This window comes from Arachis hypogaea, chromosome 9 (assembly GCF_003086295.3).
Source record: "Arachis hypogaea cultivar Tifrunner chromosome 9, arahy.Tifrunner.gnm2.J5K5, whole genome shotgun sequence".
Lineage (NCBI taxonomy): Eukaryota > Viridiplantae > Streptophyta > Magnoliopsida > Fabales > Fabaceae > Arachis > Arachis hypogaea.
In genome coordinates this window covers 21,362,470-21,434,558 of record NC_092044.1, presented here as the reverse complement: position 1 = coordinate 21,434,558, position 72,089 = coordinate 21,362,470, and the positions used below count along the sequence as shown (strand labels likewise).

At 33.5% G+C, this 72,089-nt stretch overlaps 3 protein-coding genes and 2 long non-coding RNA genes across 9 annotated transcripts; 4 read left to right on the top strand and 1 right to left on the bottom strand.

Moving 5' to 3' along the window:
* The first annotated feature begins 14,874 nt into the window (after positions 1-14,874).
* Positions 14,875-20,858, top strand: LOC112710676 (uncharacterized). Its single transcript, XM_025763024.3, has 9 exons — positions 14,875-15,225; positions 16,584-16,858; positions 16,973-17,061; positions 17,174-17,230; positions 18,547-18,609; positions 18,697-18,762; positions 19,481-19,567; positions 19,854-19,947; positions 20,046-20,858. The coding sequence occupies exons 2-9, from the start codon at positions 16,705-16,707 to the stop codon at positions 20,558-20,560; spliced, it is 1,125 nt and encodes a 374-aa protein (XP_025618809.1). The 5' UTR covers positions 14,875-15,225; positions 16,584-16,704; the 3' UTR covers positions 20,561-20,858.
* Positions 20,859-21,477: 619 nt separating this feature from the next.
* On the top strand, positions 21,478-27,778 carry LOC112710675 (uncharacterized). 5 transcript variants are annotated; one of them, XM_025763020.3, is made up of 10 exons: positions 21,478-22,100; positions 24,255-24,467; positions 24,747-24,932; positions 25,551-25,677; positions 25,835-25,921; positions 26,036-26,229; positions 26,557-26,652; positions 26,741-26,834; positions 27,028-27,147; positions 27,528-27,778. In XM_025763020.3, the coding sequence occupies exons 2-10, from the start codon at positions 24,279-24,281 to the stop codon at positions 27,629-27,631; spliced, it is 1,197 nt and encodes a 398-aa protein (XP_025618805.1). In that variant the 5' UTR covers positions 21,478-22,100; positions 24,255-24,278; the 3' UTR covers positions 27,632-27,778. The 5 variants fall into 5 exon arrangements, with proteins under 5 accessions (XP_025618805.1, XP_072058848.1, XP_025618808.1 ...); XM_072202747.1 differs by having other exon boundaries at positions 21,492-22,100; positions 24,271-24,467; XM_025763023.3 differs by having other exon boundaries at positions 21,518-22,100; positions 24,751-24,932.
* Positions 27,779-47,595: 19,817 nt separating this feature from the next.
* On the top strand, positions 47,596-50,697 carry LOC140175296 (uncharacterized). The gene is made up of 2 exons (XR_011865557.1): positions 47,596-47,742; positions 50,595-50,697. It is a non-coding gene; the product is annotated as an uncharacterized lncRNA (long non-coding RNA).
* Positions 50,698-51,634: 937 nt separating this feature from the next.
* On the top strand, positions 51,635-53,296 carry LOC112710673 (anaphase-promoting complex subunit 11). The gene is made up of 2 exons (XM_025763019.2): positions 51,635-51,753; positions 52,912-53,296. Exons 1-2 carry the CDS (start codon positions 51,696-51,698, stop codon positions 53,025-53,027), a joined length of 174 nt encoding a protein of 57 aa, XP_025618804.1. The 5' UTR covers positions 51,635-51,695; the 3' UTR covers positions 53,028-53,296.
* A 536-nt stretch (positions 53,297-53,832) lies between these two features.
* LOC112710674 (uncharacterized) lies at positions 53,833-55,483 on the bottom strand. The gene is made up of 3 exons (XR_003156948.3): positions 55,263-55,483; positions 55,050-55,157; positions 53,833-54,100 (listed from the first exon to the last, which is right to left on the bottom strand). It is a non-coding gene; the product is annotated as an uncharacterized lncRNA (long non-coding RNA).
* Positions 55,484-72,089: the final 16,606 nt, after the last annotated feature.

Sequence of the window (72,089 nt, the reverse complement as noted above, 5' to 3'; positions counted from 1 at the left end):
AAACACAAGGTAGTCCCCATTCAATTGAAGGACTAATTCACCTCTGTTGACATCTATCACAGCTCCTGCTGTGGCTAGGAAAGGTCTTCCAAGGATGATGCAATCATCCTCTTCCTTTCTAGTGTCTAAGATTATGAAATCAGCAGGGATGTAAAGGCCTTCAACCTTTACTAACACGTCCTCTACTATTCCATAAGCTTGTCTCAATGACTTGTCTGCCAATTGTAATGAGAACAAGGCAGGTTGTACCTCAATGATCCCCAGCTTCTCCATTACAGAGAGTGGCATAAGATTTATCCCTGACCCCAGATCACACAGAGCTTTTTCAAAGCTCATGGTGCCAATGGTACAAGGTATTAAGAACTTGCCAGGATCTTGTTTCTTTTGAGGTAGAGTTTTCTGAATCCAAGTATCTAGTTCACTAATGAGCAAGGGAGGTTCACTTTCCCAAGTCTCATTACCAAACAACTTGGCATTCAGCTTCATGATAGCTCCTAAGTATTGAGCAATTTGCTCTCCAATCACATCTTCATCCTCTTCAGAGGATGAATAGTCTTCAGAGCTCATGAATGGCAGAAGGAGATTTAATGGAATCTCTATGGTCTCTGTATGGGCCTCAGATTCCTTTGGATCCTAAATAGGAAACTCCTTCTTGCTTGAGGGACGTCCCAGGAGGTCTTCCTCACTAGGATTTTCGTCCTCCTCCTCCCTTGTGCATTCGGCCACATTGATCACATCAATGGCCTTGCACTCTCCTTTTGGATTTTCTTCTGTATTGCTTGGGAGAATACTGGGAGGAGTTTCAATGACTTTCTTACTCAGCTGGCCCACTTGTGCCTCCAAATTTCTGATGGAGGATCTTGTTTCATTCATGAAACTGAAAGTGGCCTTTGACAGATCAGAGACAATATTGGCTAAATTAGAAGTGTTTTGTTCAGAATTCTCTATCTGTTGCTGAGAAGATGATGGATATGGCTTGCTATTGCTTAGCCTATTGCGTCCACCATTGTTAAAGCCTTGTTCAGGCTTTTGTTGATCCTTCCAGGAGAAATTTGGATGATTTCTCCATGATGGGTTATAGGTGTTTCCATAAGGTTCACCCATGTAATTAACCTCTGCCATGGCAGGGTTCTCAAGATCATAAGCTTCTTCAGAAGCTGCCTCTCTAGTACTGTTGGATGCATGTTGCAGCCAATTCAGATTGTGAGAGATCATGTTGACCTGTTGAGTCAACACTTTGTTCTGAGCCAATATGGCATTCAGAGCATCAATTTCAAGAACTCCTTTCTTCTGAGGCATCCCATTATTCACGGAATTCCTCTCAGAGGTGTGCATGAACTGGTTGTTTGCAACCATGTCAATGAGTTCTTGAGCCTTTTCAGGCGTTTTCTTCAGGTGAATAGATCCACCTGCAGAATGGTCCAGTGACATTTTCGAAAATTCAGAGAGACCATAATAGAATATATCTAATATGGTCCATTCTGAAAACATGTCAGATGGACATCTTTTGGTCAGCTGCTTGTATCTTTCCCAAGCTTCATAGAGGGATTCACCATCTTTTTGTTTGAAGGTTTGAACATCCACTCTCAGCTTGCTCAGCTTTTGAGGAGGAAAGAATTTATCCAAGAAGGCAGTGACCAGCTTATCCCAGGAGTCCAGGCTATCCTTAGGTTGTGAATCCAACCATATTCTAGCTCTGTCTCTTACAGCAAAAGGGAAAAGCATGAGTCTGTAGACTTCAGGATCAACTCCATTCGTCTTTACAGTCTCACAGATCTGCAAGAACTCAGTTAAAAACTGATAAGGATCTTCAGATGAAAGTCCATAAAACTTGCAGTTTTGTTGCATTAATGCAACTAGCTGAGATTTCAGCTCAAAGTTATTGGCTCCAATGGCAGGAATGGAAATGCTTCTTCCATCAAACTTGGACGTTGGCTTTGTGAAGTCACCAAGCATTCTCCTTTATTATTATTATTTTCGGCTGCCATCTCCTTCTCTTGTTCGAAAATTTCTGAAAGGTTGTTTCTGGATTGTTGTAATTTAGCTTCTCTTAATTTTCTCTTCAGAGTCCTTTCAGGTTCTGGATCAATTTCAACAAGAGTGCCTTTTTCCCTGTTCCTGCTCATATGAAAGAGAAGAAAACAAGAAGAGAAAGAGGAATCCTCTATGTCACAGTATAGAGATTCCTTTATGTTAGTAGAAGAAGAAAGGAGTAGAAGAATCCAAGTACAAGGGATATAAGAAGTTCGGATTCTTAGATGAAGAGAGGTGAAGAGGAGTGTTAGTAATTAATTAATTAAATAGAATAAGAGAAGAGAAGAGAAATTTCGAAAATAATTTTTGAAAAAGAGGTTAGTAATTTTTGAAAATTAGAGATAAGATAAGATTAAAATTAAAATTTAAAATAATTAAAAAGAATTTTTGAAAAAGAGAGAAGTATTTTTGAAAATTAGAGATGGATAGGAAGTTAGTCGGTTTTGAAAAAGATAAGAAACAAACAAAAAGTTAGTTGGTTGATTGAAAAAGATTTTGAAATTAAAATTTAAAAAGATAAGAAGATAGGAGGTTAGATAAGATATTTTGAAATCAAATTTTGAAAAAGATAAAATAAGATAAGATTTTTAAGAAAAAGATATTTTGAAAAAGATTTAATTTTTAAAATTACTTAACTAACAAGAAACTACAAGATAAGATTCTAGAACTTAAAGATTGAACATTTCTTAACAAGAAAGTAACAAACTTCATATTTTTGAATCAATCACATTACTTGTTAGCTAATTTTCGAAAATTTGATATAAAGATAAGAAAAAGATTTTGAAAATATTTTGAAAAAGATTTTTGAAATTTTCAAAAATAGAAAAAAATGAAAAAGATATGATTTTTGAAAAAGATTTTGAAAAGATAAGATTTTTAAAATTTGAAATTTTGACTTGACTTGTAAGAAACAACTAATTTTGAAAATTTTTTTGACCAAGTCAACCCAAAGTTTCGAAAATTTGGAGGGAAATAAGGAAAAGATATATTTTTGATTTTTGAATTTTTTTTTAAAAGAAAAACACAAAAATGACCCAAAACATGAAAATTTTGGATCAAGACACAAGATGCATGCAAGAATGCTATGAATGTCAAGATGAACACCAAGAACACTTTGAAGATCATGATGAACATCAAGAACATAATTTTGAAAAATTTTTGATGCAAAGAAAACATGCAAGACACCAAACTTAGAAATTTTTTATGCTTGGAAAATATGAATGCAAAGATGCACATGAAAAACAACAACCAACACAAAACAAGAAAACATCAAGATCAAACAAGAGGACTTATCAAGAACAACTTGAAGATCATGAAGAACACTATGAATGCATGAGATTTTCGAAAAAATGCAAGAAAAATTTTAAAAGCATGCAATTGACACCAAACTTAAAAATTGACACAAGACTCAAACAAGAACACAAAATATTTTTGGTTTTTTATGATTTTATGAATTTTTTGTATTTTCTTTTATTTTTTTCGAAAATATTCTTTAGAAAAACGAAAATAAAGAAAAAAAAAATTTTTTGAAAACTTTTTGAAAAGAAAATTACCTAATCTGAGCAACAAGATGAACCGTCAGTTGTCCATACTCGAACAATCCCCGGCAACGGCGCCAAAAACTTGGTGGACGAAATTGTGATCACTATTCTTTAAGTTGTACTTTTATGGAATTTGAAATTGGCACGAGTGGACACAACTCCGTTCAACTAACCAGCAAGTGTACTGGGTCGTCCAAGTAATAAACCTTACGCGAGTAAGGGTCGATCCCACAGAGATTGTTGGTATGAAGCAAGCTATGGTCACCTTGTAAATCTCAGTTAGGCAGATAAAATTATGGAATTTAGAAAATCAAATAATAAAAGGAAATAATAAAAGGGATACTTATGCAGATTCATTGGTGGGAATTTCAGATAAGCATATGGAGATACTGTATGGCTCGCGGACGCCTACTTTCCTACTGCTTCAACTCAATCCTTCTTACTCCTTTCCATGGCAAGCTGTGTATAGGGGTTCACCATTCGACGATGGCTACTTTGAATCCTCTCGGGAAAATGGTCATCTGCGGCTGTCACTCGCATGGCTAATCGTCTGGAGGCATCACACTGGCCGAAGGCTACATCCCATCCTCGCAGTGAAAACTACGCTCACGCGCTCTGTCACAGCACGGCTAATCACTGGTTGGTTCCCGCTCCTACTGGAATAGAATCCCTTGATTCTTTTGCGTCTGTCACTAACGCCCAGCACTTGCGAGTCTGAAGCACGTCACAGTCATTCATTACCGGAATCCTACTCGGAATACCACAGACAAGGTTAGACTTTCCGGATTCCCAGGATCCTACTCGGAATACCACAGACAAGGTGAGACTTTCCGGATCCTCATAAATGCCGCCATCTATCTAGCTTATACCACGAAGATTCTGTTGGGGAATCTAAGAGATACACATTCAAGCTCTGTTGCATGTAGAACGGAAGTGGTTGTCAATCACGTGCGTTCATAAGTGAGAATGATAATGAGCGTCACATAATCATCACATTCATCATGTTCTTGGGTACGAATGAATATCTTGGAATAAGAATAAGAGAGATTTGAATAAAAGAAAATAGAATTGCATTAATACTTGAGGTACAGTAGAGCTCCACACCCTTAATCTATGGTGTGCAGAAACTCCACCGTTGAAAATACATAAGTAAAAGGTTCAGGCATGGCCGAATGGCCAGCCCCCCTGAATGTGATCAATAGTCTCCTAAGATGAAGAATAAAACAAAACTGAGACCAAAGATGTCTAATACAATAGTAACTTATCCTATTTATACTAGACTAGCTACTAGGGTTTACATGAGTAAGTATTTGATGCATAAATCCACTTCCGGGGCCCACTTGGTGTATATTTGGGCTGAGCTTGATCTATCCATGAGCTGAGGCTTTTCTTGGAGTTGAACTCCAAGTTATGACGTGTTTTGGGCGTTCAACTCCGGATCATGACGTTTTTCTGGCGTTTAACTCCAGACAGCAGCATGTACTTGGCGTTCAACGCCAAGTTACGTCGTCAATTTCCGAACAAAGTATGGACTATTATATATTGCTGGAAAGCTCTGGATGTCTACTTTCCAACGCCGTCGAGAGCGCGCCAATTGGAGTTCTGTAGCTCCAGAAAATCCATTTCGAGTGCAAGGAGGTCAGATTCCAACAGCATCAGCAGTCCTTTTGTCAGCCTTTTTTCAGAGTTTTGCTCAAGTCCCTCAATTTCAGCCAGAAATTACCTGAAATCACAGAAAAACACACAAACTCATAGTAATGTCCAGAAATGTGAATTTAACATAAAAACTAATGAAAACATCCCTAAAAGTAGCTTAAACTTACTAAAAACTACCTAAAAACAATGCCAAAAAGCGTATAAATTATCCGCTCATCAATTCCCACTAATACATCTTTAGCAACTCCAGCCACTGTAATAATACTTTTATCTGCTAACACAAAACGAGCTGCCAACCTTTTTAAGGGAGGGAGCCTCAAAATATCGTATATAGACAAAGGCATTATACTCACACATGCTCCTAAATCACACATGCAGTTAGAAAATATCACACCTCCAATGGTACAGTTAACCATGCATGGGCCTGGGTCACTACATTTTTCAGGTATATTTCCCATTAAAGCAGATATAGAACTACCTAAAGGAATAGTTTCTAATTCATTAATTTTGTCTTTATGTATGCATAAATCTTTTAGAAACTTTGCGTATTTAGGTACCTGTTGAATAACATCAAAAAGGGGAATAGTTACCTCAACCTTTTTGAATATTTCTACCATTTTGGGATCAGGTTCCAGCTGCTTCCTGGGCTTCCTTGCAAGTTGTGGAAATGGAATAGGAATGGCGTTTTGTACAGTGTCTGCGTCCTTTGGTGCTTCTTCCTGTGATCTAGCATTTTCGTCCTCAGCCATGTCCTGTATACTTGTTTCTTCCTCAACATCTTCTATTTCCACTACCTCTTCAGCTGAGGTGTGTTTTGGTGGGTTTGGCTCTTCCTGATTCCTCTCTTGCAATGTGGTTTCGGATCTTAGGGTGATGGCATTAATGCCACCTTTTGGATTGGGCAATGGTTGAGAGGGGAGTCCACCAGAGCTTGAGGACTGGTTGTTGGAGTTATTCAGTGATCTAATCTGTGAGACAAGGGCTTGCAAAGTAGAATTCAGACCATTCAGAGTAGAAGTGAGGTTATTTCCCATTGCATGTTGTCTCTGATCAATAGATTGTAGTAACTCATCGTTAGGAGTTGAAGAGGGATAAGTGATCTGAGAGGTCTACTGAGTTGCTTGAGGCTGTCTTAAATGAGGTGCTTTGTAGGCCTGATTTTGATTCTGCTGCCTGAAGTTGTTATTGTTATTCCACCTCTGATTTCCATTGTTATCTCTGTCTCCTCTGTTATGATTGTCCCTCCAACCTTGGTTAGAATTATCCTGCCATCCATGGTTATAGCTGCCACCTTGATTGTACCCTTGATTGGGGCGGTCATAGAAGTTATGAGTGGCTGCTACAGTGTGGTCTTCCGGTTGAAGTTGCGGACACTCATCAGTGTAATGACTGTAATCTGCACAGATTCCACATACTCTTTGTGGAACCAACTGCTGGCTGTGCTGTGGTAGAGAAGGCTAAACTTGCTGAGGCTGTTGTTGACTTAGTTGCATCTGCTTCAGCAAATTAGTCATTTCACATAAGCTCCGAGCTATAGCAGCAGTCTCTTTGCTAGTGGATACCTCTGCAATAGCTCTTGACTGACCTTGTTTCTGCCTGTGATTCCTGGTAGATTCAGCTAAGTCGCTGATCAATTGCCATGCTTCTTCTGTAGTATTGTACTTTTTCATAGACCCATTGCTAGCACCTTCCAATGTGGTCCTATCTTGAGATTTCATGCCCTGTGTAAAGTAGTCGAGCAACACTATCTTGTCAATCATGTGGTGGGGACATGCTTCTAGAAGATTATTAAAGCGTTCCAAGTATTCATAGAGAGTTTCAGATTCATCCTGAATGATCATGGACATGTCTTTCCTCAGTTTATCGATAACCTCAGCTGGGAAGAATTTTTCCAAAAATTCTCTTCTAAGCGCATCCCAGTTGGAAACAGTTGTTCCGGGTTGAGTGTAGTACCACTCTCTTGCCTTTCCCTCAAGAGAGAATGGGAAGGCTTTTAACAAAATGGAGGTTTCATCAGTGCCATCACGCTTAACAGTAGAACAAGCAGTCTGAAAATCCCTAAGGTGCTTGATAGGCTCTTGAGCAGGTAAGCCATGAAACTTGGACATCAAGTTGAGTAGCGAAGACTTTATTTCGAAATCCACAGCCACTGCTGGGTGGTGTACTTGGAATGGTTGTAGTGTAAAATTAGGGGCTCCTTCCTCCTGGATAGTGACTCTCCTGGTGCTGCCATGTCACCTGCACGTAAATCAACTGGATCAGTAGAGAGGGAGCTTGCTTCTTCCTTAAATGACGTTTCAGGTTCGTCCTCAGAGAGGACTCGCTGACGCCGAGCTTGCCTTATACATGAAAGAGTTCTTTCAATCTCAGGGTCAAATACTGGCAAGCTTGGATAAGGAAGTGAACACGTCATTTAACGAAAGAAACTTACAGCTCATAGTGACAAAATAAAAAGAAAAATTGCAATTAAATAAATGCCAATCAATAAATTAGCACACTGTTGCAACTCCCCGGCAACGGCGCCAAAAATTGACGTGGCGAAAATTGGCGAATTAAGAATTGTTATAAGATATGCGTTGCAAGTATAGTTCTTAACCAACCAGAAATCCGCTTATCAATTTAAAAGGGTTGTCACAAAGATTAAAATTAAAATACTGGGAGTATGAATCCCAGGTCGTCTCCCAATGAGTTGCAGAAAGGTGTGCTATTTTATTAATCAGATATTTTCAAAAGAGTTGAGTTGAACAAACAGGAAATTAAATTGGAGAAATTAAGTAATTTAAATAAAAGCCTTGACTGGGAGTAGATTAGTTGGAAGCCCTATTCTTGTTGAAGTACTCTCAAGATTAATTGTTAATTGAAGGTTGTTCTATTTAGTTATCCCTTACTAGGTAAGGGAGAGTCAAACAAGTTGGAATGCGGTTTCTATTCACAAGTTCCAATCCACTCATTTGAAAAGGATTAGTGTCAGTGATTAGAGGGCTTTCCAAGAATGAACCCAATTACAATTTTTTCCTTTAAGCATCCCAACTCAAGGGTTCCTTTCAATCAACTCCCCATCAAGTTAGGGAACTACTCGCTCATTGTGAATGTAGAACTCATAACATAGGAAAAGGAATTAAAGAAAGACATGGTAAATAAAACTCAAAGTAATCAATTAAAAATAAAGGTAATTCTTGTATTAATAAATTCTAAAATAATCCAATAATAAAATTACTTAAATTAAAGGACATGGAAGAGTAAAGCCAAGTAAAGAAAACGAACTAGAATGACGAAGTCTTGATGAGGTAATAACTCTTCTCAATATCCCAATGCAAAAAAGCAATAGAAATAAAATCCTAAGAACTATGAATGTGTAGAGAAAAAACCTAGAGGAGGAGTAAAAACTAGATCTAAAAAACAAAAAAACTGTATAGAATGAATGTTCTCTGTTTCTGCATGTTTCCTGGCTTTAATCTGTGTTTCTGGGTCGAAAACTGGGTTGAAATCCGGCCCAGAAACTCTGCCAGTGACTTCTGAAATTCTGCAGATCGCGCACGTCACGCGATCGCGTCATTCATGCGGACGCGTCATTCCGGGTTTTGCTTTTCCATGCGGGCACGTCGTCCATGCCTCCGCGTCACTTATGCTTTTCCAATCCGCGCGGTTGCGTAAGCCATGCGGCCGCGTCACTGCGATTTCCTCTCTTTCGCGCGATCGCGTGAGCCATGCGGCCGCGCCACTTCTCGCTGGTCATCTCCTCAATTTCTTGTGTTCCTTCTATTTTTGCAAGCTTCCTTTCCAATCTCCAACTCATTCATGCCCTATAAAGCCTGAAACACTTAACACACAAATCATGGCATCGAATGGAATAAAGGAGAATTAAAATATCTAATTAAAAGTCTCTAGGAAGTAAGTTTTCAATCATGTAATAATTTTAGGAAGGAAATATAAATGCATGCTAATTATATGAATAAGTGGGTAAAGATCATGATAAAACCACACAATTAAACACATTGTAAACCATAAAATAGTGGTTTATCAAGCAACTAGCTTTTACAGCTATTTAGAGGCTTCGAACAAGCAAAACACATGAAAACTTCTAAACACTTTTGGAGCGGTTAGACAACCGCCACTATCTCCCAGAACTTGTGTAGTGCGAAACTTGCTACAAGAAATGGTATTTGGTTGTTGGGTATGAAATCGGTAAACATGCATAAGATTATGAGATGGAGGTATTGAATCATTTTTTTTAAATTTTCTTGAATCTTAAATAAAAGCTTAAAAAATTTTCAAGGCTTAAATATGTAGCGAAATATGTCAAAGAAAGTTCGGAATTTTTTTATTAGTTTTTTTAAAACATATTATGACATACATAAATATTAAAACATACTTTCTGAGATTTAAATTGGCATTAAAAAGCTTTTGAATTCTATGATATTTTAGACAAAATTAAAACACACTTCTAAACAAATGTAAATAATCAACTTTAAACCAAAGAGATAAAAATTTCGAACGTAATGAAAAACTAGCAACATTATATGTTCCCCAAAAAATTAGTAATTCATAGTGATCATGAATACTTGAAAAGAACAAGGTGCATGCTAAATAAAGAGGCACGTCAAATAGGTTAAGTTTTTAGAACAATTCTCATATGTCATTAAGCATACAAAAAAAAAAGAAAAACACAGCAATAAATACTTTATTTAAGAGTCATACATTAGTTTTAGCTCTTGAAATTAAAATAGTGCTCTTTTCCTAGATTTTTTTTCCTTCCATAATTTTTTTCACCTTCAGCATTTTTATCAAAATAAGGGTTGTCCAAAAAAAATAGATTTTCTATATTGCCAAGCTTTAGACTTTGATAACTTTTTACCATTACCACCATAACCAACTTTAATACCAATATAACTAGTAAAATCAGATATACAAGTTTATATACATCATAAAAAAAATTGAACTTTGCTAATTTATTATCTCCAAAAATCACAAAATAAATGAACATTTTAAATAATTATCAATCACAGTTTGAATCAAGACATAAAAGTAAAAGAAGCTGGGCAACAACATTTCAGCCAATGTCAAGAGCTGGGCAACTAGCATGACATCAACAGTAGCCTAGACTCCCGCCTGGAATGCCCCCACCTCAGGTCCAGCAGTTCCAGCCACCTCCATCTGGTATGCCAATGCCACCACCTCAACAAGTTGTTTCGACTCTTCCAAGGCCTCTTCCGCCACCAGCAAGAATGGTAAGCCAACCACCTGTTTGATGACTACAACCACTGCCATTGCAGCAACAAGGTGAATGACCTATGGCATATCCTCAACCCTCAATACCTCCACCACTTTTCTAAAGCCAGATGTAGCCACCTCAATGAAGGAATTCAACCCTTTGGAAGGATCCAGTGTCCTATTATATTGAATTTAGCCACTGATTTTTAGCGTTATGTTTCTTAATTAATGTGGTATTAAATACAGTTGTTATCGGCATCCTTTACACTAAAATAGTTAACAATTAGAGCCCAAAGGAGAGATGCTCAACTCTTTAGCCTTGGATTTGATATCGTTTTTAAGTAACTAATTTTCCAAAGTTCTTTCAAGCAATGGTGAATTGTGAAAGTGAATGAAAAATAGGAAGTAAATATCCAATCTGGCCTATTTTATTTCTGCGATGGACTAAGCCTTCCCTATCAAAAGAACAAGTGACAATGCGGCCTTAATCTTTGCTTCGCGAGATGCATTAGGTCTTGTGAATCTAATAGTAAAGTCCGTTAAGAGCAAGCAGAGTGAGTTTTTGTCACGTGAACCCTGTGAGGTGCGTGTAATGTGCAAATTTATAATTGTCAAAACCGAACTGATAATTGAGTTGGTAATATTATTGGATTACTAGTTTATTGGTTTAACCAGTAAATTATTGATTAAATCGGTTAATTCAGTTATTATTAAATAATTATATAAAATTTTGATGTTTTTTATAATAAATATTTTTAATATTATTTTATATTAAAGTAATTATTATTTTTTAAACTTTAATAACTAATTAATTATTTTATATCTATTATATTGTTATGTACTATGTGTAATTAAAAGATAACATTAGTAAATATCATATAATCATAAAAAATTGTTATAATTAATAAAAATATTTGTTATTTTTTCATAGGTGTTTAACAAAATTTATATTTATAATAATAATAATTCATAATTAAAAATATATATAATTTAAAAATAAATAAGTATAAAATTAAAATTATATAATATAATTTAACCATACTTTTTATTATATATTAATTGAATAACATATTTATTACTAAAAAACATCATAGTTTAGTGATAAGCTTAACACTACCATTTCTAAATTCATAGTGAGTGTCCAATAATAAGCATTCTACGCCTTCCAACTAATTCATATTATTTTTCTTTTATGGGTAAAAGCCTACTATAACAAAAAAAAAAAAAATAAGCAGCATTATAAATACTTCATATGAAGAAAGCAATGAAACAAGAGAGAAATAAATAGAACCTTAGAAAATTGATTTGCTTAGCTTGAGTAAAAATCGCAATGGAATAGGTAGAGATGAATTTTTTCACTATTTAACCCTATTCTACCTTATTATATTCTATAAAAAAACCAATTTTATTACTATCTATAAATAATAAAATTTTATACTCTAACCGACTATCTGTTCTATCTCTATAAATTTTTAAATTAAAATGTTTTTATGAACTTATATATATATCCGGTGGGTATGTTTAGAACTTGGCCTTTGTTCCAAATAAAAATCTCAAAACCTGCCTGAATTGAGTAAAGACTGGGTCGGTACTCGCAAGTACTGGTTGGATTGTCATTCTGAAGCTTGAGTATATTTAAAATGGCTTAAAAAATATACAAAAAAAAAGACAAATAACATAAATACTTGTTCATACATTAACCCAAATAAATCATGATCAAGGACTCTACAAGGATCTTGTCATTCTAAGGAAGCCTAATAAACTTGCAGGTCCAATATAACAAGACTATGAATCCACGACCCAACTTGTATTGAGAAACGTGGTTCATAACCCATGCTCAACCTGATTTGCGCAGTAAGCAAAGCTTGGTCACCCCGCTACTTCATACACTATTTTCGTATCATTACCCTTCAATCTTCACAACCTGGAATAACCTCCCAAGATACAAGAAAAAAAAATCGTCCACTATCCATAAATAAAGTGGTGACCAAGTCATCACACTTTATAAATATCCTATTCAACTCAGGTATTTTTTTTTTATCTCAATTCACTTAAATCTGCCTGAACTTTTACTAATTTAAATATCAGAGTCTCTTGCAGGTACTCTCTACCATTATTCATACAAGAAATTTGAGAGATTCCTCCTTTTCAGTGGACAAATCGGAGATTTCAACTCAAAGAAATCTGAACCTCACATTTAAGCCCACTTAAAATATTTTCTTAAAACATAGTTTTTACCATAATGTAGTAATAACTTTAGCCTATGTTTGGGAGTATTAAAAAAAGAAATAGCATAGAATGGAATGACTAAGTGAATCATGTTTGGAAGAACTTTTAGAAGGAGAAATGGCATGTTTAAGGTGGATTGGTGGAACAATGTTCTATTAAATATTACTTGTCATTCAAAATTAGTATTTTTTGACGAATAAACTACTAAAATAATACCCAAAAAAATTTAGCGTTGAGAAAAACGAACATAAAAGATGCAAAAGATAAAATAATTCCAAAAAGATTTTAAAATTTGACAAAAATACCCAACATAAAAGCATGACATCACATTGAATAGAAAATACTGACCTGACTACCGAAAATGTTGAGTGAGAGAACCCTAAATCCTAATTTTTCAAAATCACGTCCTTTACTTTTTTTTCTTATTACCTTTCTTATCAAACAATCATGGAAGGTTTTCATAATCACCATCACCATCCCAATTCTTTCTCTTATACCATCGCCATCACCAACACCACCACCACCACCGCGGCAACAACAAGTACCTTCAACATCGCACCATGGATGAGCAACAGAATATAGAGCAAGCTTTCTCAGAGGCTCATCAATCACATCCTCTCCTTCTTTTCTTTTCCCACTTTTTTCTGAGCTTGTTCTATATACAAGAGATGGTATGCCCTTCTCTTCAACAACTCTTTTTTCGAACGCTACTGACTCATCTTCTTCAACTACAAAATCCACAAAAATTACATCGATAAGAACAACAACAACATTGGCGCTGCTTCCACTTTCACTAACCACAACAATAAGGATTCACCAATCTCATGGAAGACCTTTTCTTGAAGGAGCAAGCAATTATGGATTTCATTGAGCAAGACTGTATTGCAAAGATACCAAAAGGATTTCGGATTGGAAAAAAAGGATTGAAGTCGTTGAAACTCTCATGGTTGATGATGAATGAATGGTTATGAGAATGGTTTTGGATTGGAAGAAAAGGAGGAAACGCTATTAGAGCTCTCTGTCCCATCACTGAAACTTTTTCGATTGATAGATCAATATTTTTCATTCATTATGACATCATGCTTTTATGTTTGGGTATTTTTGTCAAATTTTTAAATCTTTCGGAACATATTTCGGTGCTTTCACTATTTTGTCTTTCACGTTTAATAATCTTTGGAATACCATTTTAGTAGTTTATCTTTTCTTTCCCTCCAATTTAGGAGGATTAAGGAGAGAAAAAAAAAATTCATACATTGTCATTCTTTTTAATCATAAAAATTATTAAACATCCAAACAAAAGAATATCATGTTCCTCATCATTTTATTTTTTTACTCTTCTTTTTTTTTTCATTGTGAGTTAACACTAACTGAAATGATTTAAAATTAAAACTTATATTAAATATCATATTTGAAATGATACTAATATTAGATATCATGTTATAAAAAATTAGTGAAATATTACCAGTTGTATACCATTAAATAAACATTGTAATATTATTATTATAATATTGTTATTATAACGTTGTAACAAAAATCTAATTAAAATATATTCAAATAAATTAGATATATTCATTTATACTCTTGTATTTTATTATTTTATTATCAATTTGATAGAAAAATAGATCCAAATCAATTTAACGTAAGATTTTTTTTCAATTATTTATAAAATTTTAATTTTTCTCTCAATCTAAATACCTAAATTTTCAATTTTTAAGTCCATAAAATTATTAATTTTATAATTTTATAATTTTTATTTTAGTTAAATTTTCACAATTTAATTAAAATTATTTGAAATAATTAAAAATAATTTAAATAAATTAAAATGAGACTTAAATATTGAAGTGACAAATTTCACTTTGAATTTTAAATTGAGTTTTATGGTCAAATAAATATGTTAGATGATATTTTATAAAATCCAAAATAAAATAAAATTAAAACCATGCATTAAAAATTCTCTAAGTAACTCTCTCCTTCAAGAACTTTGATAACTAATTCTGAAAGTCGGATCGGATCGGTTGATTCCGGTCAAAAACTAAAAGGTTTTGCACTTCAATCCAACTAAAAAAACCTATTTTAAAAATCTTTTAAAATTGTTGAACCGGTCAAAAATCAGTCGGTCGAATTGAATTGGGATTCGGCCGATTTTTATGAACCAGCGTCGTTTTTGCGTTTTGTTTAAAAGAGGAGCCAGGTTCTCGTCCTCAGTCACCTGAAGCCCTTGCCCCACTCTCGACTCTCGAGCCCCATTCCTGATTCCTCGGTCTCATCTATACTCTCATTATTTCTCCCCAAAGGACAAACCTAGCCTCCATCGCGCCCCGCCGTTGGTCTCACCGTCGCCGCCTGGTTCGTCGTGGTCGTTCGCCAATCCTCCTGTTTCGTCGTGCTCGAAGGCCCTTCCATTCCCCCAACGCCAGCGTCTCCAGGTCCTGCTCCGCTCTCGTGTTCGTCGCCAGCTCCCCGTCGTCCGTCGCCAGATCGCCAGTGTTCGTCGCCAGCTTCCCGTCGTCTGTGGCTCTCCCTCAAATCTCTCTTGTCACTGCCCTCGCCGAAGGTAATGCTCGGATGCTTCGTCAGTGCTCGGTGCTTTTTCTTGGGTGATTGGCTTTGCTCACTGCTTGATAATAAATTTTAACTCTGTTACTGGCTTGTTCTTGTTTGTTCTGGGTTGATTAACTGTTACTGCCTTGTTCTTGTTTGTTCTGAATTGATTTACTGGCTTGTTCTTGTTTGTTCTGAGTTGATTAACTGTTACTGGCTTACTGATTGATGATAAATTGATACCGATAAATTGTTACTGGTTTGTTCGTGCTTTCATTTATTTTTTGTTGTTAAATTTTGTTAAAGTTTCTTGATGATAAATTTTGTACTCATTGTAATTTAAGTTGGTTCTTAATACTCTTGTTGTATCACATAGCTCACTACTAGTGCCTGCTGTTCATGTTTGTTTTTTAGTTCAGAAATTATCAAATTATATTAATTATTGAATGGCTCTGCTCACTACTGCTATGCTGTGTTGTACTCTAGTTTGTGTCTTCTTCGCTGCTGTGCTGTGTTGTTTGGCTCTCTTGCTGTTCACTGCAGAGCTTTTTTGTGTTTAATTAAGTTAATTAAACCTATGCTTTGGGCTTAATTGTGCCTAGATTGTTAAGTTATCAGCATATGTTCTGCTGTGCTGTTGTTGTGTTGATGTTTTGTGTTTTGTGATTTCTTTGAGTAGTGATGTGCTGCTGGAAACTGAATTGCTGCTGTTTTGTGTGTGTTTGTGTTTCTTTTACTGTTTTGTGATTTAATTATGCTTAGATGGTGACTATCTTCATGATTATTTATTTCAGTTATGTAGGATTTTGTGATTTCTTTGCATAGTGATGTGCTGCTGGAGATTGAATTGCTGCTGTTTTGTGACTTAGTTATGCCTAGATGGTGACTGTCTTCAAGATTTATTGATTTCAGTTATGTAGGATTTTGTGTTTTTTTGCATAGTGATGTGCTGCTAGAGACTGGATTGCTGCTGTTTTGTGTTTGTGTTTGTGTTTTACTGTTTTTGTGACTTAGTTATGCTTACATTGGTGACTGTTTTCATGATTTATTGATTTTAGTTATATAGTGTTTTGTGATTTCTTTGCGTAGTGATTTTAGAAAATTATTTTGTCTAACGATTTTCTTTAAAAAATGGGAAAATATATACTGAATTTTTTTCTCCGATTTTTTTATAGTACTCTCTAAGTTACTTTTGAAATATTTTAACTAAAAATTAGACTAAATAGTAAATACATAATAATTTACAACTAATAGAAATATGATATATCAACTTGAGCCAAAATATTATTTTTTTAAAGAACTATTTTTAAAAAAGAAAAATAGAAAAACTTTACTTACACCATGGCTGAAAAGTGGCATCTTGTGTGCCAGTCCAAGACCTCCCTAGAAGAGACGAGAAAACAGTGACAAAAGAAGATACTCGGCTCGCAGGCCCTTCTCCTTCTCCCACTGTTGGTCGCGGCGGCGCTCTCTTCCTCCTCTGTTGCCATTTATGACGACTCGAATAGCGCCTGGTGTTGGCGCCAACTTGCTTGGCCAACACTCTGCCGAGAGGAATCAGGACGCCACCGCCTATGTCGGCAATCTGGACCCCCAAGTTCCTGAGGAGTTGCTCTGGGAGCTTTTCGTTCAGGCTGGCCCTGTCGGTTCGTCTCTCTCTCTCTCTCTCTCTCTCTCTCTCTCTCTCTCTCTCTCTCTCTCTCTCTCCAAATCTGCTGTTGTTTTCATTAGGGTTTGATATCATTCTTGCGCCTTTTCAGTTAATGTCTATGTTCCCAAGGACAGAGTCACTAACCAGCACCAGGGATATGGATTTGTTGAATTCCGTAGTGAAGAAGATGCTGACTATGTAAGTCACTACTACTACTATTATTGTTATTCAGTTGAGTGTTATGCTTTGTTCTATTTCTCTATAGGTCATAGTTGTATCAGCTGCTCATTGAATTTCTTTTCCATCGCAGGCCATCAAGGTGCTTAATATGATTAAACTTTACGGCAAGCCAATTCGTGTAAATAAGGTCTGCGGTTTTTATTATTATGACTCTCTTTGTGCGTTGGTATTTAAGTATGAAACCTTGAGTGTATGTAGAATTTTAAGGTCAAGCATTGCAAATGCCAAGAAAAGAAGCAAAATAGCTGTGAGAAAGTATAGGGAACAACTTGTAGTTGGCCAACATTAGCTGATCTTTCTTTTTTAATTCTAAAAATTCTCATTCTGTGGAGGATTTGAGGTTTAGGTTTTATAATTTAGTGTTAAGGATTTAGAAACAGTTGGCAGATGTTGGCCAAAAAAAGTTGACTCCCTAGAGTTTACTCAATAGCTGTAGGGAAATTTTCAATGTTAAGTTCGATGAATGAATAGATGAAAACAGATTCGGTCAGGACAAAGCTAGAGTTGTGCCTATTGAGGAGAAAATGATTATTAACCCGTCGAAGGTGGTTTAGTTATGGGAGGAAATGACCAAGTAGATTCTCTAGTGTGAGAAACATGAACCTGTTAGATGCTGATGTGGTTGATAAGGGTAGAGGAAGGTTAAATATAGAGGAAACCATTAGAAGTATCTTTTGTTCAATGATTTTGCTAAAATATATTCTTTGTGTGATGGCATTGTTTTATCCATACAGCCAACCCACCTTAACTTGTGCTAGTGGTATGAGATCTGATTGTTTTCCTCTTTAGACTTTAGAGGTGCCATTCCATGTGTTGGTCCATGAAACCATCACATTTGTCTGGCAGAGTTGAGTAGCGAATGTGTTTGGTTAGTGGATTGCCTTGATTCTTACAAAACTTTAAATGTTTACTTTTGGAATTAAGTGATTTGAACGTTAAACAGTAGAGTATGGAGACAATATAGGAAAAAATTATTGATCTAAAACTCAAGCCTAGACTTCATTGAGACACAATGAAATACTTGCTAGTGCATACAATAGCACCATAGCACCTTAAAAGCTCTTGCCATTCACAAGCACTATACACTTGAAGTTCATTTTTTTGGTCACACATTTCTCAATTCACCTTGCACATGCCAACTTAACATGATACACACTTCCCTCACAGCTGCTCACTTCACAGTTCACTCCTTATTGTTTACATATCAGTTCTATGCAAAATATTAACCTAAATAATTTTTCCCAACTCATCTCTCTTTGCAAGATGTTAGTATGTCACTTTTTTTCCTCCGCATGGAATAAGTCTTTCATATTTACATTAGTTTGTATGAACATTCGTGTTTTCCGTATATACCCTGCTGTGTTTCTACTATCTCATGTCAATGTCCTCACCATATGATTAAAGAGTATTGATTATTTTATGTTATTTATTTAAATTTTTAAGGCAACCCAAGATAAAAAGAGCTTGGATGTGGGGGCAAACCTTTTCATTGGCAACCTTGATCCTGTAAGTTACCAAGTTATGCAAGTGCTCAACAAGTTCACGTATGTTGAACATTGAAATCTAACATAATTGTTCCTGATGTTACTACAGGATGTAGATGAGAAGCTCTTGTATGATACTTTCAGTGCATTTGGAGTTATTGTTACTAATCCAAAGGTTATTTTCTTCTAATATCTTTCATTACTTCTAGAAGCATCATGATTGTATAGCTTAATTAACAGCTTCCTGCAAGTAGCAGTTGCTAAATACTTTTCATTTTCCCCTTATCTGCATTTCTCAGTAGAACAACCAGATATTATTGTTTTATCCTCTGATCACTGGTCCATTCATTTTTGAGCACTTAGCAGTTAGCTGTATACTCCTAAAATGTTTGTGGTCTTACGAAATGAATTTGATGCTGTTCTAATGTATCCTCCAAGAGAAAAGTTTTCTAATTATTTTTCCCTTAAACGGGTTGGGTGGATCCATAAAGTGGAATTTTGGTTTAGCACTTTATTTGATTGGTTGAGTGTTTGATGCCGGTTGAAACTATTGACAATTTTGATTCTTTGATAATTGTCTTAGTAGTCTCCTGTAGTTAAATATATGCTGTCAAGTAAACAATAATTCTAAATCCTCCTAAGTTACCCTTCTAATAATGCTTCAAATTACTAAATAAAAAAATTTTCTTGAATGCTTATGTTCCCAAGGTATTGATTGCTTATACATTTTTTCATGTAATATTTTCCTTTTAAGTACTTAGATGATTATTAGGAGGATATAGCAAAATCTAAATCAAATTATACTTCCTTGCCCATCTCGACTCTGCATCGTACAGGGATTGATTTCCCTGAAAATTATGCACATGATCTGATGTTCAGGCCCCTTTATACAGATTATGAGAGATCCTGATACCGGAAATTCCCGTGGTTTTGGCTTCATTAGCTATGATTCATTTGAGGCATCTGATTCAGCTATTGAGGTATGCCAGTACATTTGAAATTTCGGATCATTTTTAGGAATGTAGGTGACGACTTTCCTCCATTACGCTTGCAATTTCAGCCTTGTTTTTATGCTTTGGATAGCAACAGCTGCAAATACTCTAGACAATGTCCAAAGAATACTTGTACTTGTTTGTTCCCCTTTTAAAATAAAACGTGTTTTGATTTTGTTGTCATTTCTGAATCAAAATCATTCTTAATTATAAAATATGATCTTGAGGAAGCATTCCTATATCACTAACAATGATATTATTTTACACTCCATAGGCAATGAATGGGCAATATCTTTGCAATCGCCAAATTACAGTGTCATATGCTTACAAAAAAGACACTAAAGGAGAACGGCATGGCACGCCAGCAGGTCAGCCCCTTTTTGTTTTTGGCAACTATCTATTTTTCTGTAATTAAGTTACGCCTTTTGTCACAATACCATATGCTTATGTTTTATATTTGATGCAGAAAGAGTTTTGGCTGCAAGCAATCCCACTGCACAGAAGAGTAGGCCTCATACGAGATTCGCCAGTGCACCTCCAACACTCGCCAATGTTGCTCAGGCTAATGGTACCGTTGCTGTTCCAGTGCCTCCTCACCCCTTTGCTAATGGAGTTGCTCCACCTCCCATTCCTGCCCTCCGACCACCACCACCCCCACCTCAGGCAGCAGCATTTCAGCCAATGCCAGGAGCTGGGCAACCAGCATGGCATCAACAGCAGCCTGGACTCCCACCTGGAATGCCCCCACCTCAGGTCCAGCAGTTCCGGCCACCTCCATCTGGTATGCCAATGCCGCCACCTCCACAAGCTGTTTCGGCTCCTCCAAGGCCTCTTCCGCCACCAGCAGGAATGGTAGGCCAACCACCTGTTTGGCGACCACAACCACCGCCACCGCAGCAACAGGGTGGACGACCTATGGCATATCCTCAACCCTCAATGCCTCCACCACCTTCCTACAGCCACATGCCGCCACCTCAATGAAGGGATTCAACCCTTTTGGAAGGATCCAGGGTCCTATTATGTTGAATTTCGCCACTGATCTTTAGCGATATGTTTCTTAATTAATGTGGTATTAGATACAGTTGCTATCGGCATCCTTGACACTAGGACAGTTAACAATATAATTAGAGTCCAAAGGAGAGATGCTCGACTCTTTAGCCTTGGGTTTGATATTGTTTTTAAGTAACTAATTCCAGAGTTCTTTCAAGCAATGTTGAATTGTGAAGGTGAAGGAAAAATAGGAAGTAAATATCCAATCTGGCCTGTTTTATTTCTGTGACGGACTAAGCCTCCCCTAACAAAAGAACAAGTGACAATGCAGCCTTAATCTGAGATGCATTAGGTCTTCTGAATCTGATAGTGAATTCCGTTAAGAGCAAGCAGAGTGAGTTTTTGTCATGTGAACCCTGTGAGGTGCGTGTGAGGTGCGAATTTATAGTTGTATAATTGAGTTGGTTATAATATTGGTTCACTAGTTCATCGGTTATAATATCGGTTTAATTTAGTTATTATTAAATAATTATATAAAAATTTAATATTTTTTATAATAAATATTTTTAATATTATTTTTAAATTAAAGTAATTATTATTTTATATCTATTATATGTTGTATATTATGTGTAATTATTAAAAAAATAATACTAATAAATATCATATAATCTAAAAAATTGTTATAATTAATAAAAAAATTTTTTTGGTGACTGAATTAATAAAAATATTTGTTCTCTTTTGGTAGATGTTTACCAAAATTTATATTTATAATAATAATAATAATAATAAGTCATAATTAAAAATAAGTAAGTATAAAATTAAAATAATATAACATAATTTAATTATATATTTTTATTATATATCAATTGAATAGTATATTTATTACTAAATAAAAAGCATTCGCGTCAGGTAACGACTTATTACTAAAAAGTTCCTACCCGAACGCAGGGCGGGTAATAATCCGCCTCCGGTGTGGGGTGGGTGTGCACCAGTGGTGGGACGGGGCGGGATCAGAGTGAACCCACTCCTACTCGTCCTGGAATATATATATAAATATATAAAAATTAATAAATATAAATATAATAAATATATAAGTAACTTTTGTGTCTTGTGCCTAGGGTTTCAGTTCAGTGTTTCGCTCCATCACTCTAGTTTGAAAATAAAACCCTAATATTCTTCTCCAGTGAGTAAGAGACTGAGAGTAGGGAGGGCATCGAGCTTCTTCTTCTCCAACGCCTACCCGCGCCGACCACCGTCCTCCGTCTGTGAGAGCAGAGCTTCGCCTTCGTCATCCGTATGTGGGAGCAGAGCTTCGCGCCTTCACCGCTGTCCTTGTCTGAGAGCACTTCGCTGCCATCCTCCGTCTGAGAGGAGAGCTTCGCCGCTGTCCTCGTCTGAAATCTGAGCTTCGCCGCCGACCTCGTCTGAGAGCAGAGCTTCGCCGCCATCCTCTGTTCTTCCCTGTGAGCCCGTCGTCGTAGCTGTGAACCCGTTGCCGTCGCTGCGTCCTGGGAAACACTGATTCTGTACTGTAAGTTCCTCTCTGTCTCTCTGTCTCTCTCCCGTTGTGAATTTGCAACTGTGACTCTGGTTCTCTGTAACTCTGTAATTGTAACTTATGTTAGGAAGAGTAATATATTTGCTCTGGAACCCTGTTATTCATAATTTCACATATTTGCTTATCTTTTATTTTATCATCATTTACTCTGGAATTCTATAATTCTGTAATTCTGTAATTGTAATTGGAACTTATGTTAAAAAGAGTAATATGCAGCTAATTAGGGGCACTCATAATCTGTATAATCCATATCTACTATTCCAAATTTCCAACTGCTTATGCCTTGATACTGTTTATATGCATAACATACTTTTTCAAATCTTTCGGGTATGATTAGAAGTTTACCCGTTGTTTTTTACCCTCCAATTTAGGAGAACTAAGGAGAGAGAAACAAAAAAAGAAAAAACTCATACATTGTCATTCTTTGTAATCGTACAAAGTATTAAACATCCAAACAAAAGAACATCATGTTCCTCATCATTTTGTTTTTTAACCCGTTTTTCTATTCCATTGTGAGTTAGTAACTGAAATAATTTAAAATTAAAACTTATATTAGATATCATATTTGAAATGATACTAGTATCAGATATCGTATTATTTTAATGAAAGATTAGTGAAATGCTACCACTTGTATAACATTAAATAAACATTGTAATATTATTATTGTAATGTTGTTATTATAACATTGTAACAAAAATCTAATTAAAATATACTCAAATAATTTATTTTATTTTATTTTATTTTATTTTATTTATTTTATTTTTTTAAAGATAGGGAGACTCAAACTTAATTGTACTCATGCATTTTATTATTCTATTTTTTATTATCTTTTTATCAATTTGATAAAAAAAATAGATCCAAATCAATTTAAATACTTTAATTTTACAAAATTTTAATTTTTCTCTCAATCTAAATACATAAAATTCTCAATCTTCATGTCCTATATTTTTTATTTTAGTTAAATTTTCACAATTTAATTAAAATTATTTGAAATAATTAAAAATAATTTAAATATAAATTAAAATGAGACTAATCATTGGAGTGACAAATTTTATATTAAATTTTAAATGAAGTTTTATGATATATAGTCACATAAATATTTTATATGACATTTTATAAAACCTAAAATAAAATTAAATTAAAACAATGCATTAAAAATGCTCCAAGTAACTCTCCTTCAAGAACTTTAATAACCATTTCTTCTCCTTTAAAAGACTTACTCCTTGTTGACGGGCTTTTTTTCCCTTAAAAAAATACCCCTAACAACTAGTTTATACACATGGTTAGTGATAAAGTCAAATATAAAAAGTTTTTCAAAAGATATAAATAGATTTTTATAATATTTTGTTAGATATTTTTTAAATTGATACATGTTAAACCATAAATGCTTTTATTTATTGGTTTAAATAAGTTTTTTATCCTTGTAAATTATCTATTTTTTGTTTAGTCCTTAAAAAATATCATTGAAAAAGATATTTTAACAAACAACTAAAGAAAAAATATTTTTAAATGTGTTTTAAAATAAAAAAATGTAATAAAAAAAACTAGTTGTTTTCTTCAAAAACCCTACAAGAATCCTAATACGGTAATACCACAGCATCAGCTGCAAAACACCATAACTGACTCGACAAGGGTGCTTTCTCTTCTTTCTCCTACTCTCTCAATTGGCTTTCTCACCGGCAGCGTGAATTCCGGCGGTGGAGCATAGTCCATCGGTGACTTAACAGCATTTATAGGTTCTTCTTCTCTCTTCATTTCCGCGCTCTGACTCTGCCTTTTTTCCCTTTCAGAATCTCGTTGTCCTCTGTTTACTGTTTCTCCTTATTTGGGTTTCTTTTTCTTCCTGTTTGTGTTTGCTGTTCACTGGTGATTAAGTTTAATTAGGATTTGACGATGTTAACTGCATGTTCTGTTTTACTTTTACTTAGACTATGGAGACGATGAATGGTTCTGATATCGTGTATGATTTCTTGTTTTTAAACATTTGTATATGTCATACATAGATGCAGAATGATGTTACGTGTGTTTGTCCAAATAGCGCTTGATAGCATGCCATCTTGCATGTTGAATGGTTGATACTTGTTATGATACTGGTGTTTATTGTGGATGAACTTTGATGTGATGCAGTTATAAATTTATTTAGCTTCAACAATGTCATCATCGTCCGAAGACGAGTCGATGTCCGAGATGGAAGAACAGGAGAATCAGAATAAAGAAATGAAGCATGAAAATGGAGTGCTTGATTACATAATGAGCTTGGAAAGTGTGCCAACAAAGCTCCCTCCACATCTTGAGCTTCTCAGGACCCGGGTCCTATGCAACAACGATGCTCCTCAGCATGTAAAACCTTGCTATCTCTATGTTCATTTTTTATTTTTAGTCTGTTTTTTCCTTGTGGTTCTCTCAAATCCAGTTTGTAATTTTATTATTTTGGAATTTGTGTTGTGTGTTTGTATGATAGGTGTTAATGAGTTTCAATGAAAACTTGTAGGTTTTTTTTCAGCTTATTTCACTTTTTGAGTGATTAAGTAATATGTATATGCTGGTTCTAAATTTTCTTTTCTTTTTCTTTTTTATCGGTTGCCTGCTATTTATGTTTTCCTATGTTGATGTTTGTAGACAGATACCATACAGTATTCTGGTGCTTATGCAGCATTAGGTGTTGATAATAGCTTGCGGTTGGATAATTTCAGTCAAAACTTCAAAGTTGAAGTGAAGCGGCTCACAGATGATGACATAGAGTTTGATATGATTGGTATTGATCCTTCACTTGCCAATGCATTTCGAAGAATCCTTATAGCAGAGGTGAAATGTTTATTTAATACTTTCCTCAATATTTATAATCAGTATGTCAGACTTGTTTATCTTAAATATTGCATCATTTATAGTCCATTTTGAAGTGCTTTGGTACATTTGGTTGGAACAAAAGGGTCCTTAATGATTCTTTTTTTAAAAGGGATTTGCATCCATTGTTACATAGTGTACCCATGTAGGTCTTAGCTAACTCATATTTATTTGTGGATTTCGTATCCTCATCTTTACGCTATCTCCTCCCTAATGAAATTTCTTTTTCTAATACAAAAAGTATTTATTTTATTTTTTTCACAATCTCATAGCCAAATATTACGTTCAAAAGAGTTGAAGGATGAATTCCAACTGGTTATTGTTTTTGTCTTTTTTTTTTTTGGTCGATGATGTCAGAAACAGGGATACGTTACTTTGCTTTGATGCTTTAGCCAAACAAAAATTTCTTTGATAAACTGTGGTCTAGAATTACCCCTGTGTGTGTATAACATCTTTTGGCAGTGTTATTTTCACCTTGATGTGTTGGCCTTTCTTGGTTTCTTTCTCTCCAATTTTATGTTTTGCCATTAATAGTTCAATGGAAATTATCAAATTCTGATGTGATGGTTATAAATTTAGGTACCAACAATGGCTATTGAAAGAGTTTACATTGCAAACAATACATCACTTATACAAGATGAAGTTCTATCCCATAGATTAGGCCTCATACCAATCATTGCTGATCCCAGGCTATTTGAATATCCAGGTCTAATTTCTATGTTGTCACCTAATTTGTTTCTGATTATGTAAATATCTTTCTTGTGTGATAGATAAAATTCTATATAGGTTGTTTTGCCGTTTGTGTAGATGATCTCATAATATGGCAGACTTGAATTTGTCTCCTTTTTTTTGTTTGTGAATAGATAATGCTGGGGATGATAGGAATGAAAAGAATACCATTGTCTTCAAACTACATGTTGCTTGCCATAAAGGACAGCCACGTATGACCGGTAAATGAGTCTGGCTCTTGCTTGATATTGAAATGTTGCATTTAATTTTATTTGGCTATTTTAACTTTAATCATATTAGCAATCTTTTTTGTTTGATGATGTTGCAAAATGCAGTGAGATCAGATGAACTAAAGTGGTTACCTAATGGGAGTGAGCTAATAGCTGAAGATGCCAAACCAAGTGCAAGTTCAAAACCAAAGACATTTACATCCTTTACTTGCAGTCAAGAATCGATTCCCGAAATTTCCAGCAATCCAATTGGTCCCAAATATTTGGATATTATATTAGCTAAACTTGGACCTGGTCAGGTAAAAATTCTATCTACCTCACTATTTAGGGTAACACACATTTCAATTGAGTGCTTGGTGATAAATAAACTGGAAAAAGGAATTTATCTGTAGCTCTTCATAGAGATTGGGTGAGTTTTGCATGTTATATATACTGCGTGCTATTTGTGTGTGCTGATGTAGTAGCACTATGTGCTTTTCAATTGGAAACTTATCGAGCATAGTGCTTGAATAAGCAGATTTGAATTGGAAACTATCAGGTCTCTCTCCCCCTTTCTTTCCGAGAAAGACTAAAACTAGCAGTATTTCTAACCTAATATTTGGTTTACTGTATATGTGTTTTAATAGGAAATTGAACTTGAAGCTCATGCAGTTAAAGGTGTTGGTAGAACACATGCAAAATGGTCACCAGTTTCCACTGCTTGGTATCGGATGCTTCCGGAGGTAAGGGAGTATATATATCAGTGTTGGTCAAATTTACTCGCTATCAAAACTTACAGAAATTTGGCCTCTGTATGTTTGACTTATATAGGTTGTCCTCTTGGAGAACATTGAGGATGATCTGGCCGTCAAACTACAAGAAAAATGTCCAGTTGGATTATTTGACATTGAAGATATTGGGGAAGGTATTTTTGTTTTTAGATCCATGCTTCTTGCATCAGATATATCTTTCAATTGTTGACCACATTTTCTCTGGAAATTGCCATTGCTTTTGCATCAATGCCTTTTCCGTATTGTATACAACGTTCTGTAAATTACGCAAATGATGTAAAGTTTTCCTGTTGTGTAATAACTAGATACTGAGTTAATGTTGGACAGGCAAAAAAAGGGCCACGGTAGCCAGACCACGAGATTGCACTCTGTGTAGGGAATGCATTAGAGAGGGAAAAGAATGGGAAGATCGTATATCATTACGTCGTGTTAAAGATCACTTCATTTGTAAGTACTATGGTTCCTTCAAATTGTCTAAAGCTGTCTAATTTTCTTTTCTTTTTTGTATTAAAAATACTAAAGCACATGTAGGGCAGTGAGAGACAATTCCAAATAACAACGAGTAAACTAAAGAGAATATAGTACTGTGTAAACCAAAAACATAATGTGTAGTGCAAAAAACATAATGCACCATATTTGACCTCTCTCTCTCTCTCTGGCCTTATTTTACTTTCTCTCTCTCTCTCTGGCCTTATTTTACTTATGTTTAACTCAATATCTATTTTTCAAAGTAATCTTGTGTAATTTTTTCTGATAGGGATTATTGTTTTGATAGGTTCCCAAAATTACTTGCATATCTTTTACTTTTTTCTTCTTCACCCTTGTAGTTACTATTGAATCGACTGGAGCATTGCCCCCTGAAGTGCTATTCACTGAAGCTGTGAAGATTCTGGAAGACAAGTGTGAACGAGTAATTACTGAACTTTCTTGATTTTCTGTGGTATCTTGCAACGAAAGCAATGGTAAAAATGTAGTAGTGCATGATTACACATGGTTTGTATTGTTATTATCTTTATCTAATCCTCTAAGAATATATATTTTTTCTTTTGATATAAAAGCTCTCTTTTCTTGTAGTGAATCCCAACCCTTTTTAGCAAATAGGAAATCTGATTGGAGATTTTATACCAAAAAACATTCCTCGTTTAATGGTATATATACCATCTAATTAAAGGCTGAAATTGTTCCCAAGGTGGAATACTTGATTTAATTTATACCTCTGAAGTCAAACAAAAAGATGATTACAAAATGGAAAAAGAACTTTTCCTCTTCTCGAAACTAATTTATCCCCTATCAACCCAAACCAAAAAAAACTTACATATAATAAATGATTATTGTACAGCAATTGAGCAACGCATTTTAAGTTAGTTAGTTACCCACAACCAAAAGGTTTAGGAACCCGAAAGGAAGAAAGCCAAGTAGCACCACAGGCAGTAACATGAAACCATGCTAGTTTTTATATCCCATGTAGTATTGTCCGCCCCCATACAATTGTAGATTTAGACAAATTATTTTAGTATTGACACATGGTTGTATAAGTTTAAGATTACTTCAAAAGGATTAGAGTTTAAAAATGAGATCCCGTCACACTCCGAACACAACTACACTCAACTGAACTAAAAAACTAATATGAATGATGCAGAGAACCACAAATATTAGTGCTGTTAGGGTGCATTTGGAACAGAGATTGAGATTCAGAAATAGAGACTGAACTTAGTTTAAGTATTGTGTTCGGCATAAAATATACTAGATTGAGTTACGTATTGTGTTTGGTTTAAGATAGAAACTGAAATTAAATTATTCAAGTTACATTAATACTCCTATTATATTTTAGTTAAACAAAAACCCCTAGGTAATTGAAAGTAGCGTTCACCCCCCCTTTGTTAAAGCACTTCAGCCCCGCCACAGGCAGCAAAAGACAAACCCCATTGAGCAAAGCCCACACGTGTTTTCTTGTGTGCCTTGCTTTTTAATCGTAGCGCCATGAACCATCTCCCAGAATTGTGAGTTCGGTGCCTCCTCTTCCCACGAAGTTAGAGCACGCCACCGCGAAGGTGACAGCGATTTCGGCGGCGCTTCTGGGTACCATATTGCTGTACCATATTGCTGGTCACCGCTGTGAAGTTAGTGGGTGTTTGCCTCTGAATCTTTCTCTGTCTCTTTCTTTGATTTACTGTTTGAGAAATTGAACCACAATGGAGATTGAAAAAGAAGACAATGTTTTATCCTAAAAATTTCATTAAACAAGGGTAATGTTGAAATATTATAAATAGGGTAAAGTACTAAATTGGTCCCCTATGTTTGGGCGTATTTCTATTTTGGTACTTAAGGTTTAAAGTGTTATATTTGAATCCAAAAAAGTTTCAATTAGCTTCAATTTAGTCCCACCGGAGGTCAAAGATAAATAATTAGCGAAATTTTCTATATGACAATAGTATAAGAATAAGGTCGATAATCTAGAGAATAAGTACAAGCTCTAGAGACACAAAATCAACGTATTTATTTATCATTTTTCTTATAATTAAAATAAAATATTTTCTATAAAACTAAAAAAAATGTTAAATACATGTATTGCTGCATCTACGATTGATTTTGTGCCTCTGGAGCTTGTACTTACTCTCTAAATTATCGATTTTGTTCTTATACTGCTGTCATGTAGGATATTTCGTTAATTGTTTATCTTTGACTTCACGGTGGGACTAAATTGAAACTAACTAAATAAAACTTTTTTGGATTCAAATAGGACACTTTAAACCTGAAGGACCAAAATAGGATTACGCCCAAACGTAGGGGACTAATTTAGTACTTTATCCTTATAAATATAACGAGGGTGCTTTAGGCAGAAAGACTTATGTAAATTTTAGTCTATGTTTTTAAAATTTTTAGTCTCCTGAGTTCCTATTTTCTGGAGATACTAAACAAACTGAAATTATGAAAATAGAGATTAAAATTTTAATATCAGTTTCTTATCACCAAACACAATATTAAATCCTAACCCTTCAATTTCAGTTCCAATCTCCACTACCAAATACAACTTTAATGTCATTATAACTATTTCTAAGTATGGGATAAAACTACAAAGCAAACAACAAAAATCAATTATAGCAAAACATTATAGTATATGATCTACCACATTATGAAGGTAACAAAAAAAATTTGCTCACAAAAAATAACGATTATATTTCAAAATAATTAAATTAAGGGTAATGCTACTATGCTGAAAGCAAATTTTTTCAGCATATGAGGAACTGATGTATTGTAATTGGATGACTGACGCGTATAAATACTGTGGTTATACACACAGACAATTTCTGTCACATAGTCAGAAGAGAGTATAAAAATGATTAGGTAAAATAGATTAATGTTGCCATAATACTTTGATTATATTTATTAGACTTTTTGATGGGCTAGTCAAATTATTTTTATGTGTGGGCTAAGTTTTTAATGTTAATTTATAAAAAAATTTATTGAATTTATATTTTTATGATAATATAAAAACTAATTGCTTAAAAGATAATTGTATTTGCAATACATAAATAATGTGTAATGATAAAAGAAATTTTTATATTACAAATAAAGAAACGTAAGATTAATTTATTGTTGAATACTTCATTATTTATAAAGCAATGATATTTTTTTCCAAAAAAAATTAATGATAAGGAATTTAAATAGGTATTTAAAATAAATTTTTAAATGTATTTTATTTTAGTTAGAATCTTGAATTTAAATTTAGCCTAAATGTTTTGATAGTCCATGAAATAATTAAAAGTAGGTTTGGTCCAATAATAATAATAATAATAATAATAATAATAATAATAATAATAATAATAATAATATAGATAAAATCAAAGGTTTATTGTGTCTACCCACTTTAATATTTTAGAATGTTTCGATAAAATTAAAAAATAGTATTAACCTTCCAATTATTTTAATAATTGCCCAACTTTTTCTCTTTCTCAAATTTTCATATAATTTAAATTTAAATCTCACTTTTTTCATATATTTCTTTCTTTACGTGTTGATTTTTAAATTTTATATAAATTTACGTGCAAATATATTGGATCTTTGGAGATATATTGACAATATAAAATATTTTATACTATCGTGTAATGATATTTATTTTTTTATGACTATTCACATAATCAATACAAAATATAGTTATTTTTACTATATGATCTTACGTAATTAAAGGTACAAAAAAATTATTTTACATTGACAATGTATCAAATTAAATTATAAAAATATTCGTAAAAAATTCTTGATTAATTAAATATCATATTTTAAAACTTTTTTCTCCATGATTTATGAATTAAACATTGTAAAAAATTTTTTACCCAGTCACTAAAATTAATTTTAAATACTTGTTTAAATTTTTTATAATGGACTTACTTTAAAAATATATTTTTTGGTGTCGTAAATAATAAATAAAAAATAATATAATAAAATAAAATACATTTTAAAATTATTTTAAATACCTATTTAAATTCCTTATCATAACTTTCTTTAAAAAAATATATATCCTTACTTTATAAATAATAAATTATTCGACAACAAATTAATCTCACATTTTATTGTTTATAATATAAAAGCTTATATCATTGTACTTTATTTATATGTTATAAATACAAGGTTATTTTTAAAGAAATCAATTTTTGTATTGTCATAAAAATGTCAATCGAATAAGTTTTTTTTATAAACTCATATTGAAAACTTAGCCCACACTTAAAAAAATAATTTGGCTAGCTCATCAAAAAATTCAATAAACATAATCACAAACATTAAGACAATATTAATATATTCTATCTAATTATTCTCCTACATCCTTCTGACTGTGTGATAGAAATTATGTGTGTGTGATTATAGTACTTATATGCGTCACTCATTTAATGACAACACATCAGTTATGCACATACTGAAAAAATTTTGCTTTCAGCACCATAGCATTACCCTTAAAATAATAAAAGGTGCCCTCTATGATTAAAAGTAAGTTCATAAAGAAGTATAGAAAATCCTGTGTTTTAGGTGCGGTATCGACACGTGCATATGTTGTGTCTTTAAAAGGAGCAGGTTCACTGGGAGTTGTAATTGACAGCCGAACATTCGAATCAATTTCTCTTTGCAACGGGTTGAATTAAAGTTGGTGTCATTTTGTTTAGGTTATTGGACTAAACCTTCTCGGTGTTTGGACATCTATAACAATATATAATGCCAATACTGAGTTTTTGGTGTTCAACTTTATGTTCCAATATCACCCTTAGGCTCTGTTTGGTTTGTGTATGTACTAAGACATAGACATTAAGATATAGACACTTGAGACATTCGTGTTTATGTATGATGTTTGGATATAATGAACATGACATTGGTGTAGTGTCTAATATTATGTTTGGTTAATAAAACACAAGAACACTACATAATTAGAATGACTATTTTGCCCTCCTAATTTAAATTAAAAATTCAATAGTTAAAAAAAACAACCCAGAGAGGCAGAGCCCCAAATTGATTCCAGGGTTTCTACTTTCTCCCTTTAACCTCAAGCCCCCAGAAATCTCCCTCTTGTGCGATCTCCTTCTTCGCGGTGCTCCTCCGTCGTGTGCGATCCCCTTCTTCTTCTTCTTCTTCTTAATTGTTAGTCTTAATTGTTGCGAGTGTGTTTGATAGGTTCCGTTTACGAGAGGGAAAGAGGAAGGCGGCTCATTGATGAAAAGCCCGTGTATTGAATTAGCGTCGAAGAAGAAGCCGTCTCCTCCACGTTTGGCAGGTATCTACCATACCCATTCATAATATTTACAGCTTATACTATATTTTTAAGAGTTAGGATTTTGCAATTTAAGGATTAAGGTTTACCGCATTTTGGGAATACGGTGCTTAAAATAGTAGTAATTAAAAAAAATTTACTTATCAAACTTTACAATTTAGTGGATACTTTAGTCGATACTTTTGATATATTTAGAATTTTATGGTGATCAATTGTTGTGATGATAGTTCGTTGGGCTTAACTTGGTAAGTGCTTCATAGGATGGAATATTTCTTCTTCTTGTTCATCTTTCCCCCCTTTTTTTCTGCTACAATGTAATCAATGCAGAAATAACACTTGAACCTGTACAAGTTATTCATAAATTCGTTTATCTTGGTGAAACAACCACACATGAAAGTTAGGGTTTGCTTTGCGTGTGTACTGTGTTCAACCAATTGATGGCTTCAACATCTGTCCACTTGTTTGTGTTGTTGTTTTTCTTATTTTCATATGGCGAAGAGCAATTAACTACAGTTGTTGGCCTAATTTGCATCAATACTCAGTATTGCAATTCTTAATGCTTTGCAATTACAAATATCCATATTTTAATTTTGATCTAAATATATTTAAGTATTTAGCTTATAATGCTGAGTAGATTGAAGTGTATAGGTGACATCTTGAAAGATGCATTATATATTGATATTAGGCTTCATGTTGTTGATGCTTTTTATTATTTATTATTGTCGAAAATGTTGATGAAATCCATATTTATAATCCATCCATTTACCAGTGAATTCATGCTAATACTTTGAGAATAGAAATTGGTGTTTGAGCTATATGCTTTTTTGTGGTAATGCATTTAGCTTAAGCTGTCTCTTATTTCAAATTTTGAATGTGTTTATTGAATTTCTTTTTGCTGAGAATGTTTGTGCCTGCTATGAAAGGATCAGGCAGTTATGAACAGCAGCAAAAATGGTTGGCTTTGGCTTATAAGATGCAAATAATTGGTTGCTATGCACAAACAGAAATTGGTCATGGATCAAATGTTGAACAGCTTGAGACAACTGCAACTTTGGAACAAATATTACTTTTGAAAGTTGTAATTTTTTTCAATTATGTGGCACTGTATTTGTACAATGAACACCTGAGAAACAATAGCATAAGAGTTCTATTGGTATAGTTTTAGGATTCAACACAATTGTATGATTGAAAATTATATGAATTGAAAATTGAATGAAAAGTGGTTTCTTTGAAATTTAATTTGGCCTGTTGTTTGCTTTCAGCAATGAGTATTTAAAGTATATTTTGTTTGCATTGCACTAATATGTAACTGGAGAATTTGAAACTCAAGCTGTAAATATCGTGTATAAAATCAATACAGGAAGTGCAGTATTTTAGGATCTAAAAATTGATTCAAATTTTGCAGAAGTGCACAACTTTGTTGTGCAAAAGTAAACTGCACAATTAAAATTCAACTGTACCTACGTGCAGAAAATTAACAAACAGAATGCATAAATTAATTTCAAATATGCAGAAGTAAATAACTTTAAGGACAAAATTACACAATACATTCGAAAATCGACAACAGAATTACAGAATTTGATTGCAATAATGTATAATTGCACAATATAAAATGTAAATTTGTATAATATAATTAATAAACACATGAGGCATAACTTAGGTGCATAAACCAAAATATCAACACATATTGTTGCAGATTACAAATAAAAGTCAGTTCATGCATAAATTAGGTGCATATATATAGCTATTGCACTTTAATAATACAACAATTACCTAAACCCTGTTCAATTATAGCAAAGTACCCATAGTATTTAGCAATAGACCTTAATAAGATAACAACTAATTAAACCAACAACACTAATAATAGCTAAAAGTTTTCCATTATTTCTCGTACGAATGCTGCCTTTTCCTCGTCCAAACTACAAAAGGTTGCCTTCAATTCCAGATTTTGCACAAATTTTTTTGCAACTTGCACAATCTCCATTGTGTCAAAGTCAAGACTCTTTAAAGTTTTGCCCAGATTCACTTGGTCATTTACCCCGCTCATTGCATTTGCTAATACTTGCACATGCTTTCTTTGATCTTCTACTGCGGACTTAAAAGTTTCAGCCAAGTTTGATAGGATTACAGCATCATTGGTTTTCTTAGTTGCAGATTGATGTCCTTGATTTCTCTCACTTGATGAAGCAAAAGAAGTCGAGAAGGTGTTGTGTAATTCACTCTCAGCAGCCCCTAAATCCTCCATGTCAATATCCTCGCTGCCTAATCCCAAGCCACCAACTGTGGCCGCAGCAAATGTAGATCCCGGAGTAACATCTTCTTCAGCATCTTTGCCACTGCATGCTTCAACACTGGTAGCTCTATCCTTACCAAAAATATTGCCAAGACATTCAAACAAGGGAAATGGCTTGCCGGGAGTGTAGAGTGTGACGTTGCGACCCTATACCATAAACCAAAGTCGACATTAATAAACATAGCAAAAATGAAATTCACATTTCTAAGTTTAAAAATCTTGCAAGAGGAGTGATTAAAAACGAAAAACATACGTTTTCCCAAGCTTCCAATACTTGCTTGCTATCGACTTCAACACACATTTTTTCCGAATTCCATCCAAAGCCGCTACAACCCAACATCTCAGCCACATACATATATTTTTCTTTTAGTCGCTTGTGTTTATTTCTGATGTGCTTCACAGTAAGTACAAGAAGCTCTCACATGGACTCAAATTCATAATTTTGAAACATCAAACTGATTCAAATTGAACCATAATATTACATTATCTTTTTATTTGTTACCATCACTTATAATTTATTTTATTGACCAAATCAAAGAAAACAAGATAACCCAACATAATACTCCAGCTAAACTCTAAACATAATACTCCAACTGAACCCCATTAAAAATACATATCCAAAACAGAAGATTACCCAACACATAAGTGTTCAAAAAAATGTATATCCAATACAACAACATACAAATACAATATACAAACAAACAAGAAGATTACGATTATTTCAAACCTTGAGCTGAGCTTTCTAGCACAGATGAAGGAGAAAGATTGTGATAGAACAATAAAAAGCTTCAGAACATTGAACAACACACACAAGTGAAGAAGATTTACAAAGCTGCAAAAGTGAGAAAACAAAGGAGAAGAGATTAGAACTAGTTAGGGTTTGTGAAAAGGAGAAGGAGATTATCATAGAATAACAACAAGTTTCACAAAATCAACTAACGCATACATACGATGGAGAATACACAAAGATTCAGAAAACAAATGACAAGGGCTGAGAATTGATTAGGGTTTGTAAATAGAGAAGGAGATATTTGTAATTTTGAAAAATTGATGAGGATAAAATGGTCCAAAAATAAAATTTTAGATCTGTGTCCAAGGCTTTGTTCTGTGTCTCACCATTTTATTGAGACACTAAAAATATGTATACTGTGTATGTTTATGGGTATGCGTGTATCTCTAATTTTTGTGTCTCACTAACCAAACACCATCACGTTCTACCGTGTCTATGTCTTGCCCAGACAGACACACTAACCAAACGCAGTGTTAGTGATAGAAGTTTTCGTACATGCATGCGTCAGTTTTTAAATAAAAAAACTTCCACCATTAACAACACATATTTTTCTATCTCATTTTCATTCTGTGTTTTCATTATTAACCGTAGAAACGTGTAACCTCTTTTTCAATTCTTCATTTCAATAATTTATCCTTTTTCAATTTTTCTTAATTCTCTTCTCCATTATGAATGTGCTTCTCTAGATGAGTTTTTGTGGTTTTCTGAACTAAATAACGACGATGCCAAATATTTATTAATTAATTTTTTTAAATACCCTAATAACACAATAAACATCTAAATTTTCTATTATATATTTTTTAACATTTTAACTTTCACGATATTATACAGCCTAATTTAGATAGCCAAAACACAGTAAAATAAGTAACAAGAAGATATAAAATTCTACTTTTTGTTATGTGGTACAAAGATAATATAATAATATAATAAACTATAAAAAAATAAAATAAAATAAATAAAAATAAAAAGATATAAAATTTTACTTTTTGTTCTGTGGTATAAAAATAAAATAATAATATAATAAACTGTAATATTCTAGTACAAAAGAACATATAAAGAGTCTTCTATCTTTTTATTTTAATTTTGTTACAAATACTAATATCATTTACTTTTAATTTTTAACTTTCAAGATAAATGCAAAGATGTGACCTTTTATGCATTAGATAATTTAAAAAATTTATTATAGAAGAAGTTAAGAATATGAATGAGTGAGAGACAGAGAGAATTTTTTAACATATTAAATTTGAGTTATATCAAGTGATGATTAATAAACAAATTAAAACTCTAAATTCAAAAAATATCTCTCTTTTTACAGAGTTTCACTTTAAGTAATTATTTGTTTATAGATAGTATTTAAGTGACAAGCAAAATAATAAGAATGTTTGTATTAGATTATGAAAACTAATGTCATCCTTATAGTAGGATCGCATTATTTCAAAATATGCAAAATAAAATAATAAAATATAGTTTAATTAATTTACCCAATAAAACAAACGTAAAACTTATATAAAAGTAGTCAAATATAAGAAACAATAACAGTCTTTTATTCTAAGGATCTATATTAAATTGCAACTTAAATTTATAATTATTAGTTAAAAACTTACAATAATGTAATATTTTTATTAAATTAGTTAAAAATAATATATTTTGATATTATTTTTATGGATTATTGACATCAAATTTTATAATTTGAGCAAAAATTTTGAATGCTTTATGTGGTACATCTTTTTTAATAGAGTAATAAGACAACTTAAAATGCACATCAAGAAAAAACTATTATTTTTATATATCTAGATATTCAAAAGACACAAAAACCAATTCTTTTAATAACACTTCAACGACTCATAAAAGTTAACACAATAAATAATTATAGATCAAAGAGATCGACAAAATTGAAAGTTGCGATAATGGTACTTGATGATCATTATTTACGATCGGGTGAAGAAAAGGTGGGAGGAGAAGAAGAAAATGAGAAGGAGAACAAGGCAATAATAGTGTGTGATAGAAAATAATAGTAAGAGAAAACAATAGTGTGTGATACAATAAGAAGATATAATAAAAGTATAAATTAATAATTAAAAAAGTAATAAAATTAAAGATAATTTAATAAATTGAAAATAAAATTTAAAAATAAAATATTTTTTATCTCTTAGAATTATAAATATAAAATTAAAAAAAAATTTTGAATATAATTTTTTATCTTTGCTTCAAATTAAACACTGTTAAAAAATAAATAAATAAATTTTATAATATTTATAAATAATTACTTTAAAAATATTTATCTTGATTTTATTACACATAATAACAACATAATAAATTTTTTAATATCTTATTTAATTTAAAATTTTTAAATTTTAACGTCCTAAAAGTTAAATAACTTATAAAATTTTTATATTTATTTTAAAATATTTTTTATTTTTAATTTTTAAATTATTTTATCAAATCTATAATTAATTGAATTCTTCCCTATAATAAGGAATCAATTTAATTGAATAATCTTGAAGCGTTTATATAATTATTTTTATGGACAATAAATCTGACAGTTTTTTCAAGACTCAAAAAGTTATTGATAAGGAGATATATGATGAATTACGAAAATTTTTCTTAGGTACATAATTTTTATATTCTTCTATTTTGTTTATTAATTATTCTTATAGTTTGATATTTAAAAACGAAAAAAATAAGCATTTTTATTTCTTCTGTTTTTTTATTATTTATAGGAAAATGAAGGCCTCTTTAGATTTAGATCCATATTTTGGCCTATCAATTAAAAAAGATGAAGACAAATATAAATATCTATGAAATTTAAATAAAAAAAATCTTTTGTAAATAACTCATATGTATTTTGATTTATATATAATCTTTTTGAATCAGGATAATATTATTATCATTATTTGTTGAACTATGTTTTTTCTTATATATATATTATATATATTTATTTTGTGCTTTTATAATTTAACATTTTAAAGATTTTTTTATAATAATTCTAATTTTAACAAAATATAATATAAATAAAGCTATGTTAATATTAGAATAATAAAAAATACTTATTTAATAAATTTTAAAAATAAATAATATATTAACAAAAAAATAAAAATAATTTTTTAAAAAATAATAAAAAAGCGGCTGAAGACGCACGATAGTAAATTTTGAACCTAAGACCAAGAGTTTGTGAAAAATTTACAACAAAAATAATAATCAATTAAACAATTTATACCAAACAAAATAAATTGTCAAAGTTTTAGTTTTATAAAATATTTAGGGGGTTACAGCTAGGGATGGCAGTGGGGCGGGTAGGGGCAGGTTTTTGCCCTACCCGACCCCGCCCCGCCCCGCCCTCCTAGTACCCCACTACTACCCGCCCCGCCCCTACACGCGGGTAGTAGGCTATTCTACCCTAACCCGCCCCCACGGGTACCCGCCCCGCCCCTACGCGCCCCTATAAAAAAATAAATGACATTTTAAATTTTACACATTCATATATAAATCAAGATAAAACTTAAAATTCATAACTGAATTAAAATACAAACATAAGATTCATACAATGTCAAATAACTTAAAATTAAAAAAGAGTTCATACAATGTCAAATAACTAAATTAAAATACAAACATAAAGAAATTACATCATTAAAATATAAAAAAGTCTTCCATCCTTATTCTTGATCACTTTTCACATCTTCATCATCATTCAAGTTTTGAAGATCAAGATTCAAACCTAAAAATCAAAAGAGATAGCAATTAATATATTAATTACTATGATGTAAAAAATTAACATAAATAAATATTAAGTAATATATCACCTTTATTCCCTAAAGCTGCCCACAACCAACTTTGGCCACACATCAAAGCTTCAATTATGCTTTCTTTGAGCTTTCCGCGATGAGGAGAGATTACACGACCACTTGTACTAAAAGCAGATTCAGAAGCAACAGTGGATACTGGAATGACATATATATCCTTGGCTATTTTTGCCAAAACTTTAAATTTCATTTGATTGTTCTTCCACCATTTCAAAACATTAAAGTTAGGATCATTTGGAGGATGAATTTCCTCCTCAAGATAATGATCAAACTCAACATTTACACATGAACCCCTTGTCATTTTTCTTCTTTTAAGATACACCATATAATCATCACCCCCAAATATGCTTGTATTTCCACTTTCATCAACTTTCTTTGTACCAACATGTGACACTTCAGAACTCATTTTTTGATTGTATTCATTAACCAACTCATTACACAACTGATGAATTCTATCAACTTGCTTGGAACATTCTATTGGATCTGGATACATTTTTTCAAATTGAAACTCAACTCCAGCCATCTTGTACCTAGGATCTAAAACAGCAGCAACACCCATAATGCCATGAATCTCATCCCAATACTTCTCAAATTTCTTCTTCATGCTAGATGCCATATTAGCAATTAAAGAATTACTAGAAAGTTGCCATTCATCCAATGAGACTTTTATTTTACAAATCAAAATAAAGTAAAGATTGGCCGTTGGAAATTTAGAACCAGAAAACAGCTGAGTGACATCATAAAATAACTTCAATCTATCACATATTTTCTTGGCAAGTTCCCACTCCTCATTACTTGGCACAGTTTTATATTGGGGTTCTTTCTGCCTTAACCTAGGAAAGACAGCTCTATATAACAATGCAGTTTCTAACATCAAATAAGTTGAGTTACACCTAGTCGGACAATCAAGAACCAATTTTTTAGTAAATAGGATCGCTGTTTTAGCACATCAACTCACAAAAGTTTCATTCCTTTTCTGCATTGCAGTCCAATACAATACACTACTACGAATCTTTTCAATACTTTCCTTCATTATACTCAAACCATCCTTGACAATCAAATTTAATATATGAGCACAACAACGCATATGAAACAATTTACCCCCCAACATCAAGAATGAAGAATCTAGACGCCCCAACAATTCATCTATCATATCATCATTAGTGGAACAATTATTCAATGTAACAGTAGACAGTTTTCTATCAACGTTCTATTCTAACAATATTTTCATCAATGTTTGAGTAAGAACTTCACTTGTATGGGGACAAGGAACATAAAAAAAGCTGAAAAATAAAACAAACATGCATGCATTTTAGATTAACGAAGCTCAACATACAAAGACAACACAATGTATAAAAGTTTACGAAATTTTTGAAGTACCTCAATAGGCGCATTTGCAACTTCCACGAACTATCGATATAGTGAGCTGTGACAACCATGTAACCCTTTTCTTGATTGGAAGTCCACATGTCGCTAGTTATCGCAACTCTACTATCATTTTCATCTAGTTGAAGAGTTAATTTCAGCTTCTCATCCCCAAACATCTTCAAGATGTCTTTCCTAATCGTGTTGCGACTAGGCATTTTAAATGTTGGTTGCATTGATGCAAATGCTCGCCTCAGTCCATGGTGGTCCACACAACTCAAAGGATACTCATGCAGGACAATCATTTCGGCGACACACTTCCTTGTCTTTGAAGGGTCAAATACAAAGCCATCCTCGTTTACTTTGGATTAATATTACTCTCAACTTCAATTTCATTATCGGTCGGAGCAACATTATTGCTTTGTGTATCTTCTCTAGCATTGCTAGCCATAAAATTACCTTAACAAACCTACATTGAAAACACAAGGCATATAAACTAGAGATATATAAGTGTGGAGAATGAATCACAACAATAAAGTAACAAATTCTTATCCATAAATAAATGTCACTGGAAAAGCATGCTTTATATTATGATGCTAGTTAAGGCCAGTTTCTGAAGGGAAAATAATGATAAATCTAATTAGTAATAACACAAGGGTGACAAGTAGAATTTCAATATCTAAATTCTAATATGTTGCAGAACATGGCAACAATAAGATATGATCAGATAAATATCAAGCATACCAAATATGTAAAATTCCCATCACTTGCTCAAACACAACAAAGAAAGCAACACTCAACATAGCTTGATATCTAATTCACTCAAACTAAATTGCTTGAAGAGAAATACACATGCAGAAAAAGAAACATCCTCTACCAACAAAACATATACTGTATTAATAAATATAATTAAACAGAATCTAGAGAAGCTGAAGAATCTGATGAATCTAGGTTCAAGTACACAAGTCCAAGAATCAACATGGGAATAGAATTAGAGTACAATAATAGAACAAGAGGAAACAATTAAGTTCCAGTACAACTTACTCTTTTATGTTTGTTATCAAATTGAATGTTCAATTAATATCAATAATACAAAGTATTAGAGCTCAATGCCGATAAGCTAAGCCTTTTAAAGTATTTTGCACAGGTTGAATATATGACTTCAAAGGAATGAAAAAGAAAAAATATTTACATTACAGTAATCTTAAAAGTAAACCGACAAATAGAATTTTCTTCCACTCATATGAGGATTCAGCATGTCTGTATTTGAAACACAATCATGTACGAGTGTCAAAGGAGAAAAGAAGAATAATAGCCTACAACAGCAATAAAACCACTCACTAACACGTAGTCCTAACTCCTAAGCACGCAAGAGCAACTTATCAAGTCCACAAAATGGTTATGAAGCTTATTTCCATCAACCAATATGCAGTCAAAACAGAGCTACCTATGTCATTTCTTACAAAGCTTATTTCCATCAACCAATATGCAGTCAAAATAGAGCTACCTATGTCATTTCATTTACAGTCTACAGTTACTAAAATCAATCAACAATCAGCAAATCAACCAATTCAATGAAAAAGGAACATACATAAGTGTTGAGCTGCCTAACGATGAAACTAATATGGCAATTATTATGATTATTGGCTCACCAAATGCGATATGAACAATCACAAAATCTAAACAATTTCAAATCAATCAAGCACTTACAGGAAAAAACAGAGAGAGCATGAGATAGAGAAAGAGGCAACTTACCGTTACTAGAGGAGGAAGACGGCGACAAAGAGGGCAGCGCAGAGGTTCGGTAGTGCAGGACGACAGCGCATTGACACAGCGAGGGTTCATTGTTCAGCAGATGAAGACTTGGCAAGGGGCTCAGAGGATGGTAGCGTCGCAGCGGTGAGAGGCTCGGCGGGAGAGGAAGAGGGTTGCGGCTGAAGAGGAAGATGAAGTGGGCGAGGGGCTCGGAGGAAGGTAGCGTCGCGGCGGTGATAGGCTCGGCGGGAGAGGAAGAGGGTTGCGGCTGAAGAGGAAGAGGAAGTGGGCGAGGGTCTCGGAGGAAGGTAGCGTCGCGGCGATGATAGGCTCGGCGGGAGAGGAAGAGGGTGGCGGCTGAAGAGGAAGATGTGGGGGCTCAAACCTGAAGGAGTGAAGCTGTGAAGAGGTAAACTATGCGGCTGTGAGAACTGAGAAAGAGAAACCCTAAATTTGTAAATGTGTATTATACACATTCCGGGGCGAGTAGGGGCGGGTTTACCCTGACCCCGACCCCGCCCTGCCCCGCTCAGCCACCCGCCCCGATCAAAACCTGTCCCGTCCGGGTCAGGACGGATCAGATACTCGCGGGTTCGGGTACTCCTGCCACCCCTAGTTATGGTCCCATTGTCTTAATAAAGCTTTGCCATTATGTATAACCAATTTTTTGCTACTTATACCCAATAATTGTATTTCAATATATATGTCACATAAAACTAATATTTAACGTGTATCAAATAAATAAATAAATAAAACTAATATTTAACTCATGAAATTCACTATAACTACAAATATCCTTACACATGTTTTTTGCTGTTTTTTTTTGTGTGTAATGTATTAATCACATACACCATTATCTTTGTGTGCACTCTAATATAAAATAAAAAAAAAACTTTTATGAAAATATCTTTACAATTGTGTTTCCAGTTATAAAAAAAATATAATTTTATGATTTTATTTAAAATTTAAAATTATACCCATTAGTTAGACCTAATTTAAAATTTACGCATCAACACATATTATATTTTAACATTAAACAAATAAAATTTCTTCTAGCGATAATAACTAGGTATGTAAAACAATTATCAATACTTAATTACGATTCTCAAAATGTACTCCACAAAATGACCCTCCTTTAAACTAATAAAATTTCTTCTGATAATAATGCTAGCATACAATCAACCCAATAAAAAATCCATGAGATACATGGTCCAGGCTCATGCTAAACATGGTGTAGTGATCCACAAAACTGCATCCTCTAGTTACACCACTCACCTTAGAAAGCTCAATTAAGCCCATGTGAAACTCTGTCGACAAGCCCTACAAAGAACACAGATGACTCTAACACTAGTGTTTTACAGCTCAACCAGCGTGTGGGTATGCGTATATTTTTTATTACATTATAAAATATCTGTAATTCTGTATAGATTTAATTCTGTACCATATAATTTACCTTAATAAAATGTTTAATTGAAAATTCTACATTCTGTAAGAACTATTTTAAGAAGGTTTTTTATTCATATAAAATAAAATAAATACATACTTATCAGATTGTCTTAATCAAATTTTGGATATCCTCATTAGTTATTACTTATTACATTATTAATTTTTGGCTGAAAATAATTTTCTCAATTTTTTTTAATAATTGAGAGAATAAAGTGTGATATCTCATTATTAATTTTATAAGTGGGACAAAATAAAATATGAGAGAAAAAGTATTGAAGGGTTAGAAATTATACTTTACTTCTTTAATTTAAAAAAAAAGAATGAATACTCAACCCGATCTCTGATAATTTCTCCGAAAGACTACGAGACCCCAAACAAAAAAATTATCCTTTTCGGCCTTTGATATTTAACTTCGCGAGATTGGTTAGCACCTCTGTCAATTATCCCTCTTCAAAATATACTTATGTGACATGTTAATCACTAATATATCTTTCATTTAATTTTTATAAGTAAAATCAATTTAAAAATTAATAATATTTCTTAGTTTTACACAGTAAATTTAGTTAATGTATTTAAAAAAAGTAATAAAAAGGACTAAGTATGATTTTGATTCCTAAGGTATAGGCCGAAAATTTTTTTCGTCCCCAACCTTTTTTTGCAGACAAAATCGTCCCTAAGATTTAACTTGGTATTAAAATTATTCTTACCTTAGGGACCAAAATCGTACAGAGGTGGCGGCAGAAGCGGAGGCAGATGTGAATCGTGGACAGTTTTTTATCTCTTCCCATTCTTTTTCTCTTCCCCTTCGTATAGGAGAAATACTCTCTTTCTCTTTTTTTTATTTTATAATTTTTTATTATGAGTAATTTGGTCAAAAATTTTAATATTTAAATAAAAAAGACAATTTTAAAACTTGATTTTAAATTTTAGGGACGATTTTGTAAGCAAAAAAAAAATTGGAGATGAAAATAATTTTCGGTCTATATCTTAAGGACCAAAATTGTACCCAACTCTAATAAAAAAAAATAAAAATAAAAACTAAACAATCTTGACAATTATCCTTAAAAGACAAGACTCCAACAAAAAAGAATTTGTTAATCTTAGTGAGTTCTTAATGGATAAATCAACCATTTAACATGCTATATAAGCTTATTCTATTAATATAGAGAGAAAATATTGACAGATGGACTAATTGGTCTCATAAAAAATTAAAAGCCAAAAAAAATATTTTTTTTAAAGATTTCATTATCTTTTAAAATAATTATCAAAAATTGTTTAAAATTTAAAAAAATGGAAGGAATCCATTTTCCATTTTTGATATCTCGCAGTTGGCAATTCCACTTCTCTCCCAACAATCTATGTGAAAAGTCAAAGGTAATAATTTAAGGGTTATGCTAGGTAACTAATGATTTTCTTGAACAACATGAACAATTATCAATCAAATAAAAACACACTACACATTTAAATACCTATCTAAATCTTAATATTTGAATAACCATCCACACACTTAGTGAAATGAACATCCAGTATATCAATTGTTCACATTATTTACCAATACTTTTCCATAATTTAATATTTTCTGTTAATAATAATAAAAGCCACAGAAAAGGCTTATCCCTGAGCATAGTTCCCTGAGCATAGTTATCAAACTCGACTCATTCGACCGAAAATTTGATCACTCAATTATTTATCCGGATCAAACCACTTGTTAGACTGATCATACATCAAAATCGCTGGAACTCGGGTTGACCTAGCCAATTTTCAGTGAAACTGGCGACCCCGACTGGTTTTATTTGACCCAGACTAGGGTCATGATTTTTTTTCTTTAATGAACAGTGTCGTTCCATCTGCCCTCCCCTCCCCCCTTCCCCCTTTCCCTTTCTGAAGCCCTCATTGCTGAAGACACCCCCAGCCCCCAATGCTATTGCTTCTCTCGTTTCTTTCTCAGTTTTTCGTCACTCTCTCCCACGAGCTTAAGCTCTCGTCAGCTCGTCTCATCTCCGGTCTCTCACCTCTCGTCTCCGGTCTGTCAAGCTCTCTTCAGCTCAAGCCCTCCCTTCCCTGCACTCCCTTCCCCGGCGGCAGAAGCAGACGAAACCGCATCTGGTCCTTCGGGTGGTGGTCGTCGTCATTGTCTTCTTGCTTCTCACGGTCTCTGTCTCGCAGCTGGTCTCGATCTCTCCCTTCTCTACGCTCTTCGTCGCCAGTAACAGAGGCAACAGATCCCGGTGGGCTGGTATTCGTTGTCGTCTTCTTATTTCGAGCCTGGCCATCAGCTTCTCCCTCGCCATCAGCTTCTCCTTCGCCGTCAGCTTCCTTCGGGCAACATGATTTGGTGAGTTCTCCCTGTTCTTTCTATTTCAATTTTTTCTGCATCCATAGTTATCAGAACTGAACTGGTGATCGAACCGATCAGGTTACTGGGTCACTGGGTTATTGGTTTAAACGGTGGGTCACTGGTTGAACCGATTGACCCAGTCTTATGTAAATAAAAAGTAAAATATAATAAAAAATTTAGAATTAAAATTTTAAAATACATATTTTTACTAATATTTTAAAAATATCTAGCTATTCTAAATAATATGGAACAGAAACAATAAGTATTTTGTTAATTTTACTCTATCATAAATATTTTATTTTTATATTAAAATAACACTTATTTTTGAATTTTAATAATTTATTAATTAGTTTATATCTATTATACTATTATATACTACAAGTATTTATTGAAAAATAATATTAATAGATATTATATAATTATGAAAAGAAAATAATAAGTGATTTTATAATTACTGTTAAATAAAATATAATTAATTTAAGAATGAGTAAGCTTATAATTAAAATTAAAATAAATTAAATAAAAGTAAATTATTTGCTAAAGATATCAATATGTATTTTAATTTGCAAATTTATAAGTAATATGCAAGTTAGCCTAGTGGTTGTGGCTATTGTATATTTTTTTAAGGGAGGGGGTTCGAACCTGACTGTTTCATTTGATGAAATTTTAAAATTGAAAAGGTTCAGTCAGACTGGTTTTTATTGAGTTTGACCGGTTCGCATCGGTTCACTTTGGATTTGACCGGTTCTTTATCTTGTGTTCATTTGATGAAATTTTAAAATTGAAAAGGTTCAGTCGGATTGGTCTTTACTGTGTTTGACCGGTTCGCATCGGTTCACTTCGGATTTGACCGATTCCTTATCTTGTGCAGTCCAATTATCGGACCGAATCAATATAGAATTCAGTTTACTGATTTTTCGGTTAAACCGGTCAGTCCGATCTGGTTTTGATAATAATGGCTGCATCACCGCACTTTGATTTTGTTGCTTGCTGAATAACGGTTCTGAAAACTAGACTGGACCGATCAATTTGACTGGATTAACCGGAAACCGATCATCTAATCAGTCCGGATGACTTTTAAAACCGTTCGAAAAAACAATAAAAAAACTGATCAAACTGACAATTAACCGGTAAATCGGGTGAACCAGCCCTGTTTTTCAAATCTCGGTTTTCATTATCCATGGCGTCGTTTTGACGCCAAGAAAAAAAAAAACCCTTACTGTACTAGTGACCCACCCAGTGACCCACCTAACCCATTAATTTCCTCTTCCATTTTCGAACCCTAACCCGGCAACAAGCTCCACAATCGACGCCGGCAGAAGGAACTCCCGGTCGCGGATCGAAGCTGCTGTCAGCGGTGTCGTCATCTGTCGTCTGAACTCTGAAGCTTCTGGCGTCGGTGTCGTCTGGTCGCCCTGGTCGTCAGCGTCGTCTGGTCGCCCTCGTCGTCGGCGTCGTCGTTCTGGTCGTCCTGGAACTCAGGCCTTCTTGCTCTCTGCCACGGTGAGTTCTTGGGTTTTTGAATTAATGTTTTTATTTTGTTAATTAACTATATGAATTGATGGCTTGATGCAGAGTTCTTCTGCTTTTCAGTTTTTTTTTTCTATTTTGTTAATTATATGAATTAATCATTCTGTAATTCTGAATTTGCTTAATATAAATTTGATATAAGTTCAATTTTGGATTCTGGATTTTGAATGCTATATAGAATTGATACAATTTTGGGTCTCTGGATTTTGAATGCTACATTGACTTTTGCTGAATATAATTCTGGATTTTAAATGCTGTATGAATTGATATAATTCCAAGGAAAATATTTTCTCAGATCTTTCTTTTCTTATACAGAGCCAACAATGCATATGATGTATCCAAGATATTGCTAGAGAATTGAATTAAAATTCACTTTCTGTTCAAAGTTTAGCTTCTGCTGCTTTTTATTCTGTTATTTTAAATCCTTATATTTCATGTAGGCCTAGAATAGTTCAGGTACGTGCAGCAACACATTGATGCTCATTTGTGTCAACGGCATCAAAATGGTCCTTTAATAATCAAATTTTTGTTCATCAAGGACCAATTTTATGTTTTTGAGGTCTAATTTTATGGAGAAATGTAACAGATTGATAGTGAAGAGACAATTAGATGTCTCATATATCTTTGGGACTAATTTGACCAATTTAGTAATATATAAATTGATGATCAATTTGATGTCAAATGCATATTCGAAGGACCAAATAAACTTTTGATTATTTGAAGGGCTTACTCATGTTTTGAGCTGAACTCCTTTTGTTTATTTATTTATTCTTTTTAAATGTATTACCTTGATGTTGTGTATGACATTGGGACATAATGGTTTGTTGTTGCATTGCAATCACAGTTAAAGAACATAGCTTACTATGCTTGTGTTAGAATGAGAAATTTGTCATTTTTAATTTTAAGGGTTAATGATGCTTGCTGCAGAAAAGTTTCATTGTGATTATTTTGGGTGTTTGTTTACTTTGGCTACTTCTTCTTGTTGGATCCAAATTTATAGACATATCACTTTTATTTTGGCTGCAAACTTTATATATGCAAGTGCATAAAATTCTAACATCCTTATCAAACAAAAGTTTATTAATTAAACCGGTTCAACCACGGTTCAACCATGGTTCAACCCCAGTTGAACCATTAAACCATTGAACCAGTCACTTGAGCGGTTCAATGACCGGTCCGGTTCTGCAACCTTGCTGAATAATCATTAGTTAAATTTGGTTGTTGTAAATCTGTAAATCATGTTGAATATGTTACTTATTATCATCACTGAAGATTGAATCTATTGTTGTCTTGCTGAAATAATCACTTATCTAAATTTTTTGTTGTTGTAAATAAATCTTTTGTTGCTAAAAATTATTATAGTTGAATTTATTGTTGAAAATGAGGTTCATGTTCTCTGCAATTGTTCAGTTAAATTGTTGTCCCATACTTTCTGTTTGTATTATTATGAATTATTTTGCCATTGATTTGTGAAAGATACAAAATTGTAGATATAGATGCAAATCAAAATGAAGGAAATGTTGGTCAAACTTCAAATTTGTTTTATGAAGATATAGATGTTGACTTTCAGATCACCTCTTGAATTTGATTTACTAATTGTGTTATCTTTTGTTTTTTCTTGTTCTTTAAATTGAGAAAGTATTTTGTACTATTGACTAGTTTATTATTTTTTTTTTGCTCATTTGTTATGTCTAAGAATTCATATTTGATTGTTATTAATATATTTATGAAGACATACATTTTAAGTTTTAACTTTTGATTTTAATTTTATTTTTTATAATTTTATATTTTTATTTAATTATAACCGGTCAAGTGAGTGAATTAGCGAGTAGCGACCCACCGGTTGAACCAGTTACCCAGTTGTATGACCGGGTCAATTATCGGTTCGGTTCTGATAACTATGCGCCTTAGTTCCCAAAAAAAAATAAGTCACCAAAAAAAAGGGCTTACCCTTGCTACCCTCGTCGATCGTCTCATTGTCACAATTGCCAATGCTCGCGGCTGTCCTCTTCTGCCCGCTGCTTCTGTTTCTGTAGCCACTAGTGAGTTCTTTTCTTTTTTTCTCTACTTAATTTACGTAATTAGTTGATTTAGGAATTTAGGTTTTTCAAAACTAGATTTGAATTCTGAGGTGTGATCAAATTGTTTAAAAGAAAATAGATATGATATAATTTTAATTTGCTGGCATTCTAACGGTTTATAATTTCCTTATTCCTGATTTGAGCTACAATAGTCAATAGGTTAGGTTATTGAATTTAGAATTCCAAGTAAGTTCGTGGCTGGACCAGAGTTTTGGTTACTTTCATTTCTTAAACAAGTTGTAATTACCAAGTACTATTCTATTCGAATGACAGGGCAGTATGGCTCCATTTGATCCACGTAGGAACCTATGCCTAGTGGATTAGGGCTTTGTTATTGTTGTTGTTGTATTGCGATTAGACGTCATCTTAGAATATAATCTCTTGCAATGTCACTCTTGTTAAATTTGTACATTATATGTAATGTGTGCTTATGCTATGTCTGTCGCCTCCAGTTTTATGAAATAATAAATATAAGGAACCAATTTTTAATTGGTCAATGTTAACTAACTTTTCTTTATTGTAAAATTACTTTTTTAACTCTCATTTTTTGGTGAGTTTAGGGTTTATGGTTAGGATTTAAGGTATAAAATTTAGGGTAAAATGATCATTTAAAAAAAAAAAAACCGGCTGATATTGGCGGAAAAATAGTTTGGTTCCTAGTTGAACTCAAAATCTCAAAAAATATTCCATCACACCTAAAATTAAGGATGTGAATTTTTATTGAGGAGCTGTTTAACCTCTCAGATTTCAAATCCTTCTCAACTTCCCATTTCAACTAACCTGTAAAGCTGCACCCTTGTCTTCTACTTGCCTTTGCAGGGGACAAAGATGAAAGTCAAGATATTACGTATCCTTCTCAAGATCCCGTACTTCTTGTCACTTGGTTCATGGTTTCCCATTTTCTATTCTTCATCTTTTAATTTGTTTTAATCCCTTTTGCATTTGAAGTGTCTGTGTCTTTTCTTCATGGTGTTGTGTGTTTCTAGATTGAGCCTATTTCTTGTCAACATATCTAGTTTTGGGAATTTCCAGAAAAGAATAGCTGCTTTCCTTGACACAGGTTTCTGTCTGGGTGTTTCTTGATCTTCTGAAAAGAGTATGTTCTCTTTTTCTTACCTTGAATATTACTTTATACAGTGACGAATTGTTGTTAACTTCAGTTTGTCTTTTAAGTATTTCCTAGGCTTAGACTTTTATGGCAGTTTGATTGTCATATCTCGTAAATAATTGAGGTGTTATGCTTGTTAGAAAAGGTGGAATATTTGGATTTGGCTTGCAAATGAAGTTAGACATGAATGCTATGATTTTTGTTTTTATTCTTGACCCTTTTTTCTTGGGGTTCAACTTAATTCATGTTGTGAGAGGATAAACCAAGTCTAATGTTTTTGCTTTAAGGATGAGTTGAAACTGCATTTTCAATTTCTTGGCAGAAAGAAAAAGAAAAATAAAAGTTGAAAATAGAGAGGAGGGGTATGAAATAAGTGGAATGGAAAGGTTTTAAATTTTAGTTGCTGCTGTTAGTTATGAATACAAAAATTTGGTGAAACTTATTTCATGACAACAGCCAAACACTATGGAGGGAAAGAAAATCATAGATCTGGTTTGAAATTGAGTTGAGTTTCACTTTCAAGTTTCAATACGTTGAAATTCATGTTGTACCAAGCGAATGTAAAATCTTTTTTGCCATGTTCTCAGCCTCTGTTATTCTTTCTATTCCTTCTAAATCAAGCAAACCCTAAGTGCTAAATGTCCTCATTGTTTTAATCTCTTTTTGTGAAATATAGATGGCATGCAGTTGCTTCCTGGACTTGGGATGCTCAAGATGAAACGTGTGGCATTTGTAGGATGGCCTTTGATGGATGCTGTCCTGACTGTAAACTTCCTGGCGACGACTGCCCACTGAGTAAGCTACTGACAATATAGTCTGGTGGATTTCTTTTAGAACTGGTATCAATTCCACATGTAAATGCAAAAAGGAATGTGTATTGGATTGGGGTGCCATGACAATGTGTCAAGAACCCTAGAAGATACAAAAGGGGATTACTCTCCTTCATTCCTCTGACGAATTCTAGAGCCTCGAGACTCTTGGGGTGCGTTTGGTTTGTATTGTCATTTCAGTTTTCTATTTTCAGAATTTTGTGAAGAAAAAATAGAAAACAAGATTTTATTGTTTTTACTGTTTTCTGTTTTTCCTTTACAAAAATTGGAAAACAGAAAACACTAAAAATGAAAACGCAAACCAAACACCTCTTAGTTGCTGTTACAAATGAAAACAACCAGCTAACTGACTTCCTCCTTTATTCAAAATAAATCCCTCCTATGCTTTCTAACTGTTTTCCCGGGCCACTCAGCTGCTGATGTCATGGTCTGTCCTATTCTCACCCTTCTTGTTATAATGTTTGTGCTGAATGGTCCTAGTTAAATTTCTGAATTATCTTTCACTTATGGGACTTCCTTGCTACTCAAGCAGTATCATGGTCCAGCGTGTAGCATTTGCTTGTGATTTCTGTTAACTATAGGAATTTTTGTGAATAGTAGTGATCCTAATGTGGGATCCTAAGCAAGCTTCAGAAATCATATTTCCAGCAGTTACTAATATATGAACCACTCCTTTGCTGATTTATCCTTGTAATCTTGGGTTGTTGCATGTACAGGGATCCGAATACCTCTCTCTTTCACGAATCATTGAGACTATTATTTTTCAGTAGTTTTTAATTCTCTGTAGTGCAGGTCGCTTACAAATTAGGATACCATTTGTAGTTCCACATGTATAATGAGTATATCAAATTTTGATGTTTCCTTGATCAAATGTCTTGAATGATTGTGAAGCTCTGTTGTTATTGCTTACATATATAGCGAGACAGTTTCTGTTGAATTTAGATTTTTATGTATGTGTTGGACAAAATATGTCGCATTAATTTCTGGACAAAATCTGTTTTCATGTGGGACTAGATTTGTATTGGTTAATTGTCTGAGTGATGAAAATTGCAGGATTATGTAAATATAAATGCTTATGTATCTGTAAGAAGCTTAAAAATGTTCTCTGTCCAATTTCTTGCAGTGTGGGGAGCATGCAATCATGCATTTCATTTGCACTGTATTCTAAAATGGGTGAATTCTCAGACATCACAAGCTCATTGTCCCATGTGCCGAAGAGAATGGCAGTTTAAAGCGTGATTGAAGCAAGCTTCGATTATTTTAAGGATGGCCCTAGACTTCTCGACAGCCTATAAACTTTTCTATGAGAATCAAAGTTTCTAAATGAGTGCATCTATGCCTTTATTACTGATGACAAATCATGAATGTGGTCCAGTGGTCCTTTCTTGTGTTCATGATTTTAACAGTATAGATATAGGTATTAACCGTATTATGATTTTCAACTTGAGACTATGAAGGGATCCTTATTCTAATGCTGAATTTTTGTTTGTGATGTGTATTTATGATTATGATTCTGCTTTTTTTTCTTTTCTTTTTTTCTTCCCATACAAATTCTGTGCAATTGTGATGGTGACATCTTAGGACTCTGATTAACGTGGAAGAACTTTCAAGAACCATCATTGAAATAATTAACAAAATAAAGTATGGAAATTTTGATTTGTTACGCTGTTCCAGATCCTTGGGTCCACGAACACCAGGTGGCCATGCTTTACTATCTTTTTGTAACTTAATTTTATGTTTTATGTGTCTTGATTTGATAAGGTTTAAACTTTGGAATTCGAATGTCAGGGAATACATTATCTCATTTGATACGACTTTAGTGTCAGTGAAGATTGTCATGCACTTAACAAGGTGCAATATTTTGTTAATCAGAACTTTAGATAAAACATGGAAATAATCTTTCTTTTCATTTTTCTAATGAAGTTATTTCATTTTCTGTTCCAACTATATTCACGTCTATAAATGTTTGGTTGGGAAAAAATATGGGGTGAATTTTATATATAAAAGAAAATGATAGAGAAGCTTCAATAAATAAGAATATAACTATAAGAATAAATCAAGCTATTATTACAGAATACATGTACAAGTCCTGTATTTCAATTCTTGATTACATATGGTACAAAATCTATAAACTAAAAGCTGCACACTCCACTCACACGTACTAATAACAGAGGAACATCAAAAACATAAGAAAATGGAATTACAATGAAAGTATGAAACACTAAATGGGGAAAATGAATATATATTTTTCCCACTAAATATGAAACTGTTGTAAAGGAAGAAAAGACACGACAGCATGTCCTAGGCCCACCCTGTCAACAAAATCATTCATTTCATTAGTCAAATTAAAATGTAACATTAACACCACAAAAAAGCAAAGCTCAATTGAATCATGTAATCACAATTATTAGCCCAAGAAAGAAACGAACATCAAATCAGTGGAGATGAGACAAACATATCCTTATCCGTATAATATAAATTATAAAAGAAGCTGGTAGGAAATCAAAGTCGCTGCAAAATTTTATCCTCTTCAATTATAAAAACTCAAAATCTATTTGTGCATAAATATATATATTGATTAGTTTTTTTTCGACCACAGAAATTTATAAGAATGTAAAAATATATTTTGAACACCACATGGAAAGAAATGAAACAATCACATGGAAATTTTATTACACGTAATCCTTCCTCTTACTGTTTATAAGACTGAAACCAACGGCTCGCCTCCATTGATTGATTTCATTTCTATTGGCTCTCCCCTTCAATTTTTGCTTGCGGTTTAATAATAATAATAATAGAAAAGAAAATTTTGGGGATAACTTTATACATAACATTCTTGTCATTTTCTGCCCTGTATTCTTGAAAACTAAGTTCTTTATTTATTTATTTATTTATTTATTTTGCCTCTTTCATTCTATGTTAGCATAAACGACTTACGTACTCAATTGGTATTCTTCATGCTAATTAAGTGTCACACTATCATTCCTCTTTCTTTATTATGCTACCGTTTCTACTTTCGTGTCGGTAACCATTCAACAATATGACATGTTTCCAAAATGGTAAAAGCTGAAATTAATGGTTGAAAATCTTCAGATAATTTAATATATTTATTTAAATTATTATCTAATTATTCTCAAATATTAATTTTATGCAAAATTTTTACCTCCTAAAATACTACAAATTAAAAGGAAAAAAAAAAAAAGAAAGAGTACGAGAAGCTTTAATTTGATTTGTAATACTCCACATGTAATTATTACTTACAAAGCATGGTGGTGATCAGTTATTCTTTTTGGTGATAGCATAGACAGCATAGATAATTCCAGGTAAATAACCCAAAATAGTCAGCAACAAACAGATCCAGAATTCCGCCTGCATCCAACAAATGAAATCATAAACAATGTCTTCAACTAGCTCATAAAAATTGCTCTTTCATAAATACGGAACAAAATTTTGATATGATATGATTTTAATTACCTTGCAACCAAACTTGAGGAAGACTCCAAGTGGAGGAAGAATGATGGCAAGGAGGATGTCAATGCATGTGGCCGTGCCTGTGCCTGTGCCTTCATCCGCCATTTTTGTTTTGTGTGAAAATTGAATTGCACACTATGGAGTATGGAATAATGGTTCTAGTAACAATTAGTGAAGTGTCAAACGTGTATTGTTGTGAGGGAAATGGGGTTCGAGGTATTGGAGGGAGATGCTTATTTATAAGCCAGGCGTAGTGAAGAACCAACGCACTTACTCTTAAGGAACACGTGGCATCTTCAGAATTAGAATTTGCTGTGTACGCGGTTGCTTAGCCAAGTAAATTCAGCGTCTCATTCTAGTCATGTGTGTGATGTGTCGCATTAATTAACCAAAGTTTGATAATGTGGGAACCAAATAATGTTTCTAATTATAATAATCATTATTTTATATTTAGAATTTATAAAATAAATAAATTTTATTTAAATAAAATATGATAAAAGAATTATTACAATATTATTATCTGTAATAAAATCAAGTTGAAGATTCATAAAAAGAATTATTTACAAATAAATTATTTATAAATGTTATTAATTTATTTATTTTTTAAATCCTATTTGATATAAATTTGATTTAAAGAATTTATTCAAAGAAATTTTTATTTCTCTAAATAAATTTAATGGATCAAAAATAATATTTTTATATTTAAATAATTACAATATTGATTACTTTTGAGCTAGTCAATTTTTAATTCGAATGATTAACTACTAAATGTTATAAGGGAAACGAAGACAAAATTCTAATAGTACTCTATGAAAAGAATTAATAAAATGTAACGTCACCCCTTAATTCCTTAGTTTCATTAAGGGTAAGTTGTGATAAAATCATAAAAATGTCTAAAAGAAAGACCAAGTGGATAAAGAAATAAGCACGTAATACTCAATGGAAATAAAATATTAAAAATGTAAATGCAACGTGGCCCCTGGACATAATTATTATATGTATTATCTAAAAACAACAATTAAATTTTCTTTCATATGTTCATTTAATTTGAATTTTACTTTTTACCATCTTTCTTCTCAAATTAACTATTCTTTTAGTTATACATAATTATTAAGATCATTATTAAATTTTATTAAATATATACAAATTCAAAGAAAAAAAACAAATAATTATAATATCTATTAGTATTATCTTTTAACAAATAATTGAAAGATATAATTAGTACAATTGCTATAAAATATATAAAGTAATAAACGTGATATTTAAATCTAAAAATAATAGTAAAGTTAATAAAAATTACTTATTTAAAAAATAAAAAAAGTATATTATTGCAAAAATATTATTTTGATTCACAATGTTTGGGTTAAATTTTAATTTAATTTTTAATATTTTAAATTTTTTATTACAGTCCAAAATATTTCAAATGAGTTTAATGTTATCGCACAGTTAAATTTGATATGAACAATTAGTATATTTAAAAGTTAATATAACGTTCAATTTCAATATGTAAATAAAATCGACTTTCTAACGATCACTAATGTAGTAAAAAAAATCTAATGTAAATATTTTTTTATTAATTATTCGAATCAAATTTAACAATAGGATAACATTGAATTCGTTTGAATTTTTTGGAACTGAAATAGGATGTTTAAAACATTTAAGATCAAATTAATTTCTTTTGAACAAAAAAAGCTCAACATACTAAAGTAAAGCAGCTCAATAAAACACGAAACACACAATAAAGCAAAAGAACACATATACAATCAATTCATTGTTATCTCCGGCATTGCTATCAACAACCACATAGATTATCACCACACCACTCCTTATAGTTTAGAAACGACCTTATTTTGATGTCCTCAATGCTTTCCTCTTTATTCTTGAATATTTTCACATTTTTTTCCAATCAGATAGTCCAAATTACTGTAAAGAAACTAATCAATCACTTTTTCTGTTCATCTTTTCTGTCAGACACTTCTGTCTAACTCTCAAACAGTTCTTTAATCGTATCCGGAACAACCTATGCTTTACCAAGTATGTCAACCACATGCACCACACATGTCAAGTAAACTCACAGCAAGGAAATAAATGATGAACACATTCTACCTCATTTTTATATAAAACACATATTATCATTTTGATGAATGACTCCTAATCTACTCAATCGCTCTTTAGTATTCATCATTCCCACTAAGACAAACCATGCAAAAAGCTCAATTCTTGGCAGGACCAACTCTCTCCAAATTGTACTAGTGAAGCTATAATTTGTGACTTCCTTCGAAATAGTCTTTGTCTGCAATACCTGCACAAAAGAATTAATAGAGAAAATACTTTTTTTTTTATCAAATTTCCATACAACTCTGTCCTCTCTACCAGTTGATAATTTAACTGGCCTTAACATTTCATGGAGTTGGTTGACAAGTGCCAATTCCCATTGGAACAACTCTTTCCTCCAATAGAAATATCATATCCCCTCTAACCCATCTCAAAACCCACCGTCCCCTATGACAGATACATGTTAGTTTGAAATAGAGAAAAATCTTAGAAAACTCCCTTTCAAGGACCCACCTTGTAACCAATTGTCTTTCCAAAATCGAGTTCTTCTTCCATCTCCTATTTTCATAGACAGCCCACTAATTATCTTGTCTTTCACCTGTTGCTCCTTAAAATTCAACTGACAGATATCTTTCCACAAACTCCCTTTTGAAGGTAGTGTCTGATTTGATAACATTATATTTAGATCCAAATCATTACAAGAGTATACAGTCTTCTTTCACAATGGGCAATCATCTTTTGAAAAATGCCACCACCACTTAAATAGAAGTGTTGTATTCCTAATCACCATATCCCCCACTTCCAAACTACCTAGATTTTTTGGCGCTTGTATCACTTCTCATTTTACAAGAGGCATACCATTGTTTTCATCCTCTTTACTCCATGCAAATCCCCTTTGCAATGCTATCAACTTCTCTGCAACTGTCTTTGGCATCTTATATAAGCTAAGATAGTAGATCGTCAAGCTATTGAGCACAGACTTGATAAGGACTAACTTCCCAATTTTGTTGAGTACCTTTGCTTTCCAAAGATCGAGCTTCTCTTCCACCTTATCTATAATCAGTTTTCAGGTCTTCACCAGCTGAGAGTTTGCTCCTAAAGAACTACCAAGGTATCTTACAGGTAGAACAACTTCATGCACCCTAGCAACCCGCACATATTTGCCACCTACTCCGGCTCGCTTAATTGAGATCAAAGTTAACTTGTCAAAATTAACAATCAGGCTAAACATGAGCTCAAAACATTACAAAAGCCTCTTATAATTCAAAATTGTCTCCATTTCTGGTGGACAAAACAAAATAGTATCATCCACAAACTGGAAATATAACAGTTCTATATTATCTCTCCCAACTAGTAATGGAGATATGCATCCATTCCTGACTGCCCTTCTCACCATCCTATGCAACACATCAATAACAAGAACAAACAAGAATGAGGATATAGGATCTCTTTGTTTTAGAACTCTCTCCATCTTGAACCGCTTGGACGGTGACCCATTAATTAGAACTGACATAGAGGTTGTACTTACATATTCCTGCACCCATGCACTTGATGAGCGGATATTTTATACACTTTTTGGCATCATTTTCATATAGTTTTAGTTATGTTTTGTTTAAGTTTTATTATATTTTCATAGGTTTTCATGCAAAATTCATGTTTTTGGATTCTACTTTGAGTTTGTGTATTTTCATATGATTTCAGATATTTTCTGGTAGAAATTGAGGAGCTTTGGCAAAGTCTGATTTAGAGACAAGGAAAGCGTAGCAGATGTTGTCAGATTCTGACCTCCATACATTCAAACGAGTGTTTCTGGAGTTACAGAGGTCCAAATGACGCGTTCTCAATGGCGTTGGAAAGTGAACTTCTAGAAATTTTCAGCAATATATAATGGTCTATACTTTTCTTCGAAGGAGCTTGCCCATTCTGGACGTTGAACGCCAAGGAGCTACCTCCTTGCTGGTGTTCAACGCCCTCAAAGAGACAAGGAAGCCAGCGTTGAACGCTAATCATCCCTTTTTGGGCGTTCAACGCCCACCAAGATACAAGGCAGCGTGGATCAACCCCCTAATGGGCGTTCAATGCCCATTCCTTAAGGTGGATGCCAAGCTCAACCCAAACACTCAACTAAAGTGGGCCCAAAAGTGGACTTTCGCATCTATAGTCTAGTCTATCATATTTGTGTACTTCTTAGTTATTAGGTTATTATCAGTGACGAATTCAGAAATTTTGGTAGTGGAAGCGAAATTCATATAACATATTAATAATTTATAATAAAAATAGTATGTGTACATAAAAAATTAAATATTAAATTATTTATTAATCATTATATATTTGTGTATAAATACATGTATTGTTTAACTTATTTCAATGTATATTTTATATTTCAATATATATTTTTATACAAATAATTATTTTTTATGTACATATAACATGATTATTGTTATGATTATATTTTGTTATTGTAAAAAATGATTAGCCTTCAAAAGATCTAATATACAAATTAAAACACTAAAATAGTAATTTAAATAATAATATATAATTTAAAATTCTATTGTTTTAGATTTTATATTTTTACAAAATTAAGTAATTTTTTTCTTAACACTACCATCAAAATTTCTCTCTTTCTATATATATTACTAAACAATTATTTAGAAATTCACTTTCCAACACAATTAGAAGCCGACTCTTATTGATATTTATAGTTAGAAAAGTTCTTTCAATTAATACAGTTGCTACGCAAAAATTAAAGCTAATTTCAAAAGAAGATAAATAATATTCTTTTGAGTTTATTTTTAAGAAAGAATACTAATTTCGTTTAAATCTAAGAATTGATCATTCTAACGAATATCTAATATGAAATTTTTAAATTGGCAATTAAGTACCAAAAGTCGAGTAAAAAATTGTTGTGGGGTTAAATTTAATAATCTAATGGGGGCAAATAAATATTATTATTATATACTACTAAAAATATTTCAAATTGTAGTAGGGCACTTGCCCCCACAACTCTGCACTTGGAACCGTCCCTGGTTATTATATATAGGAGAAGATCACCCCTATTTAGGTCTTCTTGCACCACTTTCGAATTCACTATTGCTTTCTGTAAGTTATGAGCGACTGAACCTCCTAAGTTAGGGTTAGGAGCTCTGCTGATTCTCATGGATTAATAATATTACTGTTTCTATTTCAATACACGTTTGATTCCATTATCTTATGCATTTTCGGTCTTCATCTCATGAATTGAGGATGAACCGTGACATTCATCCTTGTTCTACATGGATCCCGTGTGAGTCCTGACCTGGATAGCATTGAACTATAGCTAGAGAATGCACTGCGGATTCCAAGAGAGTGCCTAGGCGACTTAGAAAAGTGACATAAAATCCCGTTGACCGTGGGTTGCTGAGGTCTCTGTGGCATTAAGGCTATAGTCTGAGAAGCAACATTCCCTGATCCGGAAGATTCAACCTTGTTTGTGGCGTTTTGAGTAGGATCGCGAAGGGGAGTGGATTGCTTAGGTCTTCACCTTCGGCCATAGTGGGAAGCCATGAGTTAACTTGATGAGAGGACATGAGTTGCTCAGATATGGTAGACTGCTATGGTTTAGAAAAGGCTAACTTGATGAGGATGCTACATGAGTTAGTCAATTACGGCTGACATTGAATGAATCATTCGTTATTGAAGTAGAAAAGAAGAAAAGTTAATCTGGAAAGAATATGCATCTCTGAAGCCTTAACTGTATCTTTATCACTATTTTCACACCAATCTGGTATTTAATTCTTTACTCTTTTTATTTATGCTTTCAAACAAACAACCATCTTTTCCAATTTCCTAACTAAGATTTATAAGATAGTCATTACTTGCTCAATCCGATAATCTTCGTGGGATTCGACCTTCATTCACCTGAGGTATTACTTGGACGACCCGGTGCACTTGCCGGTTCAGTTGTGCGGAGTTCAATTTTGTGCACCAGCACTCCATCTATGACCAAAGCCCATCTTTTGTAACACGATATCCACAAAACTCCACCTGACCCTATCATATGCCTTGTGAAAATCTAGTTTGATAATTGCCAGCCTTCTTCTTATGCATCTTCAATCATTGAACCGTTTCACATGCAATAAGTGCTTTGTCGTGTATTTTCTATCCCTTCACAAATGCACTCTGTGTCTCTCCCACTAAACCTGGCATCACCAATCTCATCTTTCTCACCAATACCTTTGATATTACCTTGTACACACATCCGAACATACTAATTGGTCAAAGGTCTTTGATCTCCTTCGCACTTGCAAATTTTGGTGTCAATGCCACCTACGCTACATTCGCATCCGTTGGTAATTTGGCACTTTGGAAGAACCTTATTACAGCTGCAGTGAATTTCTTACGAATCTCATTCCAACACTTTTTGATAAAGCTCATGTTATATCTATCATTGCCTAGAGCTTTAGTTGACTCACAATCCCAAACTGCCTTTTTAATTTCCTCAATAGCGAGCATTACTTTCAATGCTGTAGCCTCTTCTCTATCAATTTTCTTTACCATCCCTTTTCGAAAGCCGATCATGAAAGCATATTCTTGCCGATACAAATCCTTATAGAATCCTCTAATCACAACCTTAATCCTAGCATAATTCTGTATCAACCTCCCATTAATTAAAAGTGCATCAATTCTGTTGTTCCTCCTTATGGCCGAGGCTACTTGATGAAAGTATCTAATATTCTTATTCATATCTCTTGCATGCCGAGATCGGAACATTTGCTTCTAATGAATTTTCTTCGAGTATACCATTTCTCACAGCATCTCACCAGGGCCTTACATCTAGCCTCTGTCGTGCCATCATATGTGCAATCACTTACCATATCATCAATCTTTTTATCTCATCCCCAAATTTCTTTATTCTATTATCCATGTCACCAAAGTTGTCTCTATGCCACCTTTTCAATGGTATCGTCAGTGCCTTCAGCTTGCTTGTGAATTGATAATCCCCCAAGCTCCTACATTCCACTTTTACCATCCTCAGAAACCCTTCATATGAAAACTAAGAGTCCAAACTTATAAATGGTCTTGGGCCCCACTCATCCTTGTATCTTCAACAATAATCAGGAAGTGATTTGATAACACTTGAGGCCCACCTCTCAGGCGAGTATCTGCAAATTTCTCAGTCCAATCTACACTGACCAGTACCCTATTAATGCGATTACATTGTTGACTCCTAAACCACGTGAAATCACGATCATTAAGAGGTATGTCTACTAGTTGCATATCTTATACCCAGTTCTTTAACTCTTTAGCAGATGCCGATAACTTACTCGCTCTTTTTCTTTCCTCTACTTGTATTATTTCATTGAAATCCCTCGTGGAGCAAAAAGGAACCTAGCACAATTCCACCATATAGCTCAACTCCTCCCACATCACAAGTTTGTCATCTCGCATATGCACTCCGTACACCAAATAAAATGCACAATTAAAATTATTTTTAGTCATCATTCCCTCCACACACAACCATCGCTCTCCTTTAATAACAATTACTTACTTTAAACAGTATATTATCCCACATTAGCAGCAATCCTCCAGAAGCACCTACAGATTTCACATATTCCCATCCCACCATGTCATTTTTCCAAATACGTATTACGTCAAATGTAGTCAAAACCTCCCTCTTAGTTTCAATCAACCCCAACATATTCAGTCTAAATTTCTTTTTCAGTTTTTTTACCATACTTAACTTTTCATCACCTCTTAAACCCCTAATATTTCAATAACTATAAATTATTTAAACATATTTTATACACCTTATTATGGTTCTTAGGTCTGCTCCTTCTCACTTTCTCTTTCTGTTTTACTATCATTCTTCTGTTTGCAATTTTTTCATTCTAAGGTTTTAGTATTGTCATAATATCTTCTTCTTCATTCTATAACATTGCTTTAGACTCCACTGCTAATTTTCAAGTGTTCATATTTTTCTCCATATGTTCTCCCCCACTTCAACCTTTCATCATCCGTCACATTTCACATGCTCTGGTTCAGTTTTCAATCTAGCCTCCTTAATATCACAACTTCTGCCATCTGCACATTGTTCATTATAAGCTATATGTATCACTGGTATCACAATTCTTGATTTGTCCCCTCCTCTGCCAAATTAGAACAACTTTTTTTGGTAAGATTCAATTGCACATGAGCTTTGCCATGGCATTCTTCTTCACCCATCCCTAACTGCGGTGTCTCTATCACATGGATCGGCTCCTCTTCCACCTGTTTTGCATCATCTTTTTCAATACCAACGCTACCGTGGTTAAGGGCCTGGACCTCCGACGCGGTACTCGTGATCCTCGGTGGTTAAGGACTTGTGATCCTCGGTGGGCAGCACTCGCCGTCTCTTGTGCACCGGGTCATGCGTTGCTATGCCCTACCAAGCCTTAGCGATCAATAACGCACAAGAAATGCTCCTCAAAGGAGACCTAGCGATGCAACCGGTGGGTATAGCAGCAATCCAGTTTGCAGCGGTCTGACCCGCTTCAGTACCTCCAGCCCACCACCCATCACCAATACCTTCCTCACTTGGCCCATCTTCTCTAAGAGCAATTGTTGGCCCAGTAGCATGATGGTCCAAACAGCATAAGCCCCCATTGTTTTTTTTTTACATTTATCTCTTAGTTAAAATATTGGTCCATCCTATATGTTTTTCCATTGCTTATGTCACTCGTGAAAAATCCAATATGCCAATTTAAATTTTCTTGAGAAACCATTCTTTCTGAATCCCCTTCCAGACTCAAATCATCATTCCCATAATCCTCGCTTTCATTAATCTCTTTCAATGCATTTGGATAGTTTTTTTTTTGTTTTTTGAAGAATTTTGAATGCTTTTGATTCCATTTATTTAAAAATATGTTGTGAATTACTGTTCTACCATTCTTTTTACCATAATCCTTCATCCCTGCCACCACCAATTCAGCTGCTGGATCCCATACCACTGCCAATATTTCTATTCCTTTGTTGCCTAAGTCATGATTTGCTTTCGTTATTCGTGTATTTTTACCTTCCAGAAAATTCTCCACTCCATATATCTCACGTCCCACCTCTTTTACAAAAATATCAAACCCACTAGTGTCAACTATGATGTGAATCCATTCACTAATAACATCAAATACACAGGTATCGATTTGGACTCTTCTGAAGCTGAAAGATAAGCCTAACTCCGTCACTTCATCACACCGTACTACTTCCCCTATTGTCCACATATTGCTTTGAACATTTTTGCAAACCACACATGCAGCAGCACTCCAAAGTGTTCTAGCCAAACTCTTCTTATCTCACTTTGTTCTGATTCTTTCCATCTCCAAACACTATGAAAAAATTGTAGGAGACTATTTATTTTGAAAGTAAAACACTCCCCCGCATGCCTCACGGTATCAAAAGTTAATAGTGGCTTATATGCTCCTAACTCTCGGACTTAAACAACCTGAGGTAGAGTCTTGCTAACTACCTTCTTTAATGCATTGAATTCTATGGCCGTGGTCACTCTCCCAACTAATTCCTTGATAGCTTTTCATTTTAACCAAGTTGGGTTGGTCTAGTGGTTAGCTCACTAGTCCGCTTAAGCAAGTGTCGGGGGTTCGAATCTCGCCTTGTGCATGCAGCAACCCATTGGCCAGCGGCAAACCCTTAAATGGAGCTCAGTACCGCGACGGATTAGTCCTTGACCTGCCGGGTTGGGGGATACCGTGGGAAACAAAAAAAAAAAAAAAAACTAATTCCTTGATAGCCAACTCATATTCTCTTTTGCAACTGTCACTTCAACTTTTTACGTCTTTTCATTTTTGTTTGGGTCCTTAATCGCTGCATTTTTTATCGTCACTTCCTCGTTTGAGTCTTTAATTGTTGTATTATTCATCGCCACTTCTCTATCTGCATGAGTAACTATATGTCTCCACGTTGAGTCTCTTTATTCTTAACATCATTTCTTCTTCTTTCTTCATTATGCCCCTTTTTTCCTTCTTCTTCATTATCTTTTTATATTTAGTCTCTCTCGAAGAATAAAATAATACTTTATCTTTTAATTTAATTATAAATATAAAAAATCAATTAGTTTAATAAATGATCTAATAATTAAATTAATAATAATATTGTTTTGAAGTGTTATTGAAATCGAATTGAGTTTTGGACTTTGAGATTGAGAGTTTTGATTTGTTGCTTGAAACATATTAAACTTCTGTCAAACCAGTTTGAGACAGTTCGATAAGTTCTTTTGAAAGAAGGGTGTGGGTTGAACCTATGTTAATAGCCCAGATATGAACAAGTATAATGCTTTTGAAAGATTTTGATATTTAATGTTTTTTTAAAATCTTATTTGATAAAAAATTTCTAATAACATTGCCCTCTCTGAAGAATCAAGTGACAACATAGTTCAATTGGTATCATGAAGATATAGAGACGCCACGAGAGAATCCAAAAAATATCTTATTACCGGAGAGATCAATTTCATTTTCTACCGCATTTATCTATTTATTTTTATTTTTTCTCTTCTTTTTTTTCTTTTTTTTTAAATACAAAATATATTTTCCAAATGGCTTGAAAAATCTATGCTGCCACGTGGAAGTGAGAGACTTCATACACACCCAAAAGCCAATAAATGGAACGAAAGTCAAATAGAATATGAAATATGAAAGCGTAACTATGGACTAGATCAACGGTTTAAAAGCTGCCGCACTTATCTAATCAACGGCGAAGATGGATCCGTGCTTTATGGGTTTTCAATCCATTCCATGTTCACAACCATGCCCCTCACGTGTCACACCGTCTTTTTCTCTTCTCTAAAAAAATGGTTCTGCCATCTGTAACACTTGGATGGAACAACTGATTTCATGATTTTCATCCCTATGGTAGATTCACTAGATTGGTATAGTTAGAAGTTACTGCTACGTTAAACTAATAAAGTAATAATGCACAAAATAGTTATGAATTAAAGAATAAAATGGCATTTTGCTTGGACCATTTTGAATAAATAATTTAATTAATATTTTCTGAAATTTTTTAAAATATATAATTTTATTAAATATTTAAATATTTTTGTTAACTAAATCTAATCATATTGATTCAAACCTAATAAAAATTTTTATACTATGTGTGTATAAATTACGCACTTTTTTTGTGTGTATTTTTTTATTATTACATTTTCTTTTCAATTTCTTCTCATCTTTTTCTTTTTCTTGATATTATTGCAGCATTTATTATTTTTATCAATTTTTTTGTTTTTCTTATTTTCATTTTTATAAGAGAGTAAAATAAGAAAAATTATAAAAAAATAAAATACGAAAGAGAAAAGGAGTGTTAGATTTACGAAATAGTTAGAAGTTGGTTAGTTTATCATGGACTTGAATATTGTAGCAAGAATAGCAACGATGATTTTGATAAAGTAGTTCACTACAAAAAAAAGTTTATGGTTACGGTGAAAAACCGTGACCATAGCTAGTGAAAAGGATGACCAGGCTATGGTCATAGTTTTTGAGCTATGATCACGGTTTTTTTACTGTGGCCTATTCTCTCGTGGCCATAGACCTATGGTCACGGTTTTTTTTATCTATGGTCATGATTTTAGTGTTCAAATTTTGGTACTTTAGGCCACGTTTTTTTACCGTGACCATAGGTTAATCTATGGTCACACGTAAAAACCGTGACCATAGCCTAATCTGTGGTTATGAGTTTCACTGTGACTATAGCCTCTATGGTCACCCCGCTTAAAACTATGACTATAGCCTTATCTATGGTCACCCCTCCCTAAAACCGTGACCATAGCCTTATCTATGGTCACGGCCATAGCCTCTATGGTCACCCCACCTAAAACCGTGACCATAGCCTTAGCTATGGTCACGGTTTTCACTGTGACCATAGCCCCTATGGTCACCCCTCCTTAAAATCATGACCATAGCCTTATCTATGGTCACGGTTTTGACCGTGACCATAGCCTCTATGGTCACCCCTCCTTAAAACCATGACCGTAGCCTTATCTATGATCACCCACCTAAAACCGTGACCATAGCCTTAGCTATGGTCACGATTTTCACCGTGACCATAGCCCCTATGGTCACCCCTCCTTAAAACCGTGACCATAGCCTTATTTATGGTCACGGTTTTTTGCCTTGACCATAGCCTCTATGGTTATCCCACCATAAAACTGTGACCATAAGTCACCCTTTCTTAAAACCGTGATTATAGTCTTATTTATGGTCACGGTTTTCACCGTGGCCATAACTTATCTATGGTCACAGTTTAGCCTGTTTTATTTGATGAGATTTAATTTTTTTTTAAAGTATAATCACATTCCAAAATGATGATAATCACAAAATAAATTAAAATCATAAAAATTTCATTAAAAACTAGATATCTATTACAACACTAATCAAAATAAGGTGTAATTTATCCATTACATGTAATATCAGATAATGTCTCTATTCAAAAAGTAAAGAACACATCAAAATAATACATTTAGATAACCAAAATTATTATAAGACCCATCCTATCTTATATTTGTATAGAACATATTTTCATCACATCATGTCCTCCTGCTAGCAAAAGAAATAAACATATCAAAAAGATCGTACACATATAGACTACTGCAACACTTTTTCACATTACATATCTTTTCCATCTCTTCATCAAGTGTTTAAGGAACAAAAACTCAATCAAAAACTCAAATTCACAAAATTAAGAAAGAACAATACATACCTCAAAGAGCAGCAGTTTTCAAGAGAGAAGGCTTATGCCTGTTCCAATAATGCAAATAAAAAATAATACATCACTGCTTTATATAGGTAAAAGGAAAATAATAATAATAATAATAATAAAGCAGTCATATTTTATTATTTCTATAAATTCTGTGACAAGAATTCAAAAGATTTAATATATAAGATATCAGGGTAGGCATATTTACATATGTATACCTTTTGGAATTCATCATTATAACATTTAAAAATCCTTGACCAATCAGAGCACTTAAAAAGGCCATGATTCCTTGCAATGCACCCTGAACAGAAAATGTGTCAAAAGTAATAAATTGCGACTACAAACCAAATTACAGTAAAAAAAGTTTTTCCCCCTCCAAAAATGTAAGGCACCTTGATGAAGTATGTGGCAATGCGCTGCTTCATCAACTAAAAAAACATATTCAAAGTTCACTAACTATTTACAAAGCATGCCTATTAACGAAAAGGATAAGACAAATCCTGAAAAAATCAATCTACAAGCTATGAGGCCAAAGTAACTCATTAAGTCCTTAACTTATACAATATTAAAGACATTAATATTAAAAAAATAAAAACACAAGATAATAAGAAAAAGTAAAAAAAACCCAATATGAGTAACTAAGAGAGAATTAGGAAATATTTAAATAAAGTTTGACCAAATTAATTCTTTAGTTGACATGTATGCTAAATTTGACAGATTTGGAAAAGTAAATAAGATTTTTGTAAATTTGGCTCTTCAAAACTTAGTTCTTTGGACATCCCTAATTTCGGTTAATATTTAGAAGAGACACCTTGAAAAAGGTATAAAGTTATTCATTGAGATACCAAGAGTTGAAAAGACTGCAGATGCAGCTACTTATGCCAGCATCCTAAAAACCTGTACAAATTTAGCCTCAGGCTCTAAGAAAGCAGTTACACTCGCACATAATCAGATCATGGCACATAGTGTGTTTTTAATCAGATCAAAGCACATATTGTGAATTAGAGAGTATACAAATCAAATGTACAATTTTTTCAATTTTGAGTACAACAGTCCAAACTCAATCAAAAATTATCATTCAAATCATCAACAATACCAAACACAAGAACTAAAATAACATGTTCAAAGTTCACTAACTAAAGCAAATTCTAATTTGAAAATCCTAATTCAAACTAAGCTACTCTTAAAAATTCAGATTCAATTAAATGTAAACTAAATTCCAACAACAAAATCAAAATTAACCTAAAAACTTCATCAACTACAATATTAGAAAAAAAATGAAACCTAGTGCAAATTGCAAAATGCGTTATAGGGAGAGACCGAGAGAGGGGATGCTAGTTGAACTCAGAAATGGAGCATCTAGCAATTGTGATGAGCAGAGGTGATTAATGCGGTAGCGCAATAGAGATCGCTAGAATGACGCTGGCAGTGGCTGTGCAAGGAGGGTTGACGCAGAGGAAGCAGTGGTAGATAATGAGGGGTGCGATGGGTCGTGGCTTAGGGTCAAGGATAAATAAAGAGAAAGGAAGAGAGACGGAAGTACGGCAACAGGGAACAGCAAGCAAGAGCATCAGCAACGCAATCAGTAGCAGCAGCAGCCAACGAACAGAGTTTCTGACGAGAATATGAGTTTAGGGAAGGATAGACGATGGGTTTAGGGAACAAAGGCTCAGCAAAGCAGAGCTTCTGGTGAGAAGCATAAACGATGGATTTAGTAGGGCCGTCAAAATGGGATAAACCCATCGGGCCAGCCCGTTTACCCATTTAAATGGGCGGGTTTTGCCTCTAAAATGAAGCCCGTTTAAATTTTGGGCTAAACGGCTGAGCCCGATTAACCCAAAAAAAATGACGGGTTAAACGGGCTAGCCCGCAGACTAAACGGGTGGCCCGTTTATTTTTTTACATTTTTTTCAAAAAAAGCAGCACTTTTAGCCGATATTTCTCTCGATTCGACCCATTAACTAAAAAAATATTATTTTTAAACGTTTTTTTACCTAAAATTAATATTTTTTATCAAAATATTTTTTAAAAAATAAAATTAAATGATAAACGGTCTGGCCCGTTTAACCCCTCGGGCTGACCATAAACGATCTCGACTAGAAAATTCTGACCCGCGAATAAAGCGGGTTTAAACGGGCCAGCCTATTTAACCCACGGGCTTAATGGGCCGGGCCTAAATGGACCAGGCTAGCCCGTTTGACAGCTCTAGGATTTAGGAAAGGATTGAGAAAAAAGGTTTTGGTTTGGGCAGGTTTAGGTTTTCATTTTGCGCCCAATTTTGGAAAAAATGAAAGAAGTGGCTATTTACCCAAGATTAAAATTTTTTAATGGGGTTTATAGAACTCCTGTAGATTAAAAATAAAAAATCATGTAAATTGATTTCTGAAAAATGAAAAGGGAAAAAGGGCTTCTCTTAGTAATTTTGTAGGGGTTTATAAAAAGTTTGATTAAATAACTACGATAAAATAAAATATTTTTTGTAGTGGACGACTCACGGCCAGGAGCGACGAAGCAGTCACGGCACATGCAGTTAAGAGAAATTGAGTTGAGATATGCAGTAAATAGAGTAGGAATTTGTGCCTTCGGCGATGGTGGGGGCTGGGAGGAAGGGAAGTGAGTTCCGCGATAGTGGGAAGAAGAAGATGAACGAAACGACGAGCATTGGTGGCCGTTTGAAGATAAAAGATGGCTTGGCAACAACACACACAAGGGTTTGAAGAAAAACCGTGACTATTGAGCTTTTTAGGTCACCCATTTAATAAACATTAGGGAATAGAGTAGTTATTAAAAATTAAATTCTATCTCAATAAAATTATTTTAAAAATATCATTTTATTTAATTAATTTGTCAATTGATTTTTTAAATAAGTATTCTAATTTAAAAGTTGAGGTAATTAAATAATTTTTTTATTTATAAAATTAATTCAAATTTTTAATTATTTAATTTAAATTATATATAAAATTCTTTTTTATTTCTAATTACTAAAATTTTAAATTTTAATTAAGCAAAATCTAAATTATTTATTTTAATTTAACAAAAATATTTAATTGTAATTGAAAATTATATAAATCCAAATTAATTTAAAATTCAAAATCTCATAACTTTGCTTTATTTACGTTTCAGTAAAGACAACTTTCTGAGCAATCAGGACGCGACAGGCGATAGGAGACGAGCATGACGACCCACGACGTGCGAAGAATGACGCAGAGAAGCTTGTGATTCGTAAGTGTACAGAGGGGTTCGATGACCGGTTGGACGACCTCGTAAAACTGTGACCATAGATTCTTTTAGGTCACTCTCCAAAACCGTGACCATAAACTCTTTTAGGTCACTCTTTCGTAAAACCATGACCATAGACTCTTTTTAGTCACCCCTCAAAACCGTGACCATAGATGTCGTTTGGTCACGGTAAAAAACCGTGACCATAGACTATTTTAGGTCAACCCTAAAATCGTGACCATAGACCCCTTTAGGTCACCCCCCAAAACCGTGACCAAAGACCCTTTTAGGTCACCCTTTTGAAAAACCATGACCATAGACTCTTTTTGGTCATTGTAAAAAATCGTGACCATAGACCCATTTAAGTCACCCCCTAAAACTGTGACCATAGACTCCTTTAGGTCACCCTCCAAAACCGTGACCATAGACCCTTTTAGGTCACCCTTTCGAAAAACTGTGACCATAGACACTTTTTGGTTACTGTAAAAAACTGTGACCATAGACACCTTTAGGTCACCCCCCAAAACCGTGACCATAGACCCTTTTAGGCCACTCCAAAAACCGTGACCATAGGCCCCTTTAGGTCACGTTGTCACGTCCCAAAACCGTGACCATAGACCCTTTTAAGTCACCATTTTTTGAAAAAACCGTGACCATAGCCCCTTTTTGGTCATTGTAAAAATCATGACCATAGACCCTTTTAGGCCACCCCCAAAATCATGACCAAAGACCCCTTTAGGTCACCCCCTAAAACTGTGATCATAGACCCTTTTAGGTCACCCTTTTTTGAAAAACCGTGACTATAAACCTTTTTTAGTCACTGTAAAAAATTGTGACCATAGA

Excerpts from the sequence above, each read along its gene's own strand:
- LOC112710675 (XM_025763020.3), top strand. The coding sequence starts at position 24,279 with ATGTCATCATCGTCCGAAGACGAGTCGATGTCCGAGATGGAAGAACAG. Across the intron at positions 24,933-25,550 it reads GAAGAATCCTTATAGCAGAG|GTACCAACAATGGCTATTGA; the intron begins GTGAAATGTTTA and ends TTATAAATTTAG. Across the intron at positions 26,835-27,027 it reads CATTGAAGATATTGGGGAAG|GCAAAAAAAGGGCCACGGTA; the intron begins GTATTTTTGTTT and ends AATGTTGGACAG.
- LOC112710673 (XM_025763019.2), top strand. The coding sequence starts at position 51,696 with ATGGCCTTTGATGGATGCTGTCCTGACTGTAAACTTCCTGGCGACGAC. Across the intron at positions 51,754-52,911 it reads TGGCGACGACTGCCCACTGA|TGTGGGGAGCATGCAATCAT; the intron begins GTAAGCTACTGA and ends AATTTCTTGCAG.
- LOC112710676 (XM_025763024.3), top strand. The coding sequence starts at position 16,705 with ATGACGACTCGAATAGCGCCTGGTGTTGGCGCCAACTTGCTTGGCCAA. Across the intron at positions 17,062-17,173 it reads GTGAAGAAGATGCTGACTAT|GCCATCAAGGTGCTTAATAT; the intron begins GTAAGTCACTAC and ends TTTCCATCGCAG. Across the intron at positions 19,948-20,045 it reads ACGGCATGGCACGCCAGCAG|AAAGAGTTTTGGCTGCAAGC; the intron begins GTCAGCCCCTTT and ends TATTTGATGCAG.